The following is a 71,787-nucleotide window of genomic DNA, read 5'->3' as shown; positions in this document are numbered from 1 at the left end:
TTCGAGAAACCCTGTTTTCAATGTACCTAGTGCAAATGCTCTGTTCGCAGTAAAATTAACATAGTACTGCTTGATATAAGGGCATAGGTAGGTACTTTGATACTGAAGTGCATAAAGTGACAGAATATACGATACGATCTTCGGCAATGAGGTGAACGGAGTATTCTGTCGTAAAAAAAACTGTCCGTACCTGGATTTTTTGGCAAGCACACAGGCCTCACAGCGTGCGAGTACGTCACAGGCGAACTAATCTTCAGCAAAGCGATGTCGTCTGTGAGGTCATTCAGGGAGAAGTCCTGAGCGATCACTTTGGTGACGTACCGAGTGAACGGCCGCTGCGACCTGTCGCACCGGTCGTGCTCGCCAAATGTCACGCGAAACATGAACCACATAAATCTGAAATGACATTTATTCATCATCATCACATTTGTTGGACATAGGCCTCAATACAGACCTCCACCTCGGCCTCAGACCTCGGTTGGAAGTGGCCTGCATCCCTGTGAACCCATGGCTTTAACATCATCCGTCTATCTCGTTGGTCAAAATCCTACGCTGCGCTTGTCGATCCATGGTCTCCATTCGAGAACTTTTTGGCCCCAACGGCCATGTGCTCTCCGTGCTATATGGCCTGCCCATTGCCAGTTCAACGAGCTAATTCGCTTGGCTATGTCGGTAACCCTCGTTCTTCTAATTTTCTCCCGATTTCCCACGGATCGGGATGAAGATGAATCTTAAAATTTCAACCGCTGGGTTTGAGGTCATGAAATTTGGCACGGTTGTTTCTATCTAATGCAATGCGACGATGTAATTTTTGGGAATTCCCATGATTTTAGTCATCCATCATTTCATGACTCTTAGACGGTGACCTGTCGTTTCGCCTAGTGGAGGCCTGCCAACGCTTGGTCTTCCGGTTCGCGGTCGCCACTCGAGGAATTTTAGTAATATATCGGAATTTCATTTCAACAGCCGGACCCAATGGCTAACACTTGCGAAGCCGTGGGTAAAGTCTAGTATACCATAAACCTGTTATATCTGGAGAAGTTCGTATGTATATACTCAGTAGAACCTTGTCACAGGAGCCTCTGCTGCCCTTATTAGGTTTTTTTTGATAAATGCGGCAAATGCTGACTAAGACAGGGTTTTACCGAGTGTTCGCACAAACTTGTCAAGTAGGTATAGTGGTGATGATATTCACTAATACACACCCTTTTATACAATGCGCAGCCGATACCACATATCTATCGTTGATCAGCGAGGCCCCACACCCAAAAGAGTTATGATAAATAAGCCTTGCGAGCCAGGGGAACGCGTTCATACTCGCCAAGGTACCGCCCACGATGCGTGGCTCCTCGTTCCTTTCACCGCAAACTGGAAGTTTTCATGCATTATATTATTATACAAATTGTTTTAAACTTTCATGATTTTCAGTTATAATTACTACCACAATCGGGACTTATCATGCTAACACCGTAATGTGGTCGAAACGTTTCGTATTTTGTTCAAAACGCGTATCGAGTTCATTAGAATGAAATTGGCTGCGTAGTTGTCATAAAAGTAGTACTTTATGTGGGATAGAAGTCTAGTGGATGAGTCTTTAATCAGACATTTTAGATAAACAGAAGTGAATCATAGAAGCTAAGCATTTAAGCCATTAACAACCCTAGCTATCAATCAATTGACTAAATAAATATAAAGGAACGACTCACAGTTAAAAAGTCATGGCTTTACTACTAGAATGCGACACGCGTTTGGTCGGAGTGTCGTTTGTGCGACAAACGATTAGGCGATGCACGACTGTGCGAATGTACGTCACGACTGTACGTCATTTGTCCGAACCATTATTTGTGCGAAGTATTATCAAGCGATGTACGGCTGTGCGACATGGTATTTGTCCGAGGCATCGTACGTGCGAAGATGATCAAGCGATGCACGGCTATGATCCCAGTTATATATAACAATTTTTGTAGCAGTTCCTTTTGTGCAAGGGTTGCGCTTCTAACCTAACCTAACCCACTTTTTTGGTAGCAGTTCTTCTAGTGCAAGGGTCGAGGTTCTAACCTAACCTAACCCACTTTTCTGGTAGCAGTTATTTTTGCGTACAATTTAACTTCGCACATAGATACTGTCGTACATTTGTACTGTCGAACAGTATTAAGTCGCACAATTTAACTTCACACATAGATACTGTCGTACAATTTTATTGTCAAACAGTAATACATCGCACACTAGCACTTCGCAGAAATGCACTGTCATTTAATAGAAACGTCGCACAGTCGTACATCGCACACTCGGGGTCGCACTTATGTGATAATAATCCCAACATAGACGAGGTGTTTTAAAATTAATCCAAATATTTTAGAAGGTTATTTGAGTTAGTTCAACTGAACATATCTATATGTAGATAAATGTTTTTCAGATATTTATTCTACATAAGACAACCTGAGACAACCGTATTACCGGCAACTATGTTTTTTTCAAGGAAGGTTAAATTAACGTATTTTTGTAACTTAAATGACATTAAATTTATTAATAAACTAAAATTCAGACTTTGTTAAATTCTAACAAAATTATAATTGCCAGCAATGTACAGCAAATTAAATTGACAAGTAATAATTAGAGTATCTTTAGGTTGATATTTATAGGCAATTATAATTCTGTTACAAAATGAACAGTCTGAATTTTAGTTTATTAATTTAATTGATGTCATGGTTAGGTTACAATAAATACGTTACTTTAATCCCCCTTAAAATGCCTGGCTGACGGTAACACACTGTATAATTAACTTTTCTTATAATAATGATATTTCATTATATCAGCCATAGGACTTCCACGGTTGGACATTGTCTACCCCCAATTTAATGAAATATCCCGGATCAATTTACAATGGCTTATACATGCTTATTTACAGATCATGAAAACGACGACGATGGACTCGTGTAATAAAAGTACTCGTTGCTTTGAAACCCATCGAGGTCATAACGGTAATGACACTGGCCATACTTACACCCACATACTTATACATTTGCAATATATTACGACCAATCGAACTTGTTTTAGAGCTTTAAGGATCGACTACACTGGTGCTCTTACACACCAAAATCGCAAGGAGGTGCCTCTTGCGTTCCATTTTTGAAGCACGGTTCAGAACTGCAAGAAAAATTGTGCAAGTTGTATTACGTTGCGAGGCTTTAAAGCCAACGAGTCTGCAGTGGTCAATCAAGCGCCGCGATGTAACGCAACTTGCACGTTTTTTCTTGCAGGTTTAAACTGGCTTAACACGTACTGTCCACACCACTGCTCAAAAAACGCTGTCATAATCATAATGTAAACGCAGTGACGTATCGCGCTTTTTTAACCTCCGATGCAAAAAGAGGGTTGTTATAAGTTTGATGCCAATGTCTATCTATCTGTGGCATCGTAGGTCTCAAACGGATGGATCGATTTCGATTCGATAATTTTTATGTGAAGGTGAGTTTCTTTGCGGTGGTTCTTAGCTACGTTTGATAAACATCTGTTCAGACGTTATTGAGATACTGAAATTGAAATGACAATGTTTTTTTAACTTTATTAAGTTTTCCCCAAACAAAGCTTTTTGAAAGAACCCTACGTTCACCGCTTATATAGCCGATAGAGATTTTATTTACACGTTCATACTACAGAAACAAGGACATTACACCATGTTCAGCTAAAAAAAGAAAACTTCACTTTAACATACAACTCATGAGCTTATTCTAACATATTTATCTATACCATGATTCCGTGGACTTGGACAGAGAAGTTGTTAAATCTCATTTCAGTCAAGAGACTGTTAGGGACAAAATATGGTGTGTCAAATATGATATGGTGGGATTTTACTCTACTACCTAACATTCAATGGTATCTCCTCTCCTCTTTTCTTGCATTAAAATAATAATAAAAAACATCCTTTAACCGGTATACTTGTGACTGATAAACTATATCATCAATTCTTGTAACTTGAGTTTTTTTTTGCGGAGCCACGTGGCCAAGTACAATTATATTTTATTCTCATAAGCTAATTTCATATTCATATTTTTAAATTTATAGACATTAGGTAATAATATAATTTGTTGTCAACTACTTATCCTAGCATAGTTTTATTTGCGCTCAGATACGGAAGGGCCAGGCTGAAAACCAGCGCCGAGGCCTCGAGGCGCGCTGCGTGGACTCGGCTTATGCTGAGCCGGTCCCTTTTGCCACAAGCAATACTACTACCACTACTTTCTATTCCTTATTAGAAATTTGAAGTTGGTATGGATATGTAGATTGGTATATAATATGTAGATTAATAGATTGTATAGCAATGCCAGCAGAAAGTGTAAGAAATGTATTATTTAAGTGTTGTTTTTTTCTTTCTTTCTTTTTTATATTAGACGGTGTTTTGCTCGGAGCTATCAATGCTGGCTATAAGCCCTGAAATACCTACTTACATTCCAACAACAGATGATAAACGTTGTAGTAATTGGTTGTATAATTAATAGTGTATAATTAATAGCGGTTGGCACTTACTGCATGAGCTGCATGCCGGTGCATATCTTTTTTGGAACATAGCGCGCGTGTTCATAAATGCATCTTCCGAAACAGTAAGTGATTCCTGCAAACACAAACAAATCAGTCATGAACAGTTAAATATTAATTACGTAATTAGACTGAAAAAGGCTGTCTTGTGTATTTTTTTATTTACTGCAGCTTTCGGGATGACTAGTACAGTCAAGTGCAAATATAAATATCTATTCGAGCCACTCAAAAATATGTTTCTACGGCCTTATTGCGTCGGAATAAGAGTCTGTGGTACTTATTTTTGAAACTTTGTTTTTATTTATTCACAACACAAGATAGGTACAACAATATGATAGGGAAGAAAATAAATAAAAACTACATAAATATAACTAACTATAAAAAGAAAACACCATCTAAGAGGCCCTCCTGCGGCATAGACCCTAACACACTAAATGTTATTAAAAGTTCATATTTTTACACTTGACTTTACATAACGAAGAAAAATGCGCCGGAAGAAACTTGACAGAAAATCTGTGCGGAAAATACAGCAAAAACTACTTACTACATAATTTACATAAATTTCCTACTAAATTCTATTTTTCATAATATCCACATATATCTATATTAGGATAACATATTTTATTTTTATTTACATATTTTACACAAACATTTCAATTTTCATCTTTGAATGATGTGCGTGCTTGAAAGGATGTGCACTTTGAACATCGACCAATGTCAGTCGTATTGTCAACCACAATAATTATCAACTCCCAAAAAAAACACAAAATACATACAGGGGTGTTCAGTGGAACAAACCCAACCATATTCTGGATTATTTTTAAAACAGCTTGTACATAACATTTGTAGCCTACACTGGAACGCGATTCCGTGTGTTTGACTTTAATTTTTAAACATTTTTTTACACATATCCATGGAAATTATTATCGTTAAAAAAGGTTATTTTATAAATGGTTATTTAAATCAGCTCACCTGAGGAAAGGCACTACCCAAAGTAGCAGTTAAACAAAAAAATACGAAAATGCACCACATTTTCCGCATTACGTTTTCTTAAGAATTGTTTATGTACGACGAGATCATGTGGTCAGGTTTAAATGTGTACTAAGTCGTGGCTTTGATCTCTCAGTATGGTTACAAGAAGGGAGCTAAAATGCTGCTTACAAACTGTATAGTGTAACATGAGCGGAAGTTGTAGCATTGTCGCTTTCAACGCTAACTTCGTAGCATTAAAAATCAGTAAAGAGCTAGTCGGTTTCGGGTCGAGTTCCGTACAAATATATATAAAAAATTAGTCTGTATTTAAAGGTATTTCTTTTTTCTTTCAGTTCGGAAATAAAAACTCTTAAAAAAAGTAATTTTTCCGTTAGGTAGGTACTCTCATTGGAAATGGAAGTCAGTAACTTTTTGGATTTATATTTCTTGCTAGTGGTCTTTTTTATCCATAATTATGGACAAATAATTATATAATCATAATTTTAAGTAAAAAAAATACCGTATTAGGATTTTATATTATAATTATCCACTTCATCTGCACCAATCTTACCCGAATTTGAGAGAAAGAGACGACAGTGAGAGACGATTATTAGACAGTAAGAGTGCAGTGATACCAAAGTAATAGACAGAGTTGCAGTTACTTTCAATATTGGTAAAGATACAGACAATATTTTCATATTGTTTCTATTATATTTTAAAGTTTAATTAATAACATTACATTTTCGTGATAGTTATGGCATGCATACTAACCCAGATTTTGTACCCTGATGCATTGTGCGCTCATTCCGATGACCGGATGGCCGAGTGGTTAGAGAACCTGACTACGGTTCGAATCCAGGCCGGGGCAGATATTTGTATGAATAATACGAATGTTTGTTCTCGGGTCTTGGATGTTTAATATGTATTTAAGTATGTATTTATCTATATAAGTATGTTTATCCGTTGCCTAGTTTCCATAGTACAAGCTTTGCTTAGGTTGGGACTAGGTCAATTGGTGTCAAGTGTCCCATGATATTTTTTTATTTTTATTTTTTATTTTATTTTACGTACTACTTTTTTATTATTATTTGCTAATTAGATTCTTTCTTAGTAAACAAATGCCAACACAACGCTTTGAAGTTAGCGATAAATAATTCTAACTATTTAATATTTATTTATAAAAATGACAAATTATTATTTTAAATATAAACTGAAACGAATTAAATATTAAAACAAAATAAAATTAACCTAAACTTATAATATAACCTACAAACTAAGACCTAAACTACAACCTAAAAACCACCATTCCGCGTCGTACCCGGCTCAAAGGTGCCCATAATGCCAGCCGCATTTCCCCGCTGTATGGCCAGCGCCACCTGCTGAACCAGGTACGACCCGGAGCGTAATTAAACACTGAAATCTTCGTTTTCAAATCGTGTCGATGACACTACAAGCCGCGTAAGCAACATTGGCTATGGCCGCGCAACCCGCAAAATAGCAAGTTTGAAATTTCACTACTGTTTCATATTATTATAAACACATATATTTTAATCCTAACTAAATTGTTGGTTAGGTACGCGGTATTAGCCATTGTTGGTTACGCGGCATTAGCCATTGCTGGTTGCGCGTCATTAGCCATTGTAGGTTGCGCGCGGTATTAGCCATTGTTGGTTACGCGGCAGCCTGTGTAGGTTACGCGGCATTGCGGCATCGTCAAAATCTTACAGGTTACTTTTGACCTATTTTAAGAGGTGGGTGGCAAAGCAAGTGCAGTCAACCGAAAAGCTTGTACTGGAAAGGAAATTTTTGAACAAGCACTTATTTAGTACTTTTACTCACCCGTATCTAACTTAATAATTATATAAAATAATAATTTAATAACTCGAGCGCCGTTTTAGTCCCGCCCGGAGGCTGTACGACATGTTTATTTGGCAATGACCTCGCGGATCAATGAACTCTCAACATCTCGAACTGCAATCAATAGAACAAGCAATTTGAACCTTTCTTCCTAATGACTAGAAATCAAAATTATAGAATAGCACTTGACCAGCTAAATGTATATTTTTGGATTTACGATATCGACAAGTATTGAAGAAACGTTAGTAATTTTATTCTTGTGTAAGCTGTGACTAACTGGTTACTAATTTTCATGATATAAGGAAAACAAGCAGGCAGATCATCTGACCGAGAGTAATCACTACCGCCCATTAACACCCATAACATAAGTAGAATTACGAATACGTTGTTGGCCTTTTGAAAAAATAATAGGCTTGGAATTTATTATGGTTTTGTTATTAGTTACTATACACCGTGTTCTGCTTAATTTTTGTTAACTGCGACAGACGCCTCAGTTCATTGTTAGGAACTATAATAAAGATTCATAATGAAGATTTCGGACGAATCGAACAAAGTTCTTTCATATGTTGTATAACTTCACAGATATCGTTTTAACAATGTTTTTGAGCTTTAGCTCAAATTGTAAAGTTCACAAACTTGACTAATGACATTGACGTGTCACGTAAGAGAGATATCAAAAAAACTGGCATTTTTAATCTTCTTTCTTCTTCTTTCTTTTCTCTTCTTTTTTCTTTTTTCTTTCTTCTTCTTTGCTAAAATGTGCGAAGTAAAAACACTTTTACTTTTTTCACTAGCATGGACTTCAAAAAAACGTCATAAATTAAGAATCTTTATAATATTTTACTACTTATTACCTAAATTCTTGATTATTTTAAAACAGTACCTAAGAGGGCCACTTTGTCTTGGAGAAATTAACTTCATTTGACGTGGTGAATGTTCTCTTAAAGTTAACCGAAATCAAAAATAACACGGTGTATAAGTAGCTGCTCAGTACCAGTGCCATTATTTTTTATTTTTTATGGAATTTAACGATAGACTTACTCAAACACTTGTTGTCGTCCGCGACTTCGTGTGTAAAGAATTAATTTATGGTTTCAAGATCGACAAACAACACAATGTTTTAGACTATCGCAGTCATTGCTAATTTTATCTAACTACCACTCTAAAATCAAGGTACGCGGAACAAAACCCGAAAGTAAATCATAAAATTAAGATCGACGAAGCTTAAATGAAAAACTGCATTTTTGCTTACTGAATTCAGGCTTTCTAATAGATTTACATACATTTTTAGGGTTCCGTACCTCAAAAGGAAAAAACGGAACCCTTATAGGATCCTTTTTGTCCGTATGTCTGTCTGTCAAGACACTTTTTCTCGGGAATGAGTGGAGGTATCAAGCTGAAATTTATATCAAGTACTGAGGTCTACTGTTCCTTGGAGCTGTGAAAAAATCAAACTTCTCAGCCAACGCAATCAAAAGATGTAGCCGTTTATGCTGCAAATTTCCGCAAATTTTCGAAACTCGCAAGGAAATCAAAACCTACTTTCCCGTGAACTCAGAATCATGAAATTTGGTATGAAGGTAGCTATTATAACACAACTAACTAAAAAGGTCTGAAAATCTTAATTTTTTGTTTGTCTGTAAATATCACTTATCCAATATAATCTGACCCCACACTGCGTATATTTTGCTTAAGAGTAGGGCTCTGCATACACTGGATGTATTAAATCACTCGGAAAAAGCGAGAAATATCTTCAAGACACGATTCCGTTTACTTACATACATATAAATGTGTACGAAACCCTCGGTGCGTAAGTCCATCTCGCACTTGCCCGGGTTTTTTTATATATAGATACAGATTTGTATAAGAGACCATAAATAATAACCCATTTCCTTGAAAAAAGTTAAAACGCAGTACTTAATAGCTATTACTGCGTACTTCGTCACGAGAACAGTATGCGAACAACAATTTCATGTTTTTTACCCGACGGTCCGAAGAGGGTTAGCAGCTTAACTTACATATTTTATAATATAGATATAGAATAGACCCGTGCCTGCAGTACCCCTTATATACATACTAGAGTTTAACCGTGGCTTCGCACGCGTTAACTAGGTATTCGATCTGGTAGGTACAATTGAAATTCCGGGATTTTACAAAATTCCCCGGGGAATTCCCAAAATTTATATTGTGGTCTTCAATTCATTGCGGTTGTGTTAAAAATAAATGTACAAAATTTCATGACTTGAAAGACCCAGCAGTTGAAATTTCAAGATTTTATCCCTATCCCGTGTGAATATCGGAATAAAAAGAAGCCTGCGTGTTATTCCAGACGTCCAACTATCTACATACCAAATTTCATCCAAATGCGTCCAGCCATTTAAGCGTGAAGGAGAAAACACACACACGCACACACATATACACACACACACACACCACCTGGACACATAATCTTTAATACCCGAATTAAGATTAGAAGTTAAGCTATGTAATCTAAACAAATAATTTTCAGAGAAATAAACAGTTACATTTTGTTTTTACACACACACACACACACCCACACGCACACGCACACACACACAAATTTTCGCATTTATAATATAAGTAGGAAGATGATTATTCCTATTGTTCTGTCAATTAACAATGGATCTACAATATTGTTTGTCTTAACTTAATTGGGTAAAGGGATCTTAGGTAAGTTCATTTCATATTTTGTTACCTCATCACCAGCACTTCTTGCCATCACATGAGAATACTACACAAAATCATATTTACTTACAAGAACGTCTCTCCGAGACAGGACATAATGTACTGATAACTAAACATATACTGATTCAACATCAATGTAATAACTTATGACCTTGCAATAAACATTTTGAATTTGAATTTGAGAAAATAAAAAAATAACGAAAAATGGAACCGACTACAAAACCCTTGAAAAGCCAGCAGGAATGGAACAATAGTCGTCTACCTCACCTACATCAATCCATCCTACTGGGTCGTGCTGAGTCACCGACTTCGAGCTAGTAGATACCTAGAAAAATATTTTCAAGGGTTTTGTAGTCGGTTCCATTTTCGTTATTTTTTTACTTTTTTTGGAGTCGGTTTTACTTTTTTGTTAAAAAATTTATTTATTTCTCACTGTTTAGTGATTCGTAGCCAAAGAACATCTCACAACGATTCCATTAAGCCTAAACACGGCATAGGGACGTTGTTTAATAACAGAGTTCCGTTGCCTACCTTCCGGCTTCAGCATCAGATCAGTTCGAAAGAATCATTAACTTAAAGCTCCTTCTTCGTCGCTTTATCTAGGTATATTAATCGAAATCGTTTATAGAGGAGCGAGCATTACTTAGCTTTGACGAGTTCCATTGGTCATCTGTCTTCTTCATCAGGTCCAGTTTTCCAAATGATACTTTCTGAATGTAAATGCTTATTTCAATGCTAAAAATGGCAAAATCGCCATAGGTGTACCTATAAAATTTGAGATTTGCCCTCGATTTCCCTAGGATCCCATCATCAGATCTTCACTTGGTGACAATGGGACCACCTCAGAAGAGTACCCTTTTGAAAGAATTTTGAAAATCGGTCCACAATTGACTGAGTAATCGGCGAACATACATAAAAAAAATACAAACATTGGAACATAGAACCTCCTCCTTTTTTGAGTCGGTGAAAAATAAAATACATTTTTTTTATATATTTTATTTATCAGTAGGTACTTACAATTACTCTACCTCTACTTTGTCATGAGAAGTACAAAATAGATATTTACAAACATTATTTCAGACTTATCATTGTACAATTTTATGTCACAGTGATCTTTTTAATCCTTTCAAATAAATCTGGCCCCTATTTCATAAACGTAACAGGTGGCAGGTAATACTGGCGATTCGATATAAATTTCGAAGACTAGCAGCCTGAGCTTTTGTTGTACCTACCTATTGTCTAACGCACTCAGAGTCTCCTAATCGTTTTCACCATTTCTTTATAGCACACGGAATAGGACGAGGTTAGAAAGAGATGATGAATGCGCTCGCGAGGGACCTCGCGTAAGACATTATGGCCTCTGGTTTGATAAGGCACCGAACAAGTCAGAAATTTACTCGAATAGTCATGATCACTTGTCACGTTTAAGCCCAATTTACACCGCGAGCGGAGTGGACTCGTTAATGACTTAGTTTAACTTACATCGACCAACATCGCAGAGGTCCGGTGTATGTAAGTACTTTCATGCGGCTGCATCGATTCGATCGATTAGATCGGCTGATCTTTCATTAATGAGTCCGCTCTACTAGCGGTGGAAACTGGGCTTTACAGCTGACCTATTTTTAGGATTTTTCATGGACCACTCACTATTCTACAGTCATTGCTTACCTATCTATATTTTATATTATTATTATTATTATTGTTGTTGCTATTAGAGTATCAAGTATGGTACCAGCAGGTGCAAAACAAACGGCTCTCTCAAAAAAATCTAAACGCTACTATTCTCAAATTTGATAGCACGATTTTATAAGTACCTAGGATCTTTGTACAGATTAATCAAAGTTTATCAAGAATCTGAGACGAAGCCTGTGCCCAGTAGTCAGAAGACCTGAGATGATAATGAAATTAATGAATCAAGTCAAGAAACATAATATGTACTCTCTGGCTTGCCTATCATAATGACAATGTGACCGCAAGCGACCATATAATGCTGCGCAGGTCATTTAAACCTAAGTAGTTACTTAAGGAGAAGGTTTATAATTACATTTGGTGCACACAAAATAGTTTAAAGAACAATTCCCGTAAACTGTGTTTACTGTATATGAGGGAGAGAAACAGAGATAGAGAGATAAGGAGGAAGGGAGGAAGATAGAGAGAGGGAGGAAGAGAGTGGGACAGAGAGATTTACTCATATTTGTACACAGGGAAAAATACATTTTGGAGGAAAAAATATAACAAGTAGATGCATAATATATTATGTTAACCTTCCGGCTATACGTTATAACGATTTAGAATAACATTTAGTTGCTTTTCAAGTTGAAGCATGTACTAATGTTGTTACGTGATAAACATCTTTACCCATAAACGTCTCCACAGCAAACTCAAAAGATGCCAAGTGATGATCAGTCGCAAAGGTACTAAGACTATCGTAATATACAAAATCGTGCAGCCATTTACATATTTAATTCATCTAGATTTTTGAGCACTATTGTTTAGCTAGCCCGGCTGTACCAGGGCACCATGGCTACAATATATTAGTCCGAGCAATAGCACGCATCTCGCGTGTTCTCTCGTATCCAGTCGAGGTAGTTGGTGACTCGCGTGTACACGCCCGGGTAGCCGACGCGGGCGCAGCCGTTGCCCCACGACACCACGCCTGGAACACAACAAAATCATAATAAAAATAAAGATCCGAAAGAACTATTCATCTGAAAAACCAGCAAAGTACATCTAAGGCCACAAGCAGCGAATGAATCCGTTTGCGCCAAGGGTTTCATTACATTTTGATCGATTAAGTTATGACCTATTTGTTCACTTAGAAAGCCCTACTTACTTCCACTTGCAGGCTTTTTTATCTAGGTTTAAGTAGTCTTAAGTCCTGTCAGATCCATACAAGAACTGTCAGTTTAAGCCTTAAATCAGGATTTAAATAAAAAAGCCTACAAGACGTCCTTAGTTGTGTTAATTTTTGTTTTAAATTCATTACATGTAGCATATCTGTGATTTTTTCCATAACTTTCAGGCAGCAATTTAGATCGTTGAGGAGAGGATTGAATTGACTTGAATCAAACAAAAACTTGCATTTTGTGGTTTAAAGATTTTCCAAACCTTCTTTTAGTGTATTTTCAAACCGATACCGTCGTCTGTTTCAACAAAAACTTTTTCGACTCAAAAGCCATAGTCGGATTTCAATAGTAACTCGGCCCTTACGTCAAATGGGCTTGGGGCTTTTCTGTAAGTATCTCTTATAGAGAAGAAGAATATTTATGCTAAGTATGAACAATTGAAGCTGAGATATGAGGTGCATAATGCATAGGGGAAATTTGTGTCTGTACCGTTGACCAGCAGTGGTGTAGCGGTATAGCACGCGGTACGGAATACCGAGGACCTGGGTTCGATTCCCAGTGCTGGTCTTATTTTACTGGTTTTTCTATGCATCTATATTTCAGTTTGTATTTTCAATTTAGGTTTTACGGGATGACCGTAAAAGTAAAAATTTGGAATTGAAATAAAAAATACAAAAAAAAAGATTCCAAAAAACCAATCTTAATTGAACATCCTACTTGTGACTTATGATTTTTTAAAGATTTATTTGTATGTATTTTTATTCGGGATGTACTCAAGCGATTTGCTTAAAATTTTGAAATGATGTTCTTTATATAGATTTTCAATGCTACCCAAAAACTAATACTAGTTATCATATAAAAAACCGGCCAAGAGCGTGTCGGACACGCCCAAAATAGGGTTCGGTAGCCATTACGGAAAAATTAAATAATATTTTTCTAAGGATTTCGTATTTTATACGGAATCTTCCAAGTTTAGGTATATTTTATACCTTAGGCTGCTATTTACTCAATAACTACTAATAATTCTCAAGCAAACTTAGCCGTTATAGTTTTCCTTGAAAGTTTGATATACTTACTACCATCCTGATTTTTTTCAAATTTTTCCAACCACCGGTTTAGATTTTAGAGGGGGGGGGGCGCTCGATTTAATGAAAATTTGCACTTTAAAGTTGAATATTTCGCAAACAAATCACTGAATCGAAAAATCGTTTTAGCAACCCCGTAATGGTTTTTAAAGACCTATCCAACGATACCCACACGATAGGGTTAGATAAGAAAAAAAAAATCACCCCCACTTTACGTCTATGGGAGGTACCCTAAAAAAATTTTTTTTGGATTTTTAGTTGTATTATTTTGTCGGCATAGTTTACTTATATATCCGTGCAAAATTACAGCTTTCTAGCATTGATAGTCCCTGAGCAAAGCCGCGGACAGATAGACAGACAGACAGACAGACATGGCGAAACTATAAGGGTTCCATTTTTGCCATTTTGGCTCCGGAACCCTAAAAAGGAAAAAAAAGACCAAATAAAAAAGACACATTTTTTTAATGTGGTTGTGAAGTAATGACATCTCTAGATTTTTTACTCAGAATAGACCATATAATATATTGGCCTACTACTTGCCTAAATATGAAAATTTTCCAGGTGGTACTTAATATCAAAAAGCCAAAAAAAAACCAAGCCCATTTGATGAAAGGGCCGACTTACTATGGAAACCCGACTATGGCTTTTGAGTCGAAAAAGTTTTTGTTGAAACAGACGATGGTATCGGTTTGAAAAATACACTAAAAGAAAGTTTTAAAAATCTTAAAACCACAAAGTGCAAATTTTTGTTTGATTCAAGTCTTTGTTTCGAGATTTAGGTATTTATTTTTTCTGAGCCAACATAAACTGTCAATAAGCCAAACGTCTGACTTGCGAACTTTGAAAAAGATTGCAAACATCTTGTTAGTCATTCATAAATATCATAGGTGAAAAGACAATAATTATTTAATTTGTTATGTCATACCTATAATGACATGGGTACCTACTTCTTGAGTCCTATGCAGGTCTCATAGATCTTATGGCAACTATTATCGTTTTAGCAACAAGTAGGGAGTGCGTTAGCAACAAGTGAAAGGCTCAAGGAAAAGTAGTATTTCGCGGGTCTCATACGTGTAATGTTAACATCAATATGCATTACCGATCAGCTCGTAGCGTTTGTCCGACCTCTGAGTTATAAGTGGGCCGCCGCTGTCACCCTGAAAAATGGGAGAAAGTACGTTTAAAAAGTGTTAAAGGCAAAAAAACAGATAAAATTAAGCTTGAGGCTTTTAGCAACTGGATTAGCTCGTTTTTTGCTGATAACTATTGCTCTCTAATCTTTTAAGATTAGAGATTCAGTTTGTGATGGATAATGGAAACCAATTAACAATTCCTCTTGTTTCGGTTAAATAAGTTTCAAACAACGTTGATGTTTACTTTTATTAACTGTGAGAAATTGAAAAGTCTGGAAAATAAATAAAGAAAAAATCTCATAACCCCAAAATTCTATAACTTTCTTGATTTTCACTCATAGTCAAAATACCATAAACGGGACTTATCACGCTAACACACACGAATCATATTTACCTCCACGTTTCAACCACATTACAGTGGCCGTGGTCACGAGAAAAAATTACTTTAATAACTTTAGGAATTATGTTCAATCTTACATTAAAATTAAATTTGTATAGGTACTCCTACTTTTCCTCTATTCATATTATTATTCTCTCTCAATATCAAGCAAATCACCACACGTCATTTATCTTTATGAGTTGACGTGCTTGTTAATTTCTTTTACCTATTATAGATTGTGCAGTGGGTGTGTGTACACAAAAAAATGTTGCTTATTGCAGATACCCCTACCTCCATCAGCATGTAAATGTATGGGGGAGGCTTATGTCCAACTGTGGACGTCCTACGGCTGTTATGGTAATGATGATGATGAAAATTACCTGGCAAGAGTCCTTCCCTCCCGTCTCAGGGTAGCCCGCACACATCATATTATCGCTGATCATGGAAGCAGTGTACTTAGTGCTGCGGCATTTTTGGTTGCTCAGCACCGGCACCTCCACCTCCTGGAGAGTACACGACACTTTGCCTTCCTCGGTCACCGTGCCCCAGCCAGCTGCAACGGCCGTCACACCCACGTAGAGCTCCTCTGTTAATGGAGAATGAAACAGTAATCAGTCATTCCAGAGCCCAGCCAGCCAGCCAGTGCGTTTGAAGACCAGCGCCGTTCGCACGGGCGGTATTGTGCTGATTTGGGACCAATTCGTGACCGTGACATGTATTTTTTAGTTTTCTTCTGTTTTTTGTGTTATTGTCACGAATAAATGTTTTTTCTTTATTTTTTATTTTTAACCAAAGCGCAAAAAGAGAGATGTTATAAGTTTTACGCCGATGTCTGTCTGGTGTGGAATTTCGATATGGGTTTTTTACGTAAAAACGAGTTTTTTTGCAGTGATTCGCTTAGCCATGTTTGATAAAAATTGGTTTAGCCGTTATTGACATAGTGGACTTTGAAATGACAATTTCGAGGGTTTTTCAAAATTTCTAATTTGGTTAGGTTTTGCTTTTTGTTTCTTAAAATAAGGAAACTTAGCTACGGGTTGACAAAAACTGAGGCTGAAAATTTGTCGTTATTATAAAATATGATACATCAATACTCTGAAATTGATTTCGTTTTTCGCTTACGGAGGAGGATAACCCAAAGAAAGTACCAAATATTTATATAGCATCGCATAGCTGAATAGATCACGAAGAAATCTTTGATCAGGAACTGAAGTGAAGTTAATTAAATGTGACAGTTGAAGTTACACACTTAATTCTATTTGCAAAAATAGTAGTAATTAAATAATGCAGATTCCAACGGCTACTCACTGTCATTAGTCGGCAAGCAAATAGGTTTAATGGCTTCAGACATTGGCACCCGCTCATTAAGCCTGAGCAGCGCGATGTCATTGTCAAAGTTGGTCAGGCTGAACTTCTGGACTATGGCACGAAGCACGAAGCGAGTCTCCGGCCGCGTTGTCGAGTTGCAGCGGTCGTGCTCGCCAAACGTCACCTTTATCATGAACCACATGAACCTGGAAATTCAGAAAAAATGGGTTGAACACAACAATATAACCACAGCAACGATGCCAGGATCTGTAGCAGAATTCGCTGCTGAGCCAAATGCTCCAAGTAGGTGAGTGCTACTCCAACGCCAGATTACGATTTTTCGGTTCCCTATCGAAACCGCGTCAGAAGGCGAATAAGGAGGTAGTGTGGGGGTTAGGTCATCGGTTGGGTTGCGTGACCGCATGGCCGATCCCCGTTCTGGGTCGTATCTTAGGTATCTGGACCAGCAGGTTTCCTTGGATATTCCGTGAGACAAACAAGGTTAGAGTGAAGATTGGTTTTTTGGAATCTTTTTGTATTTTTTATTTCAATTCCAAATTTTTTGTTACTTTTACGGTCATCCCGTAAAACCTATATCGAAAATACAAACTGAAACATAGATGCACAGAAAAACCAGAAAAATAAGACCAGGGCTGGGAATCGAACCCAGGTCCTCGGCATTCCGTGCCATGTGCTATACCGCTACACCACCGCTGGATACAGACACGAATTTCTCCTATGCACCTCATATCTCAGCTTGTGTTGTTTCTTATTTAGCCACTTAAGCAGCGACACTAGCGACATCTATGCCGTAGCCCTCATCGAGAAACTTTTTGGCACTCCATCGGAACTAACCGCTCACCCGGACTAGAGATATCGTTATTAAGCAATCAAATTAAGATTGGTTTTGGAATCTTTTTAAGGTTAGAGTGCTTTTGAAAATTGGGATTTGCAGTGGATGCGACTCAGAGCGGTAATTTTTGTGATAGGTATTTAGGTTTTGGTGATTCTTGTTGTCATCTGATTTAAATAATTTATGATATTAGGAGGTTTACCACGTGTAAAAGGTATACTTATTGGCTTAAAGAAACAAGCAAACAATTCCAGTTTTAATGAATACTGATCCGCTGTAGTCGTATGGAGATTGTCTTGTCTAGGTATTAATACATGAGGCCACGTTGAAATGTAGCAGCCCAAGCAAGCCCTCTCGGTGAGAGATGACTGTGCTTAGCAGCAGTAGGATGTATTTTTCTAGCTGAGAAATGATAAAAATCTGCTAAAGTTAGGATGCACAAAGAAAAACATCGAAAATGAAAAATGCACAGAAAAACCTGAGGCCAGCGCTGGGAATCGAACCCAGGTCCTCGGCATTCCGTGCCATGTGCTATACCGCTACACCACCGCTGGATACAGACACGAATTTCTCCTATGTACCTTATATCTCAGCTTGTGTTGTTTCTTATTTAGCCACTTAAGCAGCGACATCTATGCCGTAGCCCTCATCGAGAAACTTTTCGGCACTCCATCGGAACTAACCGCTCACCCGGACCGGACCCGGACCCGGACCCGGACCTGGGTTCGATTCCCAGCGCTGGTCTTATTTTTCTGGTTTTTCTGTGCATCTATATTTCAGTTTGTATTTTCGATATAGGTTTTACGGGATGACCGTAAAAGTAACAAAAAAATTTGGAGTTGAAATAAAAAATACAAAAAGATTCCAAAAAAAACAATCTTAATGAGTAATACAGCCAATATCCCTACATTGATTTTTAATCGACTTCATAATGACGACCAAATAGCCAAATGATTAGAGAACCGTCTATGAAACTTGAGATCCCCAGGTTCGATCCGAGGCAGATATTTGTGTGAATAATACGAGTGTTTGTTCTCGAATCTTAGACTTCGTAATATGTGTACTTACTTGTAAGTATGTGAATCAATTTCCTAATATTTATAGGACAAGCTGCGCTTAGTTTGGGACTAGGTCAATTGACCCATGATGTTTATTATTATAATACTGTGTTATCTGTTTAATAGCAACCATAGCCTAACTCTGTTTTCCAACCGATCCATTTCCTTGATGCCTCGATGGGAACGGTAGCCAAGCAGGTATCGGTTAGCGAAAGTGACAAACAGCGCATTTCGGACTTGAATACTATTAATGTCTCCTTATTTACGCTTTCACTTACTGTATTCGTATGTCAGCGCATTTACAAGTTTTACGATGCATTTGGATGGTGGTTTTAATGACGAGTAAAACCGCAACGAAACCCGGTTTTTTATGCACTAACATGTAATTTACAAACATTTTGCAGTCAGTAAAATAAACATACAATTACTTTACCTACACTTTAAGATAAACGAAATGTGGTTCATATCGGCTCATATAATTGTAGAAAGTCATAACGTGTTGTTTGTCATAACTCTTTTTTTTCTATTGTTATAATAAAGCAAAGCTAACCTAACCAATATAGTTTTACAGCATGGCCATTTAACATTTTGAAAAAAAAATACGGTTTTTGGCGGGAAAAAATTATGACTAACAAAAATTACCTATGACAAGGACAATAAGATTTTCCATTTTCCGCTAGTTTTTGCGCTGTCATCGTTCATCCACCATTACCTCTCATATTTCGTTTTCTAGATTTTTTTTACCGTACAACGGCAAAAACTACTAGACACTGGCAAAATTGTCCTCAAATGGACAGAGCCATATTTTTTTAAAGAAACAACAACAACAACAACAACCTATGACAAACAGTACATTATGACTTTCAAAAATGATACTAGGTACTAAATATGGACGCCAAAAAATAGCGTAAGATATATGAGAGGTTGGACACTTCACATCTGTTAAAAATAATATAAAACATTACGCGACAGACAATGAACCAAACAACGTTTAGGTAAGTATCGTCTCACAGCGGAACTTTATCTACTTAGTCAGTCGTTGAATGGTTAACTCTGATGCACATGGCCCAACTGTTTGAACACGCATAAGCAGAGTTATTTTCCGAAAATATTGATCAGAATTATTCAATTACAATGAAAATCGCGAAAGCTTTTAACAGAATTTAGTGTAAACAATAAAGAGTGACCACAACGGGGATATTGAACTTTTGGAGCCCCCCGGCCGGTTTAAGGTGAATGTCCCGCCACTGATTGGAATTCACAAATTCGGCACCAACCAATTTTTTGGACCCGTTTGGTCTTCGGGTTATCGGACTTTTAAGTTAACACGCAATTTGCAGGATCAAAAATATACTTATCCCCATTTCAAACCGCGCTACCTTATCTACTTAATCGTTTAAAAATTAAAGGGTTGCAATCGTGTCTATACAAAGTGTTAGTTTTAAATGAAAGCCTCAGACACCCCTAAAATATTTTTTTTTAATTTTACGTTAAGTGATTGCATACATTTTTTAAACCTACATTATTTCAAAAAATATTCGTTTGTTTTGCTTAATCAGTACTACCTACTTCTACTTGATCTCAACTCTACACTATGGTTTATGCGTATCCAATTTATTTAAAGTGTAAAAAAACCGATTTCATCAAAATTCTTGTATAAACACCCACTCGATCGAATCAATAACACATTTATCTATAATTCGTGTCTTTTAACTAGATGTCTAATACCTTTTTTCACCAAAATTCACTTAATTCCAATATTTATTTTTCATGGGAAAAATCGTCGTCAAAATCTGACGTTATTTCTTGATATAATTTGTAGTAGCATATATAGTCTGTCAAAAAAGAGAAGAAATTAAAAAGTGGCAACACTGTAGTGTCATCCCTTTCAAACCCTGTCAAACCAAAAAGGGAGGCAGGTTTTTGACAGACTATACTAGCGTAGAGATGGTGAAAAATTTGACATTTCTTTGGAATGAAATCAAGTATTTTAAATAATAAAATAGACAAAAATACTTTGATCTATTCAATTAATAAATTAATCGATTTACTGAACAGATTAATTATTTTGCAATAGGTTCTAGGTTTTCAAATCATTGATTGTCTGTGGTCGGATAAATGGCGTCTTTGTTTACACTTTTCATAAATTAGATCGAAATACAAAATAGCTCTACACTAATAAAGCATAATATAATTTGTTGTTGTTTTTTTAGAAAAATATGGCGCTGTCCATTGGAGGACAATTTTGCCAGTGTCTAGTAGTTTTTGCCGTTGTACGGTAAAAAAATTCTAGAAAACGAAATATGAGACGTAATGGTGGATGAACGATGACCGATTCATAATATAATTTGTATTTGTCAGTTGCGCTCCGACGTTTTTAGAAGAAAATCAAAACTGACAGCAAAACGGCCAGTATTAAACTATCTAAAATGTATGCAACCTCGTTAAAAACATTTAATTGGCGCATGTTGCATTCGTAACTTTTGGGGCACAACGAAAAAGGGATTTAAAAAGACAAACACAACCTGATTTGAAACATAGTGTAATGATTCTATTCTCGATTCTGAGTAAACTACTTACTGGTTTTGGTTTTCAGTTATATTAGTAACACCTTGTACTTATATCTAGTTTTTTTTCTCTGTTAGGCAAAAACCTTTTTCAATTCATTTTTTTTTTGACATAAGAAAATTGTTATGTAATGGCAATAGTTATTATCCTTTACCATCATTGTCAATAGCTAAGTATGAGTTCAATTCATGTAGACATAGGTACATATACGTAGACAGATGCTTAAATTCATGATTCATCTCATTTGAAAGCATCGATAAAGTAAACGAGAATTAGATGACACCATCGTCGTTAATATAATATCGTTAACCTATTTAAATAACAACTTAAAAGAGATAATTTTAATACTCTATTAAACCACAATGGAAGTATGCATCAAATCTATCAAATGACACAGAAACAAATGATTTTTTTGTTAAAAAACTATCGAAGAGAACAGCATCATTCATAGGTCCTAATCAGTGCTATAATACCTAATGTTGAGAAGAGATCGCTCTGAAGCGTTAAGGCCGGCTATTTCTTACCTTGTAATTTTCTCTGTGTACCTGTTTTCTGTATCGCTTACTATTGTGGTGTAAGTACAATAAAGATTAGTTTCATTTTGTTGCATTGTTTGAGAACTTCATTAAAATACGAGTAAGCTAAAACTTTGTAATATTCGGTGATGATAAGTATACCTATAAGTATACAAAATTATTGCATAATATAATTTAAATTTAACCAGTAAAAATGACGACGGAAAACAAAAAACAAAGGAAGGAAAACTTTGTTTTCATTTCATTTCTTCAGTAGGTACCTACCTACGAACGAAATCCTTTATTTAGCCTTGGCAAATGTTTTTACATTATACGAAATATATGAATTATTTTTAAAACCTCACTGCCTCTCAAGTCGATGGTCGTGGTTTCGAGCACAGTAACGCATTGTTGAGATATTTAGAATAAAAAATGTGTCCAAATTTCCAATAAAAAAAAAGTTTCCTCTTCGCACTGGTCCCGCGTGTGAACTACAGCCCAAGCCCTCCAATTCTATGAGGAGGGCTGTGCCCAGCAGTGGGGTATAATGTAGGTCAAGATGCTGATAATGATAATTCTTAGTGAAAAGATGAATTGAAATTGGACACATGCTACAATGATTGAATCTAGAAACAATGAAATTTGATAGGTACTAAGTAGGGTAACAGCACCAGTGGCCAGCCAGGAACCAGTGGTCAGCCTTTTGCGTCGTTTATTGGTCACAAATATCGCTACAATTAGAATAAACGAATAACGTGTACTTAAATAGAAACTTTGATTCCTCATTGGTTAATATGCCACACGATAGGTGCGGTAGGGGATCAGGGGGGAGAAATAAACTCGTTCATACAGGTGACGGCGGATGAAAAGAGCAATAGTGTCATGTCCGCCATATTTATTACTTCGCGTGGTGTTCTCTTAAAAGGTAAGAAAAAACATTTTTTATTATTAAATGTGATAGTCTTTTATGCAATTTGGCTTTATTTAATACTTCATGTATTGAATTATATTAAATTTGGATAAAAATATCGCTGATTTTCGTAAATATTGTGGGGGCTGACCATTGGGTACTACTTTTTTATAAAAGATCCAATAGTCGGCCCCCGGGGCTGGTCACTGGATTCTTGAATTATTTTTAAAATTGCGAGAAATAGCGGTCATTAGAACCGTTAAATTTAAATTTTCAAATTTAGTAAGGCATGTTCTTTCATATTCCTTTAAAAACCCAGTAGTCAGCCGCATTAAACATTTTATTTTTACGCGGCTGGCCACTAGGTGTTGCCGATCCAGTATTCAGCCCCGATCTAGCTGGGTACAAACGAAGACTGTTAACTGACCACCCATAGACTTTAATACGTTGCGACAAGGTTTATGTTCGTTTGTAAATGTACAGTTAACAGTGTCTTCGATTGTACCCATTTAGGTAGTATTTTAAGGACATCTGTAGACTACACTTTAGTTTTACCTGGAATAGTTATAAAATGTATTTAGATAGTTTGTGTTTCAGTAATTGAGAAGTATTTCTGTATATTTTTCAGCTAAAAATGCCGCCAAGACAAACGTATCCTCAAGAGAAACTAACAAAAACATTAATGAATGACCGGGAAATAATGAATATCTTAAATACAAGTAGCAGTTCGGATGATTAGATAGATATGAGTATAAGATAGATATGTTTGTTGATATACTCGTATAAGAGAGTTGAGATATAAAAAATTAGGAAGATTATGACTGTGATTATTTAAGAATAGTTTTTACCAAGTGGGTACTATTAGTAGATTTGCTAGTGACCTATTTCTCCTTCGTGTGATGTGTGCCAGAGAGGAATGTTTACATAATATATAAGTATGCATACATACTAATGTCGTTTATTTCCATATAAATAAATATTGATGTTTTTATGATTAAGTTCTATAAAATAAGAACACAAATAAGTACTGTGATTGTTTGCTTGCAATAATATTTCGGTCAGGTGAGTTTTTTTTTGTTTTGATAATTTAGCTATAAGAAATAAGAGCGACCTAATTTTTTTTTATTTGACTGGATGGCAAACGAGCAAGTGGGTCTCCTGATGGTAAGAGATCACCACCGCCTATAAACATCTGCAACACCAAAGGTATAGCAGATGCGTTGCCAACCTAGAGTCCTAAGATGGGATACCTCAAGTGCCAGTAATTTCACCGGCTGTCTTACTCTCCACGCCGAAACACAAAAGTGCAAGCACTGCTGCTGCTTCACGGGAGGATTAGTGAGCAAGATGGTGGTAGCAATCCGGGCGGACCATGCACAAGGTCCTACCACCTGCAATATCGTTGATTTTGATATAAATAATGCTCATTTTGATCTCATGCTTATTCATAGTTATAAGGGCTGAATACTGGATTCGTCGAGGCTGATTATTGGATTTTAGAGGCTGTCCACTGGCAAAAAGTGCCATTTTTTGTTTGAATTTAAATATAAATTTTATAGAGAGAAAGATTGTTTTTGACATGTTTTGTTTAAAAACTATAATAAACAATTAATCCAATCATGTACTACGTTTCATTTTCCGGCGAATCCTGTAAAAATGCCAGCTTTCCAAACTTCAAAAAGTCGTTATGAGGCTGACCACTGGTGCCATTACCCTATCACACTGCCCTCCTAAGCCAAAAGGCGGTATAACGCAAAAATAACATTCGATTCTGAAATTGAAAAAAATCGTAAAATCGTGAAATTGAAATCGTAAAAGTAAAAATTTGGAATTGAAATAAAAAATACAAAAAGATTCCAAAAAACCAATCTTAATTCGATTCTGCATAACATGGTATAAATAACTCAAAAGTGTTTTTCTTTTTTGTGATCCCGCCTTTTGGCTTATAGGAGCGCAGTATAGATTCACGATTTCACGGGTTGTTTGATTGACCAAAGAAAAAATGCTTCCAATATTTTCTAATAATTTAACTAATGGACTACCTAATTAGATTACTAGCCTACTCGTATTATCTATTAGAATGGTTATTTAACTTTTAGAGGAATATGCTGGTGTAAATGTCCAGACGAGGGGTGTTGGTGTTGGTAGAGTGTAGAGCGGTAATATACGACCAGTCCAAACACTCGAAGCCTCTTGTCGATGCGTTCACGCCTCCGTCGTGACAAGTGCAGGTTGCTTACGACAAGCATGAATGTATAAACAGTCTGTAAGTGAAGCCTATGAACAAGTCAAATTTAAATTTTTATTACATCCCACTGCAGGGCGCAGGCCTCTTCTTGCAAAGACAGGGCTTAAGTAGGTTTTAATTACATTAAAAAGTTTTTTTATAAGGCATTGATCTACTATAGTTCACTTTGCAATTCATGTAAAATATCTTATTATTATGGTATGTATTTGTACATGTGAGCTTAGTAATCTTTATTTTTATTTATTTTGAGAAAAGATAATTTTCTTGTTTTTTTTTACTTTTCGCGCAAAAAATACCGAAAGGATTTAAATGAAAATCGGAACACAAATAGTTTATAACCATCATAAATTCGCAGGCAACTATACCTACTGCTACCACACTACTATCAGGAGACCCACTTGCTCGTTTGCCATCCAGTCGAATAAAAAAAAAAAAAACTTTACCTACTTTTAAATATTTGTAAGATAAGGAGAGACTCTTCAAACTTATAACACGCAATAGGAGCTAGGTACAAAAGATAGTTACGATTGCACCACAGTTGCAATCACGTTGCAATATCTCCCTACCTTATATGTCAAGTTCATTCATCCATAGGTTTCCTTCTGCCACCTTGTTACTTAAACTGTACTCACTAACATAAGTCGACCCTAGGTTTCTCCCTCGTGGAAAACTAAAGATAAAAGCTAAAATCCCTATTGAGTAGCCCGTAGAAATTAAAAAAATACCTTCTTAGCGCACCTCTACGATCCTCAAGGAAAATGTCTAAAAAATGCAGGTTTCTAGCTACGTGCTTTCGGCTATGCATTGGCCGGCAATCAGTCACGTTACTACGAGTAGTAGGCAAAATATTTTGATACTAATATCCCTTTTAGAACTGGTCAATACAATTGTGGTTCTTAAGATTCACTTTTTCTCAAAAATATTCGTAGTAAGCTTTTTATGTACAACGTATCGTTTTAAATAATTACTTATTTTCCAATAGCAAACGATAGACAGAGAAGCAAAAAGTAGGCACGATTCTTATGCCTAATCGTCACTTTTTTACGGCAGAGAAGCTTCTGTACTTGTACTATTACTTATTCTATGGTGATACCTGGTGATACCATAAGCAAAATTTTTGGAATTTGCCGCAGTTTTGCAGGTTCATCTTTCATTAGCCAGACTCTATAAGGGGGAGGCCTTGGTTCAACAGTGGACGTCTTCCGACTAATAATGAATAATCTAAGATAATAAGACTTACCCTTTGACGCAGTGTGCAGCAGTGAGCACGTAGCGGTCATTGATGAGCATTCCTCCGCAGTAGAACCGCTTGATGTAGGTCAGACGGGCCATCCACGGGAACTCGTTGGGTCCCGCCTCTACGCCCTGGACTATACGGGAAGCCTCATTCCGTTCGCCACATTCTGGGTTAATATTAACGTTTCATGTTATTTTAACTTTGAATTTTAAATGGTTATATATAACATAATAAATAGGTACGATTAGAATAAAAGAAATGAATTCATAACTAAACTAAAAGTAAAGCCCACTGTAAAGCAAATACTGATACGTCGTGCGAGGAAGCTGCCAGCTCTGTAGTCTCAAAATAAAAACAAACAATATTTTTATTGCGTGATTATCGAAATCGAAGAAAAAGTTTTATTTGGTGTATATAATAATTTCATACTTAGTCATTATTTTCCGAGGTTTTCATCGATTTTTGACAAGTTTTGAATCGTATCTCCTACTTTTGCACTAAGTACAGATAGAGTTATAAGTCAAACGGTTGTCGGTTCTCCAATCTTTTCTCTATTTTTGCCTACCGGATTTTGAAAAAAAAATGAATACTACATTTTGTATGATTTTTTTAAACATTGTCTGAAAAAACACTTATTTCGTATCTGTATTGACGTGAAAGATCTAACATATACGAAATCTACATATTTGGGTACGTCTTTGACGTCTCTTAAAACTGGTCGAGGGTTTTCATTTGAAACTAATTTACACAAAAGTTATGGCCAGAAAACCAGTTTTTTGGCCTACAATTGTTCAACTTTGATGCCAAATATCTCGAAGACAATGAACTTTGAAGTAAAAATGGGATACTATATTGCTTAAAGCCGTTGTTGTTAATATAAGCTACAAAAAACATTAGAAAACTAAGGACTTCAAATTGAAGGTCATAATCATAATCATAATCATAATATATTTATTGTGATAACGGGTACAAAATATAGTTAAATTGATAATTCAGAACATGACCGTAATCTACCACATGCATGGAATTCATTATATTTATTCATTGGGGCATGGGATCCCCTTAAGGTCAAATTGTAAAATCGCAAAAAAGAGAGACATCAAAAAATTTACTCTTCTTTTGCTAAATGTGTGTGAATCAAGAACACTTTAGTAACGGACATTAAAAAACGTCGTAAATTGAGAACCTTTACACTATGCCCAATGCACATTATAGTTAATTATCTTATTTCTTGATTATTATTTGTTACATAAAACAGCCCTCTCATTCTGAGAGGAGGCCTGTGGCCAGCAGTGGGACGTATATAGGCTGGGATGATGATGATGATGACATAAAACTGACTCGTGATTGGCCCCTATCTTACCTGGTGTAAAGTATATGAGGCCAAAGGTGTATCCACTGGTTCTCATTATTTTTAAACAGTATCTAAGGGTTAGGCCACTAGCACATTAAAATTAACGAAAATTAAAAATAATACGGTAAAATACGTAAGGATTCGCATACTTACTACAAGTACAAAAAGCTCGAGGCTCGTTAACTTCCATTAGCGGAGGGCGGTTACCCCACACTCCTCCGAAGAAGTTCTTCGTAAATACCCCTCGCGTGTCACGCGACAGAGCATCCTGTATCAAAACGTATACTAAAGCCCCTGTTCACCACTCATTGATACATTTTATGTGAGAGGTACATGTGATGCGATCTCTCTTTATTCGGACAACAGAGACGACATCACCGATCTGTCACAAACATTCATTAATTAGTGGTGAAACAAGCCCTAAATCACACGTTTATTATTTTTGTTGAGAAAAAGCTGCTGTTTGCGGATGGCAAATAATATCTCTTGCTTTTACCTTAGTGAGAAGCTTCTGTCCTACTTGCAATGAGTCCTATTATAAGCTGGTTATGATGATGATGATGATGAATTATTTACGAACATGGTCGCACTAGTAGACTGTGGGCAGCGACCCAAAAGAAAAAATGAGAGATAAATTCCAAGATTTAGTCCTCTCTTAGAAAAAATATAGAGCTTTATAATTTAAGATCATTAGGTTATAGTTTAGTTATTAGTTACTTTTATTTTACTTTTAGTTATAATTTTGACTTAATTTAGTATATCGTGTATAATGAAGTTTGTATTTTAAATAAATAAATAAATTATATTTAAGATCAGATACTTGCTGACATCAACCACCATCCCGCTAGGAGGGAGGGACAGTACAGCCAAGGTCAACAAAAATACACGAAAAATTCCAAAAACTAAAATGTCCACATTTTTTATAATTGCGGCAATGCTGTACATTTTAAATTGACAACACCAAACTCTATTATTTTAGCAGATCGCCGTATGGAAAGAACAGTTAGGAATTTTAGCATAATGTAGACAACAGGTGGCAGAAAATACAGGTTAGTGGATAGATATTCTAGTATAATTCTTGAATAAGTATTATTATTCAATCTTATTTCATTTAACAATATGGAAAACTATTTACATTATAAGATAATATTTAAATAATTATAGGCGTTATTACATTAGGTACTGTATAATAACGTGAATTTTGTATTAGACCTGTCTAAGAACCTAATTAATGATAAATATGCAAAAGAAAAATTTGATATATTGTTCTTCCTCGTTAAAACAAAATAAAAAGAAAAACGAAATTTATAAAAAAAACTCACCTCCGAACTTGTACAACTAAAGGCAACACACACTAAAATTAAAGTGTACTTCAACATTATTACTAACAAAAAAAAGAATAAAAATATTTAAATTCGAATTTGGAACAGTATTAGCGCTCAGCGGGCGCTTTCGTTCTGGAACTTGGCGCGTTCGACAACGGTGGCACACTGACGCTGGCCGAACGTGATTTGGGTGCGACAGTAAGTATGAACAGCCCCACTAATAGGTACTCTTGCCTTTAAAAGACGATATATAAGGCATCATTTCGATATACATCATTATACTTAAAATCTTCCACGATTAGCGGTTTCCTTTGTTTTATAACATTAGATCAAAACATTCGGAAAACCAATTAGTTCTAGCCCCAATTGACAGTTAGACAACTTTTTCTTCCCATGAGGATCCCCAATTTCAGAATCGTTAAAGCAAGCGATCTGTATTCAAAAAACATTACTTCCAGTGCTGTTTCATCCTTTTGTTTATTACCTATCCTTATGTTAATGCTCGAGCGACTTTCGCTATTCTTCCATTTAGTACCGCACTTCTTTGAATAAGGCAGTTAAGTTAATTCTTGCCGTGTAACTCGACTATACTTACATCTGTACCTTACTAAGAAGAAAAACAAAAGTTGTTATTCAGAAAACAACCGAGATACCTAGCAGTGTTAAATTATTAAGTTATACCAGTTAAATTTCATTGCAAGATTGTGTACTTACCTATTGCTGCAAAACTTACTCTCGAATTAAATTTTTGACTAAGCAATTGGGAACGAACCAGGGCGATAATTTTCTTCTATACGGCTTTCATTTCAAAAACTAAATTTTTCCCCAATTCGAATGGTATTTTGAAAAATCGATCCTTAGAAGAAAACTAAGTAAGTTGCATCTCTAAAGGACATTTGATTATAATTGCTAGCACAATGGCACCTCCTTGCACAAATTAAGTAACTATAATAGTTAGCGATGTAAGTTTAGTATTTACGTAGAAACAAACCTGTAATCATAACACTTGTCCACAAAAATCTCAGATTCGTTCGCTCGGGCAGAGGATTGTGTAAACACGATAAATTAAACTTGACTCGATCAAAATAAAATACGAAAAACAGATAAATCATGGACTGTATTTTTGGTTTGTTTTCCTTTGAGTTTGTCAAACCCTTGCTCGCATAAATATATATATCGTAAAATATGATAACATAGTGACCTTGTTAACTGCAGTAGGTAGAGTTTACAAATTTTTCGAAAATGTTTTATAAATTCCGCTCCTACCTAACGCTTCGCTCGCACTTTGAGCTCGCTTTTTCAATAACATTTAAAAAAACATTTAACGGTATAACCCAAAAAAAGGCTCTTTCTTAATTCTTTTTTTTTTGCAAATTTTCTGACATTATCTTCTGGTGGGAGGTAGGGTTGGTTCCCCTTGAAAGATACTGTTTCGGAATGACCTGATTCTACATAATCTTGTACCTAAATAAAATGGTCTTTTATTTGGTATAATGGCACATAGCAGATCCATGTATACATACGTCCTTTGGGCGACCGGTTACCGGCGTTCGAAAGTGTCACTTTCCAACGACGACGTCGTAATCTATGCAATTTCTGCATTTTTGTTTCTCACGTGGCGAACTGAGAATAGCAATTTTGTTAGCAATGTTGTTTTGTTTTGTTTACTTAAGAATAAAAAGTGGTAACGATAACACAACTTTATAGAAACGTCTATGTTTTATGTCCGATCCTGGAAGGACCTGAGAGACGTTATTATGTTAGAATGAGAAGGAAATACACGACACTCCTCTCAGTGAAACATATATTTAATCGCATCCCTCAGGTTGACAGACACAGCAGGACTACACTAGGAACTCGAAGTTCGTATCGTACCGTCCTCTCGCTCTCGTATTAAATAGTATGAGTGTCAGAGGGACCCCACGACACGCACTTCGAGTTTCGAGTTTCGTAGTAGCATGACCCGGTGATTTGCCCCTAGACATAATTCTTTATAGCTATAGCTATATCATTTTAGCTGTCGTCATTTTTATGGCTGTTGCTAAGTAACTACCTAAGCTATTTCCTCTTCAATTGTGTACAAATAGGAATAATAATGACATGGTGTGTGTACATATGTGTCTCTGTGTGTGTGCGTTTACGGTAATCCCAGTGCCAATGTGTAAATTTTCGACAAAAAACTAAATCGGTTTTTCAGTACCACTTTATCAAAGGAGGTATAATTTCATATGACACAAGAATCATTGTAATTTGACTCTACCATAAAGTTAGATTATAGTCAATATGTTTAGACTTTGATTCATAACTAAGGGCCCCCATATTACTACAGTAATTTTACGTAATTTTTATTTTTAATCTATCTTAGGTATATTATAATTTGAAAAAAAAACAGCTAAGTTTCTTGGGGCGCATTCTTCTTGGCAATGATTGTTTTTTCGATAGCGCTGGTAAAAGTTTTGATTTTGAGACTTATTTACATTGCTGTAGGTTCAACGTGATACTCGTGTTCTTTATTAAGTTGCTACCTATAGCAAATCAATAAGAAAAAGTTTACACCTTACTGTATAATGAAACTTCAGATGGATACAGTTTAATATTTACTTTAATTGCGTAGCACCAAGATTAAAATGAAGCAAACATTTTGTAACAAGAGTCATAATTAAAAACTCTTACACTACACCTACTAATAGGTACAAAAACAGGAAGACACATTTTACTTATTGTACAAGGTACGCGCGCACCAACCATCATAACACTTCAATAAAATTAAACAACAAAAAAACAGTCACATAGTTAAACATTGCATTTAAGACATGATAAAGTATAGAGTGCCATAACAATAATAAAGTATACATCGGTAAACAGGAATGGTAGATAATTAAAAAATCCCCTGATTTCTAAAACTTTAAAATCTCACTGATGACGATAGGAAAACCTATACCAGGGTCTGCCCGCCGGGAATCCGCCTAAACTGATTAAAACCGCTTTATATCCACGTAATAAAATCAAAAAAGACGTCTAAGCCAAGTGCGAGTCAGTAGATGTGAGAAACCCCTAAGGAATGGTCGTCAGTAGCGGAAATGAACACTAAGTTATTGTATTTATGGGTAATATGAATCTACTCATAGGTAGAATTATCCATTCTGAAACACTTTTAACGCCCACGCCATCAGTGGCAATACTGGTAACCTAGCATCTTTGATAATGATGACTTTTGATTTCAACCACTCACACTGAAATCTATGTAGGTATACATTTGTACATAAACGTTATATGACGCCGTTGACACTCAAATATACACAATAACGACTATGAAGGTTGATACACAGTTTTTTGTCAGGAGTTAAAAGTTATTTTACATAATAATACCTACACATTAAAAATAAAAACAAAACAACGAGTAAGTAATAAATACATATAACAATACAATTTTATCGTGATAGGGATCACAGGTACAGCCTAAAGAGCATTTTTGTTCTTAATTCTATGTCTTAATTAATTAAAACAGTACTTAAATAATACGAGTACCTAAGTAAAATAATGATTTATTATGATAATTAGTCAACATGATAATATCGACAAAAATACGATACTTTATTTATAAAACATAATATAACATGGTTTATTTCAACCGCAAACGTATAAAATGATTTAAATAATTCTATTTCATAAGACGGTGAAAAATAATCGGATAAAATAGTCATCAGACTAATAGCTTATTAATTGATTGCTTCATTTTGAAATAACACTGGCAGGTGAAGCTGACCAAAAATAAGTAGCTTGTACCTAAACTATAAAACTATGGATGTCACGGATAAAAGACTGCAATAATCACGGGTGATAACAGACATCGAAAGCAGTAAAACTACTTTAAAACATTTTTATAAAACATAATACATTAAAATAAATTAATATTTACATAACTTTCCAATTTCATATGTACAAGTAGTAGAATGAACACTTAGGTAGTTTTTTTCTCTTATATCCTATTGGTAATCTGCACCACCGGCCTGTCTTAACGACGAACAATTAAACTAAGATTTTTAGTTCATTAATATAAGTTTTTATGATGATGAAGATGATTAGAAAGGCTAACGAGTCGATTATAAAGGTAGTTAACACTGCTATTTTGAAATTGGGATAAAAATTCTTAAAATATAAATTGTAAACATTTTGAGATATAATCATAACAGTTATTGATTAAGCCTTGAAGTTTGTCCACTCCCTTATATCGTTTTGTTAGGCTTTCTTTTGTAATGCTCATAATAAATTAAATGATGTGTGTGATTATGGTTTATGATTTATATGTTTATGATGTAACAATCATGAATAAAGGTTTGCACTGTGGGTAAACGTAAAAAGCTACAGTCCTCTTTGCGTTAAGCACTAAACGAAGTAAAGGACAGGACGAGAATGCTGAAAAATTTAATTATTTTTAACATAAATGATATATGACGTGCGACGATACTACATTTAAATGGAAAAAAAAGGAAATTGAAAAGAATAAAAAAGAGGAAAGAACATCAGTATGTTCTTTAAAAGATCAAAATAGAGAAAAAAATAAAATTTAAGAAAAAGTTGACGAGGTTTACATATTGTGAATTAATTATAAAGTAAGTAAAATTGTTAGGTACTCGATTTTTTATTTATTTCTATAATTGGTACGAGGTGTGACAAGTTAATTGAAATGAATGAGTTAAATATTATGATTTACTTAATGAATTTGGAATCGCACTATGGCTTGATAAATGAAATGAAATAGGTATATGCGTAAAATTAATGATGGGTATTAGTCCTTACAGTTAAGATTATTAAAATTATTATTGTATATAAATTAGACGTATCAACATATCTACAAATCGTGTATAACTTAGATACCTAAACACTTATAATTAGTTAAACACTCAAGTAGGTACCAACTAGATAACTTTATAAAACATAACTTAAAAAAACTATTTACATTCGGAAATAATACAAACTAACACCTAATTGTATTTTCTCATCAAATTATGTAAAATAAATAGTATCTTCACTTAAAACCAGGGACTATGTCAGGTATGACATATCTACGATCTTAATTTTTATATTTTGGATTCGTTAAGAATTTACCGAGATCTATTATAAATACAGGTATGTTCCTGCATCAATATTATCGTTACAGTATTTTACGTGAACTTCTTCTTTTTCGTAACTTCTTTTTATTTCAGCAAGACTATCAATGCTTTTAATACTTTGGAAATTTTGCGGAAAAAGTCTAACAGCTGAGATTCTTGTAGCAGAAAATTATAATTTCCCTAAACTACAAACTACAAAGATTTCCATCTACCTACCTCCTTAATTTTTTGATAAGTATTTTTTTTCTGACGGTGGGATTCGTTAGCCTAATTTCCGCAAAGGCAGGAATCCTTTAGGTTGGACCTTAGCCACGGCAGGTACCTGGTAACCCTCGTGTAAACGCCAGGGTATCCCGGCCGTCCGCATCCCACTCCCCATGACACTATGCCTGAAACAGAATACGATTTTTGACTATTTTTTTTATATTTAAAGCAAAGCTATGCGTGTCATCGAACAGAAATTTTTTCAAGCTGCCTTACAAATACAACAGATCTGAAATTTAAGATTAGACAGAGAAGGAAAAACTACTATTGCACCGAAAAAAGAGTTTTAGAAAGAGAACAAAAAGTTTTTTTTCAAAAAAAACACCTTAAAATAAATTTTCAATCGATATTTTCTCTGTAAGGCTTAGATTCTAATTAAGCGATTCGCAGATAGGTAACATCAAAAAATCCTAAGAAAATCATGATGTCTACGGCAAGCATTTTGTGATGTCCGTGACGGTTTGTTTTTCGTTATAACCATTAACATTATCACTTTTTTGACAACAGTCTATAAGAGCTACATTTCAAATGGTACAGGAATCGTCTATATATCCTATGTTTTAATTTGATACAAATCCTTCGGGCCGTTAGTTATTGCGTTACGCATTATTAAGAAACATCAAAACATCTTCACAAATCTTCTCACTTATTTAGGTAACCTATAATATAATATTTTCCAGAGCAACCTTTGAAGGTTTTTTCTAAAGCACTTACTACATAAAGTCTCTTAATTTTCTCAACCTCGAGAAACTGATTGTGCTAGGCAAGATAGAGGGGAAAAGGCCCAGAAGACGGTCACCAACCCGATGGTCGGATCAAATTAAGGCGATCACGGAGCTCACTTTACATGCAGCTCTGAAACCGGTTGAGGATAGGGGTGTGGAAGTAGTTCGTCAACGTCTCCGTAAAGACTTATCAAGACGGGCATGACCTTCAGAAATTAAGAACACGACGAAGAAGAAGAAAATTTTCTCACAGCGTTCTACTGCCATGTATGTAACTCTCCTTCTGAGAGCCTTCGATTCCAAGGGGATATTATTGTTTTGCCCACATAGTGAAATTTCGGTGTTCTAATATTAAAACTGCATAGCTTACCAACAATCTGAAACTTGTCTCCTTTTTGTACCAGCAGTGGCCCTCCACTATCGCCTTGGCACGAATCTGTGGCAGCACGACCAGCACATAACTGAAACAGTAAATAGAAGAACATGACATGTGGTGACATGATGGTAAAACTATAGTGAATAATCTCCAGGGACCACATACTTGGAATCACAATCGTTTTCACCACTTCTTTCTATCACACGGCATAAGATGAGGTAGAAAGAGACGGTGAACGCGATCGCCATCTCAGAGCGTAGGACAAAATAACCACAGGATCAAACGAACATGCGCTAAGGACCTACCGAAATACGTATACTCGTACTTTAGAGAAGATAGAAGCTACAACCAGCTTCAAAATTAGTTAGTTCAGCTACAGTCACAATTGCAATTTTTAATTTGAGGCCCACTCGATATCAAATATTTGTCATCTATTACTTAACCTCATCTTTACATCTCCTCCGCCACCGCCTCCTTGGAAAAGATCTGCCGACAAGATCGAAACTAGTCCGGCTGTTCCTGACTTTCAATCGTGAGATGAACCGTTTCATTTTTGTATTTTTTTGTGATTTGTCATCTTGTACGAGAATTCAAAGGATTTTTTTTACAAAATCCCTAGATCACAAATGAGAGATCGTGACCTCGTGACATATGAGGTCTAAAGAAAAAACTTCATGTTCTTTTGATTACAATATAACGGACAGATGGGCACACGAGTGATAGCAATTAGAGCTCCGTTTAGACCAGTGGCGGACTAACAGTGCGGTGTGCAGCGCCTTCCTTCAAATGTCCACGAGCTCTCTTGATCAGGTCCTCAATTAGCCTAAAAATATAATAAAGTAGTACTTATATCGACTTCTAAGTCTTGAGGCTCAGTCAAATCTGCCACCCCGCGCCTCGAAAGAGCTTAGTCCGCCACTTGTTTGGACCCTTCGGGTACGGAACCCTTGAAACAATTGAAAGCATACCATGTTATTCGTGATTCGAGAGGCTCGGTACTTCATGCCGCGGCACTGTGTGAGCGAGAGGATGGGCACTCGCACCTCTTGCACCACGGCCGGCAGTTGCCCGCCCTCCGATGTGCGACCCCACCCTACCACGATGCCTTCTTTGCCTGAAGGATCTATGCCTGTAAACGTTACCACAGATAACTTAATACTTATACAAGAAAAATAATTCCGGAATATCCAACAGATAGATAGTGTTAGTTTAACTGAACACTACTAATTTGCCTGATTTGCAATTTGGTAAATTTTGGCACACCGCGGGATATCAAGTAAACATGTTATGGATAAAATACTAAACCAGCAATAATAAGTAAACTGTTCGATTTTGTTTTATTTAAATGCTGTTTATATTGAACTAAACGAATTTCTTTGCTCACCCGCGACATTATGATAGCTAATTTAAGCTTATGCAAGATATGCGTGTTCATGCAGTTCCTCCACCTACACACTGTAAGAACACACACAAATCACACAAACCCATCTATCACCACTACCACACTACACTGACGCGTTTCGAACTCAACCAGAGCTCATCCTCAGAGCAACACAACCGTACACCATCCTACCAGATGTTAGACTCTAACATTAATATGGACCTCCGCAAAGTAACGCCTGATTCAATAAATTATTTATTTTTATTTACAAAATAGACGAAATCTAATAAGCAGCGTTTATTATAATTTTTTGTTTAATTGACAAAAGAAACGGTGAAGGAAAACATCGTGAGGAAACCTGCACAAACCTGCGTAGCAATTCAATTGTATGTGTGAAGTTCCCAATCCGCACTGGACCCGCGTGGGAACTACAGCCCAAGCCCTCTCAGCGGGGAGGCTCTGCTGCCCTTATCAAGGCTTTTTTTATTAGTGGGTTTTTTTTATTATGCTGACTGCGACAGGATTCTGCCGAACGTCACGCACAAACGGTTAAGTAGTGTCCGACCGAAACTGGTTTTTACGACCGAAACCGAATTTCAGCAACGGTTTCAGTTTCGGCCGAAACCGAAACTTCCTTGCAAGGATCATATTTTGAGGGAAAATAAAGAAAACGTTGTTATAATCATTCAGTCTTAGTTTTGTTATCTTTAAATAATTAAATAATAATTTAAATCACATGCTCTATGCAGTCTACGACATTTTTACTTATTGATAATCAACATAAAACTATTATGTTATGATAACAATCTTTTAAGGAAAAAATATTATTTGCGCCTTGAAAATATTTAAAATAGGTGAGGTGCTTAGTTGAGTAGGTAGAGTCTTCTTTTGAATATTATTCAACATAAAATTACTTATTTAAGTTGTTACCTAATATCACAATAAGTAGGTACTTAATATTTAAGTAATAAACAAAACAAAACAAATCACTTTTATCTTAAGAACAAATTAATTTCTTCTAAATTCAATTCTTCACTTTGTATGACACTTCAGTAAAACAAAAATGTAAAAAACCTAAAAATTTAGATAGGTTAAACTTGATTTAACTATAATCTATGGTATGGATTAGTTTGTTATATTGAATTATTTTTTGATGTTTACTCTTATGCTATAGCACGTGATGAAACCTACCTGTTGAATTTTTTTCGTCTTCTATGCTTTACATCATAACAATAAGCTATGGCCTGTCAAGGCTGTCAAACTAAACGTCATCGCTCTCTTATTTTCTAACCTCGAAAGCTGGTAGGTACGTGTGAATTTGTGTCGTCCTCTGATATTAATTTAAATCAATAATAATTTCATCAATCTATATGTATAAAGTGTTTTATTTAATGTGATTTGGACAATATAATTGAATCCTGAATATCTGGCCATAATTATTTATTACCACCCGCCACGCACCTTGCGCACTCTTATTGCTACACTACCGAATTCAAAATAAATCACACGAAAACTCACAACAAACAAAACGAACTGCAAACACAAGCCAGTCACGACATGATTAGGTACGTTGACGCGGCAAAACGTCTTCATCGCTAGGTTGGATGGAAATCAACGCGCCGAACATGATCGTAACCATCACAGCGCAAGAACTCCCGAATGCAGTTTCGGTTTCGGTCGTAGTTTCGGCAGGTTTGCCGCCGAAACCGAAACTAAACCGAAACCCGTTTTTTGCCGAAACTCGATCGAAACCGAAACCGAACTTTCGGTCGGACACTACGGTTAAGATATACTTAGTCTTAATTCATCAACATCATTTAGCCTATATACGTCCTGCTGTATACATATAGGGACGACGTCCTGCTGGGCACAGGCTTCCTCTCAGAATTCTCATGTCGACTTCTGGGCTTTTCTTTCTGGGCTTCGGCCGTAGTTCCCACGCGGGCCCATTGCGGATTGGGAACTTGACATCACACACGCCATTGAATTGCTTCGCAGGTTTGTGCAGGTTTCCTCGCAATGTTTTCCTTCAGTGTAAAGCTTTAAGATATAATTAGAGTTTTTTATTTTGATATTATGTAATAAGATAAAACTCCTTTTCTAACACGAAGCCCGGAATTCCGCGGCAAATCCATATAGTATAATGATTGAGACCCATGAACTTAGTAACTAACTTACTGGTGGGTGGCAGGCAAATGGGTTTGATGATCTTCGAGAAGGTAACTGGTTTCCGTAGTTTGAGCAGGGCTATGTCGTTGTTGTATGAGTCCGCGTCGAAGCTACGGTGACGCACTATGGCGGTGACGGCGCGCATGATGGCGGCGCTTTCTGTCGTGATTGTCTGATCATGGTCCCCCAGGATCACTCTGATTTTGGAGCGCTTCAGTCTGAAATTAAGGAATTATGGAATTAAATATACCTCTTCACTAAATGCTCCACTCATCCAATGAAAGGTTGACTGGTGCAAGTCCCTTAAAGGGATAAGTTCACCTTTTCCGTACCCCAACGTTTGTCAATTTTGTTTCTCTCTTTATTTTTGTACAATAAAAATGTTTACGATTTACTAATCCGGAAGCGCAAGTGAATAAGACGTTCCATGAAGCTGTTTTTTATAATTAGCAACTAAAGCCCCATTTAAATTTATCTGCCGTGTTGTAGCGTCACACACCTGACCGGTATCGGTATCGATTTTATCGGTATCGGTTTTATATGGTTTCGTTCACATTTATCTGATGCAGTGTGTTGTGACGGCTTGTGTTGTGTCGCAACACAAGCTATAGAAAGAGAGAGAAACAGAGAGTATCACAACACAACAACAACAACACGAAAGATAAATGTGAATGCGGATTTCGGCAAATTCAGCATTAAAACCATCCATTCATTACAAAAATTAAAAAGTTTATTGGATTTACCTTCATTTGATTTACCTAATCGATAGCAATTTAGGTATCTATCGTTGAGAAAACTCAGTGTGAATTTTGATTTAGACCTGGATTCTCAATTCTAGATTTGAAAAAAATTCGTCAAAAAAAAAGAAAAAACAAACTTTCTTTGATTGGCTTGGATCAAGCTTGGATGGACTTAAGTACCTATATTTGAAAAAAACTGTCATATCCTATGGATTTATCTGATTTTGACTTATTAACCGTTCGTCGTGTAGAAGATAGACAGCTGATGGCCATTCACACGTTTATTGAATAGATGAATGACAAGAGTAAATCGTCGTCACGCACACAAATGTCTAACACTTGCTTCAATATCCACCAAAAAGACGAGAATTCCGACGGTAATGACATTTGTACACGTTTTAGTATTCCGAAAGCAGTAGTGGAAAGTATTCATGTACCTATTAATATTTATCACTGTTCACTTCAAAACGTATGCGGGTGTGACCGTTCTTGTCAAAGAAAAAAAAACGCGGTATAAAAGTCGTCCAGTTTGATAAAGACTAGACTATATTTTGACAAGCTTGTGCGTGACACTCGGTAGAACCCTGTCGCAGTCAGAATTTGCCGCACTTATCAAAAAAAATCTTGATAAGGACAGCAGAGGCTCCCTGCGACAGTTCCACCGCGTGCATAGAAGTACGACCGTGTCTAGGTATAATCTTGCGACCAACAAAGCAGTGCAAAACTAAGCAGTTGCGAGTTTTCACGCTAACGCAACAAATATCGCGTGCTCGCGAATATTGTAATACCGGTATAGGTGATTTTGATTTATCGAGCCACAAAGATGTATTAACGAGTATTAGAATGATCTACGAGTTCTACGACTTCGGATCAGTGAGCACGCGAGGTATAGTCGGGGCTTAAAGTCTAATCTAAAATCAACCAATTCTTGACGTAGGTAGGTACCTAACTAAATAACTGACTAAATGTATTGTAGTTTAACAAGCGTTCTTGATTGCGTAGGTACTTAATAGTTCAAAACGCGATACATTAAACTTCACTCGATAAAAATATATAGAAACAGTTTAATTTGATCTTTCATCGTTAGTAGTTACTTTAGTAGGTTTACCCACTTTACTTACTTTTCATATGTTATTATTTATAACACTAGCTTTTGCCCGCGGCTTCGCCCGCGTGGAATTCGGTTATCGCGCGCTCGCTGTTCCCTCGGGAACTGTGCATTTTTTTGGACAAAGAGTAGCATATTTTATGTCACTCTCGGGCCCATAAACTATATGTTTCTTTGCCAAAAATCACGTCGATCCGTCGCTCCGTTTCGACGTGAAAGACGGACAAACATACAAACACACACTTTCACATTTATAATATTAGTATAGTATGGAAGTATGGATATGAAAATAAATACGGAAATATCAACCGGGAAAGGGTAAACGTGTATCATTATTTCACTTTCTCTGCCATGGCGTCGTATAGGTAATCATGAGAACCTCTATCCTTGAATTCCTAGGTAATTATTTGACAAAGGTAAATCGGCCATTCATTATTACGAGTAAGTATATCTATCTAGTTACTACGTAATTTAATTATAGAAACCGGAAGTCGCGAAAATTGTTCTATTTAAAACAATTCGCAAGAGCCATAGTGCATACCTACTACATACACAAGTTAGTGAATTGTACTTTATTGATATTATAAAGAGGAAAGATTTGATTGTTGTTTATTTGTTTGTACTGAAACTACTGGACCGATTACGAAAAATTCTTTCTCCGTTGGGAAGCTACACTATCTCCGAGTGACAGGCTATATTATATTTTTAAAAAAATAGGGATCCGTACTAAAACTTCAATAATGTAACCCAAGGTGTAAGAAATAGTCATAGAATGTCTTTCATCGCATGCGCTGCGGGAACTATTTAAAGATAGAACATAAAAATGTTCTACAATATCAAAGACACAATACAATACAGTAGTAAAGGCAGGTCTCCATAGCCATTCAGTTCATCACAGGTGGCGAGGGGATTTTGTTGAGGCTACTCGTTACCACAGTTAGGCGTTGGCTTGGGAAAAAGTAAATGGGGTACCGATTTAGTAATTCAACAAGTAGCTATTCTTAAGTCAGGTTAGTGCGTTAATTATAAGTTTTGTAATAAATAAGAATGTTTGGAATTGTAATAATTTAAGTTTATGTTTATATTTGTGTTACTTACTTCATAGTTTTGTAAGTAGTTAATAGGGTTAAGCTAATAAGGTTTTGTACTGCATTTATCTGACATTTTTGTTACTTATTTGACATTGTAATTTTATTCTAAGTTGACATTGTGAATTGGATTGAAATAAATTTTAATGGCTGATATTAAAGAAAATAGCAATATCTACAAAAAGCTTTGCGATACCGTATACCTATTGTGGGTGTGTCACTATAACTACTTTTTTACATTTGAAAAGTTGATAGAAATGCCAACTAAAATCAGGCCATTTTATTCATACCTTATTCGATCAACCTTTGTATTAATCCTTGTCTAAATAAATCATTTCATATTCAAGACTGTTTCAATACTTGTAGATTACTTTTTGAATTATTCGGCACTTAGATCAATTCCGAAAAACTCAAAGGAGCGAGTTCAGGCTCCAACTTACGACCCTCTGTTTGAAATTTCGAAAAACTCAAGAGGTGCAAGTCCGTGCTCCAACTTCTCTGCCTACCCTAAATCAAATAATAGTCTACCACGACTTAAAAATACAACGTATAATTGTCCTTACTTCCTCACACAATGTGCGGCGGTCAGCACATACTCCTTGGTCAGCAGCGAGGCGCCGCAATGGAACTGTCCGTCATACACGATCCTGGCCATCCACGGGTACCGGTTGGCCCCCGCCGGCATGCCGCCCACGATTCTGTTCTCCTGGTTGGAACCACCGCACTCTGTGAAAGTGAACGCAGTTTGTTGAACCCTAACGGACGGGAAATGTGGCATCTAGAATATCTAGTCTAGATAGCCCTTGGTGAACTTGGTCTCTGCACGTTTTTTATGGTTAGATATATACTAGGGTCTAGTTGGTTATTAGATTAGAGCTGGGTTGTTATTCCTAGATATATTATTTCTGTACGTACACAAAACACTTCAAAAACTGTTTTCCTTTTATATTCATTTCAAAATCAATTCCTAATATTGCGTCTGTTAAATAATGATTAATAGGGTAAAAGAGAAGCATGTAAAATTTCGTAGATTTATTTAACTAAATTGCTTGATTCAATAGCAGACATTTTAAAATGTTATCTGATAATACGCATAAAAAAACTTACTATGAAAGACAGCATTTTGGAATAAAGATTAATTACAAACACTTCTAATTTATGGATTTAAAAGCCTGATGAACAGTAAATAAGACTAAGATCAAATAGTGTAGAACTAAAAAGTACCTACTAAATTATTATCTCATCGGACTTCCTCAATCAATTTGATATCGTATTTCCTGCATCATTAGCCGAGCTCAACGTTTAATGGTGTTCGTACCACCATCGGTTTCATTCACTTTCACTGCGAATGCAGTTCAATGCACATCGGGTCGTTCCTCTGCTCTTGTAATAATAGGTACCTAACAGTTTACTTTGTCTTCGCCAGTTTCTTGCAATACCTCCACAATGCTATCTACAACATTGTTCTCGCAATATCAGCGTAAGTACATACGCGATACACAATTACCTTGTTAGTTTTTATTAGTAATCATGACAACTTATTAAAACATAATACTTGCATCCCATACCTTGAATAGACTATAAAATTGTGAGTAGGTAGGTATCACACGATTCTTAATAGGGATCATTACACACGCATCAGTTTCAATGATGTTGTTGTTTTGACTGTTTAGTCTGGAGATAATTTCATCAAATTCATATGATATGAGGTAATAATAAATAATTAATAGGGAAAATGCTAACTATATATAGGGAATGTTATATCTTGACCACAGGAATAAAATAAACTAACAACTTGGTGACTATAAAAAATTAAAGAGCATGCAAGGTAATAATTATATATAAATTAAATATGAATTTGCAACATGCGCTTACAACAAACAGAAATCAATTACAGTAACTCGCAACACTACAGAACCTTAAACAAACACTAAAAATGTAATTACAGGAATAGTTACATCTGGTATACAATATGGTGTAGGTATCTACCGTGCAACCACTATATACAATAAACACATAGGTACCAGCAAGTGGTGCTACATACGTTGAGTGCTGTGCAACTGTGCATAACACGACTTACCTATCTTTCTACGAGTAGGAAGAGGATTGGCTCTGCCGCATTCTAAAATGTGAATTCGAAGTTACAGTTAGAAATGCTGAATATCTTAACATAGTGTGGATCTGGCATAACATGAAGACTTCAAGTAAGTATTAAGAAATAAGCCAAATTAGAGCTTTTTGCGGGTGCGACTATATCAAGTTTGAAAGTTCTCATAGGCCTGAAAATAGTGCTTTAGGTTCCTTCTTTATCTACAAAACACTGAAAAACTTGTATTTCTATTTTTTCCCTAATAGTTTTGTTGATTATTCTGGAAGATGAAAATTTTGTATAAGATAAGATTACTTTCAGTTTCAGCGGAATTAGACACAGCAGACCAAGAGTTACTAAGAATTTAAAAGTTAAGTACCTTCTTTAAAGTTTTGACTACCAAGACAAATCCACTAATTGCTTACTAGACACGCTCGTTTTACAAGAAAATTACCAAAGTCGCACGCCTGTTTCAGTAAAATGAATACCAAATTAACAACCATAAAAGAATATACTGTCGTAATGTCTCAAAATATGTTGTGTGTCAGTAGGTAATGTCTTGATTTATTTGGAAAATTTAAAAAAAACTGCTTAAATATCATCGTGTCTGGCTGGGAGAAAAGAGAATTTCGTACGGAAGAGCGGTGAATACTTGCCACAGGAGCAATTCTTGACCTGGGTCTCGTCATCTTCATCCTCCACGCTCTGCTCCTCAAGAAGCGGGACCTCCAAACCAAAGATGGCGTCGAAGAGGAACCGTTGACTCCGATTGCCTGATGACACCTGGAATTTTTTAAAGGATACTGTAAATAATTAAAGTTCTGGGGTAGACGGGAAGTCCTATTTAGTTTTACGCACTTCATAACGGCATCTATTTAGACACATGTTGCGATATTCATGCTCGTACCTATATGAAATTTATATCGGTAGCTTATAAAGGGAGTCGCGGTCCAGTTAGATAGACGAAAGGAAACGGAACCGTCAAATGAATCATTAAAAACTGGCATTTATTAATCATATTTATACTTCTTGTATGCACCGTGTTTCATATTAAGTTTTTGAAGAATAAATACATCTCATGAAGCTAACAAAGTAGGTAGGCAGATAAACAAATAAGTCGCACGCATTTTTGGAAATTTTGTGGGAAATTCTGATTGCACAACTGATATTAAAGTGATGTCTGTCACATCATGTTCTCAACATAGAGAAGTAAAAACCGAGACCCAGATATTTTTTGCGAGATAACTGCTGTTCCCAACGGAAATGCACTTACATAAGCATTGTTTATTTAAAGTTCAGTGCGGCTTCACTTTCGCAGCGCACGCGCAGCCACTGCGTATTGCGCAATGCCAAGATAATTGCCCGTAATGTCAATGTTGCTTTCACAATCTTAACAATCGTGTTCCGGTGATCTGGTATGCTATTATTTGCTTTTTTGTAGTTTTTGTTACACTTTCATTCTCATCTGAGAATCGGCAATTTGATGATTCACTACTAAATTGTAGGTTGGTGTTTTCGTTTTAGAAAATTAGCTTGATTTTTCCAAAAATATTGCAATTAGGTATATTATTATACAGTTCAAGTAAATCTGTCTGTAGAATCTTGTCATATTATTTCGTCAGCCGCATTCGTAGCATGAGCCCTGTAAATGCATGAATATGCAACGCATGCGCTTTCCCCAATATGCTTACAAACACGTAATGTGTGACGAAACAACGCCTTCTTGTGCCTTACGCAACACCTTATGACACCAATAATGAGGCTAAGGTTGAAACTTTAACACGAATCAACAGTTACGTGTGATAAATACATATGTAAACAATAATATTGGCTATTTCCGATTTAGTGTATATGCATGGTAGTACGTAACACGAATAAGGTCGTATTTGAATGCATATTATATACACATACAATATCTGCTGTTATATACCATAATGTTATTATATGGTTTTTCGGATGGTAAAATACACGAATCAACTGTGTTAACTGTTTGCTAAACTACTCAATAATTTACCAGCTAAATGCGGACAGTATTCAGTTTCATTTCAATACCATGGTAGTCTAGCTATATCTATCTATTTATTACAATGCATTAATGTCTAATTTTGTCAAAATCACGCGTCTTCGCGGATGGCACTAGGTATATTATTTATACTTACATCGATAAACATTTGCAAGTTAAATTGGTCCTATCGTCATTTTTTCCCAAAATATAGCGATTTACTTTGAAATAAAAATCACTTTTTATTTAATAATATAATAAAAAACCTAATTCGATGAATCTTTACATTATTAATTATTAGAGGACTTTCGTTTGAACATTTTTTTAATGACAACTGAAAAGCGGTCAATGTTCGGTCAATGTCTGAAAGATTAGATCTCTGAAAGGTCACTAGACAATTAAATCTAGAATTTTCGGGAACCTCATCTGTTGACAAAAACACCGTGACCTGATTGATGATTTCAACACCGACCCTGATCGAATACAACAATAAAATTGATTGTTAATAGGTACTTAGTCCAGCCGTCGAAGTTCAATGTCTTCATGTCAGGGCCAATTGAAAATAATTTTGTTAACAATGCAATAGGACTTAAACAATGCATTTTCCACACACACTCTGCATACAATGAGCTAAGGGTATTGCTACGTCTGGCAAATTTGCTTGAACAAAGAAGTTGTTTGATTAATAGATAGGTAAGCACGTGGTTAATTGTCTGACATTATTAAATAGATAAATTTACTAATGAGTAGGTACTTCGTGATCGAGTAGGTAGTTGTGGCAGCCAAGTGGTTTTATTTACGACCTCTGAAGCAGAGGGTCACGGATTCGAACCTGGGCCATCTAACAACGTCCGATCGTCCCTCAGAACATTCATCCCGACGCCGACACTTATTTATAACAGGATTCCACGAAGATGAAAGCTTATATCCAAAATAAATACTTAAATAAAATAAATACAAATATATATCTCGTGTGTGTTAGCGTGATAAGTCCCGTTTGTGGTATTTTGACTATGAGTGAAAATTACGAAAGTTTAAAACGTAACCATTTAATCTGTATGGAATAAACATTATGATAAAGAAAAACCGACTGCCTTATAAACTAAAAGGAAGAAAATAAGTATAGTGGTCTAGAACTCTGTTAAGTACTTAGCTTATTTAAAGTTCAACAGTCGGAACCCATTACTAAGATTTTTTGAGCCAGTCACGATTTAAATAGGTCCCGACTGTTGAACTTTCAATTAGCTATTTAATAGAGTTCTAGACCACTAGACTTATTTTCTTCCTTTTAGTTTTTAAGGCAGTTGAGTTTATGATTTTTAAATTTAATGTTTTATTTTAAACTAGACTTAACCTACTCCGTATACTATCGATGTTGCTCCTTCTTGTTACTAATTAGCAGAGAGCGGAATTTTCATGGCATTTTTTGACCTGTCATAGTGACTTCTCACTTATCGACTCTACCTAAAAGTATGTCGATATATAAATTAGATTGTCGTAAACTTATCATGTTATGTAGAGCGTTCTTTTTACGCATACAAATGGATATGGCTGAAAAGAAGTTACCTAGTTTAAAACCGGAACATATGAAAAAAATACAACTGTTTCTTTAATAGAGACATTAATGGAACATTTGTTAACATTACAATAGAAGAATTCAACATGAAATTGAAATAATAAAACTGAACTGAAATTATTAAATTAGAAATTGTTATCCATTCATTGTTCAATGCATATGTCTATTTCACATTTTCAACTGCTCGAAAGTTAATTGGAAGAGATCGCTCTTTAACTTAAGGCCTCCTATTGTTTACCTCTACTTTTAATCTTTTTTAGTTTCTATGTTGTGTATCGATATGTACTTGTATGTATATCGGAAGTCGATAAGTGAGAAGTCAAAAATGCCATGCAAATTCCGTTCTCTGCTAATTAGTGAATTACTAACATGGAAACCCGTGAAAGACCCGTGTGGTGTCGGGTTAGAATCACACCTCTCCATTTCTTCCGTGGATGTCGTGCCGTAAGAGGCGACTGAGTATATAGTTTAAGGTATACCGTAGGCGACAGGCTAGCAAACTGTCACTATTGTACCGTTTTTGTCAAACTTAAAACCGAAAATTGCTAAAAGCGGCGCCGAAGCGGTAAAGTTTCGTGTGCTCTGCCTACCCCATTTGGGAATACAGGCGTGATGTTTGTGTGTTGTGTAACATGGAATAATTCCTTTAAAACACTGCATTATTATTAACTAGCCTTTAAGTTGGTAAAGGCTTTTATAATAATGCAGTGCAGTGCAGTGGGGCTTAGTTTCGCGTAAACTATTAGGCAGTCGAATTAGTATCTATATCGGGATTTCCCAAAAAATCCCATGGGAATTATCTGCCAAAAATTACATTAACGTTGCATAAAAAACACCAGAGCCAAATTGAATGTTTCTAAATTTTGAGATTATGAGGCTTAATCCCTATCTCATGAAATTCGCATGATTCCTGAAGGCAGACGAAGTCGCGGGCAAAATCGAGTAGGTATAGGTACATTATATTATATACCTACCATATACCTACTAAGCAATTATCAATACTTATTTATTAACTTGAGAATTAAAGAAACCGTCTCATTGTAAGCGGAGGCCTACATATGTCATACAAAGTACCTAATAGCAATTTGTGGTGTACGTAGTCATGCACATGACCATGACTTTGATCTAGTTCTATCTTGAGATGACTATTGATTGACATGTGTGTCACAGCTATTATGTTGAAACCTTTTTTGTGTAATGTGCACTGTTGTTTATATCGTCAGGTTGTTCATAATATAACAAAGCTGCGGCTAACCGAAATATGCGTGAATAATTAATAATTTGATTTTGCGTCTCACGCAACAACGAAGCAGCAGTTATATTTTTGCGGTGACGCTTGATTGCGCTCAATTTATCCACATTCGTTTTGTTGTGTAAGTTTTTTTTTCTCCAAATGCGTAAAAGGTCAGTTGATAATACTTTCCAAAGTATGATTGGACTTTCACAGTTAAAGTTATATGCCTATTAGTTGTGCTCTCGTTTTGCGGGGATCAAAATAATGTAAGAAAGTCTGAGCGCCAGTTGCGTAACTTTTGAGGTCAATATTTTCGTTCAAAAAGCTGATATTATTACACTTATGTAAAGCCCTGTTAATGGAGTCAATTAAGTCGATACATCTCTGACTAGGCTCACTATCTTTTCGGCGAAATATTATTATTATCAAGGAAAACCGTAATGACTTTTCCTTTGAAAAGTTTCCATGGTGGCACATGAATTAAAGTCCTTGACCGTAGGTACATGTATAGTGTAGATAGATAGGTACATACGTAACACTAACTGTGAGGTTTGTTTTGGTGTGTTTGTTTAATTCGAAGAGATACTCACGTTTTTCTTACCCTCTTCTAGATGTTTTTTTTTACTTCGGGTTGATAGCAAGCAAAACCATTTTTACGCCACGCCACCGGTGAGCGAGCTAATAATAGGAACTACATCAATTCATAAAGTCAGTTAGTCAAATTACGAACACCAACGCATATACGGAAACACGCAAAGCTACAACCGAATTCTTACGTAACAGCGGGCATCGTTTAGTGGCCTAGTGCTGCGTAAAGTCAGGAACTAATGAACCAACAAGGTAACATTGCAACGTTGTATTCTTCGAAAATTTATGTTCACAAGTTGCTGAATGCATTAAGATATTTTTCTCAAAAATGTCCGTAAAAGTTGACATTATTCTTTACATATCAGAAGGTGAAGTGCATAGTTTATGGTCAGCGAAAAATTAAAAAGTTAAAAAGATTGCAGGCGCGCTAGCTCGACAATAATGAATTAGCGCGCCTGCAATCAGTCACTTTTTTTTAAAGTTAAAAAGGCCATGGAAATGTTGGCACAAGTCGTATACAGCCAAGTCTAATGGCCGGTATCAGATATTTTGTTGGAACTCCGGACTTTTTCTATTGGGTCTGAAATAGCTTGTGGTGTTTTCGGTGGAAAATACACCTGCAGTTTATTTTTAATGAAAAAAGGCGGGAAAGCATAAGAAAAATATTGGAATAAAATTAAATTTTATAATATATTTTGAGAAAAAGTTTGTTCTATTTCAGAATTATTCACCATTTTTGAGAAAAGCTTTATATTAGTCTCGGCTGGAATAGCAATTGCTGGCTTCGTATTAGTTAATACTCAGCCAGCAATTGCCTACTTCCAGGCCACGACAATAATCTACTATTCCTGGCATTTATTTTCAGCTTGAAATGGTTCGTCACTCCTTATAGTTACCGAATATCATACACCGATCAATAATAAATCCCGACATATTAACTTAAGCTATATAGGTTAGATTGGCCTAAAGCAGTATTTACTGTTATTGATTTTCAGCAATGTGACGCAAGGTCGACGCGGAGCTCCTATTCCACCCAGTTATGGCGCTTCGCGCCTTGTCGCAATTCTAACCTAACCTAACCTAACCTAAGTATGCAGGCTAATTTATCTAAATTGATTGATATTAATTCGAGATACAAAATCAAGATTCCGATTATTAAAACCACGAAGTTTATTTTTCCGAATGTCATACTTCCGAATTAGCGATGTCATTTCGGAAAATTGATAATCGGAATACTGTACTTACTTAAACTGTACCTACTTAGCTTAAACTCACTCTTTGTCGGACCCTAACTGGTTATTCCTCTCATCTACTCAAAGGTTGACTGGTAGAGATCCCTTAAAGGGATATAAGTCCGCCTTTGTACAAGTATCTCAAAGTTTGTCAATTGTGCTTTGTTTCTTTTCTTTTGCACACTAAAGAGTTAACATACTTACATACATACATACATACATCGGGCCGATAACATTTCGTGCTTTTCATTCTTCGGAGTTTTAAGAATCGGATATTAAATAAATCGATATTTTGAAATTCGGTAAAATTCATTTCGTATTTTTAAGTAATTGGAATTATATGTATGCCTAAGGAATTATGAAAATCGGAGTTTTGAAAATCGGAATTAGCAAATTCGGAATAAAATATTTCGGAGTATTTGGGTGTTCCCCCTATTGGTTTTGATAGAAATTTCCACTTAACACACACTTTCAGAAAGTTCTATATCTTATTATCTATTGGTGCTACGCCATAGCAAAAAAACCGGCCAAGAGCGTGTCGGACACGCCCGAAATAGGGTTCCGTAGCCATTACGAAAAAATTAAGTAATATTTTTCTAAGGATTTCGTATTTTGTACGGAATTTTATACCTTAGGCTGCTATTTACTCTTAAACTACTAATAATTCTCAAGAAAACTTAACCGTCATAGTTTTCCTTGTAAGTTTGACATACTACTACACTACCATCCCGAATTTTTCAAATTTTTCCACCCACCGGTTTAGATTTTAGAGGGGGGGGACGCTCGATTTTAATGAAAATTTGCACTTTCAAGTTGAATGTGAGAGGTACTCTAAAAAATTTTTTTTATTTTTTTATTGTACCATTTTGTCAGCATTGTTTACATATATTCATGCAAAATTACAACTTTCTAGCATTGATAATAGTCCCTGAGCAAAGCCGCGCTCGGACAGACAGACAGACACGGCGAAACTATAAGGGTTCCGTTTTTGCTATTTTGGCTACGGAACCCTAAAAAATAAGAACAATATCTTCTTACGTCACCAAATGTAACATTTTAATATATAGCTAAGTGTTACACGAAAGTGGGCGCCGTCTAGTCCAAGTTCGATCCTTAAGCATAGACAAATGCGGTCACTATTCGTGAGGAAACGCTCCTGCCACGTGTTCTTATGTAACTTCATAATAAGGCAACGCGTAACAGCGAAAGTGGTGCACTTCCGCTTCATCTATCAGACCTAGTTATTACGATTCTTTCTATTTTTTCCGTTCGGCGTATGAAGTCTGTGTAACACAAACACAACCACTGATTAGGTACGATGTGGTATAATCCACAGTAATAATTATCCTTCTGTACCTTCAACAACGGTTTGTTCTTTTATATAAATGGGTTCCACAAAAAACAAGTGGGTCTACTTAGCCTAGCCTAGGTTAAGATACCAAGAGCTTTTGATAAGTGAGGAGGACTCCCACCTAAGGACAGAACAACAGCTACACGAGAGGCGGTTGATTGCAATTGCGTCGCAATGGAGGGCTAAGATAGAATACCTGTTGTGCCTATAATTTCACCGTCACCGGCTGTCCTCTCAACTGAATACAATACAGCAACGCAAGAACTGCTGCTTGACGAAATAAGTAGGTAACAATTAAGAGATAGAGAATTAAGAGAGAGATAATAGAAGATGGACCTTGTACATAGGCCGTTTCATTCGTTCTATGAGGGAGACCTATCCAAGGGTGGACGCTTTGTAGCCGATGATGATTAATGATTATTCATTGTTACTAGGTATTTGTTACGTTCGAACCGCGAGTAACGATTAATAAAGATTAGAATTTAGTTGTTATAGTCTTCCGAATACATTACGAGTAGGTAGGATGAAATTGGACCTGTATATCTATCTACAGCTGAGTTAAGTAGGTATATGGCAAATTTTATGTCATTAGCAATAACGGCATGCCAAACACTAGCTAATTTAGGTACCTTACCTTACCTATGCTTAGTGTAATGTAATCCATTGAGAAATGCAAACAAAAAAAAAACAAAAGAACTTGAAAGAAATTACATTGATTGTCATGATTTTATTAAGTAAGGTGCTATAGCTAACTACCATATTTAAAATAAGATATAAACACTTGACGTTAAGGAACTCCTACTTAATAACCTGTAATTCGCTTCAGAACTACTTGCCCTGCGGTGATACCCAACGGGCCGACCAAACAGCAAGAAATAGCGTACTTAGCTTGGCTGTCGGAAAGTAAAAGTGCATGATCGGTGTCAATGCACGAGTGCAATTCACTGCAGGCTGAGCGATGCACGTGTTAACAGACAGTATAAACATGTGCACCTGACGGAGGAAGGACATAGGGTACCTATACTTATGAACTGTTAAAATTTAATTTAAATTCTAAAATGCATTTTAATTTTAATTATACTCTTGAAGGTTCTTTTGAATTAGACTATTATAGTTTACTAGCGACAAGAGGAAAGTGGACGATTAATAAAGAGAAGGTTCTTGAAGTAACTTCTTAATTGGCGCTTATAGTAGGTATAGGCACAATTTATAGAGTTATAATCTATTTCTTATTCTAACTAAATTTAACTTTAACGTAACTTCGACTGACTTTTCCTTAACGAATCTATACAAGCGGTCGAGTTGAGAATAATTATCTGTCGAAGGATATTTCAGCCAGAATTACAAACTCACATGGTTATCGAGCGCTGCGATGTCCGGCGAACTGATCTCCCTGGCGTCGGCATCAGCAACAAGAACCACAAACACGATGGCCACTGTTGTCCATGGGCACATTGTCGCGAGGGGCCGGGACCGAAGGCGCGTCTACAATAACCAGAGCCACCATTTATTAGCGCGGCATCTCGATTACTGAACGACTCGGTGAAGGCATCGTGGTGCGGACGGACGGCCGCCACGGCGCCGAGCCCGCTGTGCGCCCCTCGGCCACACCACTTGCACTTTCACTTCGTGCCAAAATCGCAGCCCCACTGCCCGGCGCCTGCGCTGCTATACTCAGCCCGTTCGCAAGGCTTACCTACCTACATTGTTGCTTACATAAACATGTGTAATAGCTAGTCTGTAGATACTAGGTAGCAGCTTCTAGTGAGACTGATGCGATGTATTTTCATGGTAAAGGATGATTTATCCACACCCATATAGTAAATCCTCAATTATGCGTTCAAAAACCATAGGTAATGACCAGCATTACGACATTGGATTCTATTATGAACAAGGCTGTATCGTAATGGTCATAACGATACAGAAATCTGTATCGTAATGGGATTTCAAACATCATTACAGCACGGGAGGTGGAGGCGCCGCGACCACGTGCACGTGGACGTGCTGCAGCAGCAGGTGGTCGCGCGCGCAGCTCGTGGGGCAGACATACCTACCTAGTTCTCGTTAATGCAGGTCATTCTCAACGGTTCTTGAACACATGATAGAGGATTTAATATATGGATATAGATAAAATATTGTATGCAACTGTACGTAATTAGAAAATTTTCTCGCGTTTAATTCATGTTGACGTGACACAGACAATTTTCATTTTGCCGCCAAATCGTAAAACAAATGACAAATGAATGAAATACATACTCAAAAATATTGGCAGAGTTCCATTTTCAAAAATTAAACTTACATTTTTATTATATTGTTTACAAGTGGCCAGTTCTAAAAACTTTCAGTGTCGCCTCGTATGTCCAAGGTTTAAAATTTCTAAGGGTCAAAACGTCCAAGGCGTCAATATTTCCAAGGAGTCAATATGTCCAAGGAGTCAAAATGTCCAAAGTGTCAAAATGTCCAAGGTGTCAAAATGTCCAAGTTGTCAAAATGTCCAAGGTGTCAAAGTGTCCAAGGAGTCAATATGCCCAAGGTGTCAAAATGTCCAAGGTGACAAAATGTCCAAGGTGTCAAAATGTCCAAGGTGTCAAAATGTCCAAGGTGTCAAAATGTCCAAGGTTTAAAATGTCCAAAGAGTCAATATGTCCAAAGGAACCACTGTTATATGTCCTAAAAGCTAACATGCCCAAAGAGCTGAATTGTCTGAGGGGTATTTTTTACCAGATTACGCAAATTACATAATTAGGTATGCCAAACTTCAAGTCAATCAGACTACTGGAAGTTGCAGAGGCGTCTTTACCTATAGTATAGTGCAGGGTGTGCGTTGCACACGGGTGCAGCGGTGTTAGGGGCGCCGGCCGCGGCACATTGTACCTGAATATTTTGACCGCGCGCTTCCTAGATGGCGCTAAAGTAATAATTGCACACGGGCGCTACATGGGCTAAAGACGCCGCTGGGAAGTTGTTCGAATTTAACTTGCAAGATCAGACAACGTGACAGGTGAAACTAAATAAAAGCTTGTAAAATAAACCATGATTTTAAGAAAATTATCTCTTTAACCGGGTATATGAAAAAATAATACCCGGTACCCGAGTTTAAAAAAAAAGTCGGGTACGCGAAAGCCCTAGTTCCTAAGACCTGAGAGTACTAAGAGTGAAATAATTAAGTAGTAAGTACAATGTATTTATTTATTCAGGTATTAATTTCATTTAATTAGGTACACCTACAACTAAGAATGTATAAAAGAAAAAGAAAAAGAAAAGAATGTGTGTAAGAATGTATTTATATGTATTTTTATGTGTATCGAATATGTGTAAATAAATGTTTCTCTCTATCTCTCTCTCTCTTAAGAATGTTAAATGTAGACTCGAATGCTTTCTTCTTTTTTGTGAAGATTCAAATGAGAAAGAAACAGAAAACCGATCTTTTGTTTCGAGCTCCGAACGGTAGGTATTAGCAGAGTAGTTAAATTGAACACATACCTACCTGCATTAATATCTCCAACAGAGGAGCTTGCAAAAATATCTGACACGTCCTACCGGCCCTAGAAATAGTCATAGGTATCAGATATTTATGCACCCTTTGCTGTGTCAAATATTGGTGCTGGTGACTGAAGGTAGGTACCTACATTGCAATGCACGTCAATCCAATACCATTCACACACACTTATTGAAATTTATCGATTGATATCGGGTATAGGTAGAGTCATTCACGATGACGCGTACCGTGGGTCTTCGTGGATGGCACTAGTCATAGTTTGCGTCCAATACAGACAAAAAATAAACATAAACCACTAAGTTGGCGAGGCGAATGCTCTGCTACGGGCTGCGGATGTTGGATTTTCCGGCGAGCTGAAAGTGAAATGGCGTTTCCGCAATAACAGAGCTAACCACGACTCAGCCGCTAGAAAAAAAGCCTGCCTAGGATGTTTGTTCACAAGTGTTTTTCTAGATTTCCGTTAACTGCGACGGATAGCTCAGTTCATTGATAAAAACTGCTAGGTAGGTAATTAACTTCCAGCTACCAAAACCGGCCAAGAGCGTATCGGACACGGCCGAAATAGGGTTCCGTAGCCATGATGAAAAAATTAAGTATTATTTTTCTAAGGATTTCGTATTTTGTACGGAATATTCCAAGTTTAGGTAGGTATATTTTATCCTCCTGGAGTCCTGACATGCTGCTATTTACTCTTAAACTACTAATAATACTCAAGAAAACTTAACCGTTATAGTTTCCCTTGTAAGTTTGATATACTTACCTACTACCACCCTGATTTTTTCAAAATGGCGAAACCGTTTTTCCCATTTTGGCTACGGAACCCTAAAAAACCGTCCAAGAGCGTGTCTGGCACGCCCAAAATAAGGTTCCGTAGCCATTACGAAAAATTAAGTAATATTTTTCTAAGGATTTCGTATTTTATACGGAATCTTCTCAAGTTTAGGTATATTTTATACCTTAGGCTGCTATATACTCTTAAACTACTAATAATTCTCAAGCAAACTTAGCCGTTATAGTTTTCCTTGAAAGTTTGATATACTTACTAATCCTGAATTTTTTCAAATTTTTCCACCCACCCACTATAGGGTTGGATGAGAAAAAAAAAACACCCCCACTTTACGTCTATGGGATACCTCCCAAAAATTCTAAAAATTGTAAAAAAATTTTTTTAGGGTACCCCAAAAAATTTTTTTACAATTTTTTATTGTACCATTTTGTCGGCATACTTTACGTATATATTCGTGCAAAATTACAGCTTTCTAGCATTGATAGTCGCTGAGCAAAGCCGGACGGACAGACGGACAGACAGACAGACATGGCGAAACTATAAGGGTTCCGTTTTTGCCATTTTGGCTCTGGAACCCTAAATACGAGGCTATCAGTCTCTCAAATGGCCAGCAACGCACCTGTGATACCCCTCGTGTTAACAGGTGTCCATGAGCGGCGGTGATTGCTTCAGGTCATTGCATCAGGTGACCCGCATGCTCGTTTTCCCCCTTTTATTGTTACTAAGTACTTAAATCGAACAAAATGGTAATTTTAGTCTAACACCTGGTAAGTAGCCTGGTGTACGGTTGTGTTGCTCTGAAGATGAGCTCTGGTTGAGTTCGATTTGCGTCAGTGTATTGTGGTGGTGGTAATGTGGTGATAGCTCTAGATGGGTTTGTGTGATTTGTGGGTGTTCTTACAGTATGGAGGTGAAGGAACTGCATGAACACGCATATCTTGCATAAACTTAGCTATCTTAGGTCGCGGGTGAGCAAAGAAATCCTTTTAGTTCTCTGATAATCCGTGTACCTACTGTATCTGGGGGCACGGTAGTGCCCCCGCCAAGTCGAGCAAAACAAAAACAAGGGCACGGCCGTACCATACTTTTCTCGAACCCATTTCAGGCTATTTTCAACATCCTGTAATTTTGTTATGGGTAAAGCTAGAACCCTGAACTTTCAGCTACCTATACCAATTTAACGGGAAGTCAACCGTTAAAAAAAAACAGTTATCTGTGGGGAAAAAAATCCCCGGAGATAGCAGGTTACCTGGAAGGAATGGATTATCCTTGCAGATAACCGTTAAAAAAACCAGTTACTCACATTCTCACACACACAACACGCAAACACGACACACGCACGAACGCACACGCTCACACACACACATACACACACACTTATCACACTTTCAGCTAAACTCAGTCAGACCATGCTTGTTTTTTTTTTGTAATTAGTTTCGTTTGTTATTTGTTATTTGAATATATATTTTTTTACTATACGTCTTCTTCAAATAATGATTTTGTAGCATAATAATGTTACAACTAGCCTCCGCTAAAGGGGCCGGTCTGAAAATCAGCGCTGGGTGCATGCTGCCATGTGTCCAGCATTCGCTGAGATTGGTACCCATTGCCGGAACGTAGGTAGCTGCTGGGTTGTAATTATGATGTGGCAATAAATGATTTTTTATTTTTATTTTTTATTTTTTATCTGTGGGGAAAATAAAATCCTCGAAGATAACTAGTTATACTGGAAGAAAAAAATTCTTTACAGAGTACCAGTTATCTAGCCATGGTTATCTGTAAAGAACAAGGGTTATTTTTTTCGTAATGGCTACGGAACCCTACTTCGGGTGTGTTCGACACGCTTTTGGCCGGTTTTTAATTATTTGCTCATATTATCATATTATGAGCCGTGGTGGCCTAGTGGTTTGACCTATCGCCTCTCAAACAGAGGGTCGTGGGTTCAAACCCCGGCTCGCACCTCTGAGTTTTTCGAAATTCATGTGCGGAATTACATTTGAAATTTACCACGAGCTTTGCGGTGAAGGAAAACATCGTGAGGAAACCTGCACAAACCTGCGAAGCAATTCAATGGTGCGTGTGAAGTTCCCAATCCGCACTGGGCCCGCGTGGGAACTATGGCCCAAGCCCTCTTGTTCTGAGAGGAGGCCTGTGCCCAGCAGTGGGACGTATATAGGCTGGGATGATTATCATATTACAGGCCACAACGGCTTTTCTCAAAAATGGTTAAGAATTCTTAATTAGAATAAACTTATTCTCAAAATATAATGACATTTAATTTTATTCCAATAAAATTTTTATGGTTTCCCGCCTTTTTTTCATTTAAAAATAAAACTGCAGGTGTATTTTTGCACCGAATAACACCACAAGCTGTTTCAGACCCAATAAAAAAAGTCCGGAGTTCCAACAAATAAATAACTGTCGGGCATTTGAGTTGGCTGTATATGCTGTATATACGACTTGCGCCAACATTTTGAAGGCCGCTTTTACTTTTTTTAAAGTTTGAAGCTAGACAATAATGGAATTTGTATGAGACTTTTAATTTTTCATCATCATGTTAGCTGAAAGTCCACTGCTGGACATAGGCCTCCCCAAGGCTCTCCACTCGGACCAGTCTCGTGCTTTCCGGATCCACCGCGATCCTAACCAGGTCGCCGCTCCACCTTATTGGAGGCCTACCGACAGCTCGTCTCCCGATCCGCGGACGCCATTCGAGAACCTTCTAACCCCATCGGCCATCAGTCCTGCGAGCGATGTGCCCCGCCCACTGCCACTTGAGTTTTGCAATTCTTCGGGCTATGTCGGTAACCTTTAGTTCTACTGCGGATATAACTACACGTCAACGTTCATCATCATATCAGCAGGGCTACTACGAAACTCGAAGTTCGTGTCGTGCGTTCCCTTGAACACATACTACTATTAATGCGAGAGCGAGAGGGACGGTACGATACAAACTTCTAGGCTACTACGAAACTTTAAGTTCGTGTCGTGTGGTCCCTCTCGCTCTCGTATTAAATAGTGTATCAGCAGGGCTACTACGAAACTCGAAGCTCATGTCGTGCGGTCCCTCTGACACTAAAGTTATTCAATACGAGAGCGAGAGGGACGGTACGATACGAACTTCGAGTTTGGAGTTTCGTAGTAGCCCTGCTGCTGCCGTAGCAAGTCCACTGACACAGAGGGCCTACTCCGAAATTCGAAGTTCGAGACGTACCGTCCCTCTCACTCTCGTTTTAAATACCTAATAAAAGTGTCAGAGGGATGGAACGTCACGAACTTCGATTTTCGAATTTCGTAGTAGCAGGCCTGCCTCCCCCACAGACCTCCAGTTGTAACTTCGGTTGGAAGTCATCCACACTGATCCATAGATCCATATAGTCTACCTACCTAATTAGGATGCAAGTAATAAAAATGCAGCTTATTTTCAAAACTTTATTTGAATAAATGTAATGGAAATATAATAGTACTTATATAGCATATTTCACAGGAAAGAACACGGTACTCACCTGAAGATGATAGATAGTAACTTTGCAGATCGATATGACCCCAGTCCCTCCCGCAGTTCGTCATGGAAAATAAAACGAAACTGATTAGAACTAAAATAACCTAAAAATTTCGTAATGTAAAGATGATCGGAATATCTTTGCAACTTCATATGGTCTAGAGTCTAGAGGTTTTCAATTTGGCATTTTTTTCTTTGATGTTACTCTTCAAAAAGCTAGAAGAATGGGTGTTATAGGTATTTCAGGTCGGACTACGAATTTTTGAACAGGAACTTACATGACCTGTGTCATAAAATTTACTGGCGGTTTTTTAGGGATGTCAAAAACTAACGAATGTTTTGTGATTATTCTATGTAACTTTCTGTACAGTAGGTACGTACATCGGATACCTATCCATGGACCCTTATCACTATCACAGAACAAAATATACCTGTTTGTTGAATGACATCATCGGCACTATTTGGCGAATTGAAATGAAGTAAAACTAGCCCAGCTTCTTCTACCCATGTATAATGTTATTATGCAAACTTTTCTAATGAATAGGTACCTACTAGCAAAATAAAAAGTACCATATGCGTATTGCGTGATGCGCGTCATGTGGGCGGTGGCATAAGGCTGTGAAGCCACAAGGTGAAACAGGGAACGAAATTATAACCCCAAGTGTACAACATTTTATTATTTAGGAAAAAACAAGTAGCAAACTTGATTTATAATAAGTTCGTAAATAAGAAGACTGTATTTTAGGGAATCTAATGGTGATTTTCCACCGGCGAGGCGAGACGAGAATTGAAATTTGTATGAATTCCCGCGCGCCCGCCGCCGCCATACCAATTTCAATTCTAGTCTCGCCTCGCCGGTGGAAAATCACCGTAAGACTATCCGGTTCAGGTGGGACTATAGCTCTTCAACCGCACGTAGCAAGCTGATGGGTCGCGTAATACCTAGGTACCTATTTTTATTCGAATTGCCAAATTCCGTATGGAATAACAATCTGAAATCAAATCAGTAATACGAAAATCTCATCGATTGCCATGAACTAATAAATAAGCACACCCAAAGGTTGCACTTCAAATGCCTCTGATGTCAGTCTATCAGTTTGTCCGTTTTCAGAACCCGAAATAGGTAGGTTACACGCAAAAATCTCGATGCGTGTCATGTAGGTAATAAGAAAAATAAATATGTTGGAAATGAAAACTTTCTCGGTGCGTTGATACGAAAACCCTAAGCTGCTTATGTTCCGACTCACACTTGGTCGGTTTTTGAATGTAAATAGGTATTCGACCTCGACATTGAAGGAATCATCGATCGAGCTTTACAAAACCAATTTAAATTACCCGGACAGCCCTTCCAGAAAATTCGTCCTGGGGTCTTCAACGAGAAAATCGTTGCTTCATGAAAACTTGACCATTCACTGCTCACCTTACCTATACGTTTCAAGATACCTACCTACATAGCAGCTATTTACGCTAGATGTTGACTAACCTCACCTGAACAAATTTCAAAGTTTAATTGTTTCATACTTCGGCGCATGGCTAGCAGGAACGAAGAGTGCCTAGGTTATACCTATAGCTGTTACCTGACATTAGTTAAGTTTTCACGAGAACAAGTCTTAATTCGTTTGGCTTCCGCGACAAATCATTTTTGATAGTGCTACAAGCCTCAAGTAACGGTGCCGCTATGGCAATACCGTTACTCTGCACGTATAAACATTTATTTTATTTCGGTCACATAAATACTGTTATAGTCGCAATTTGGTTGAGCTATTACAACTTGTTGGAAACTAAGATACGTGATAAAATATCCCAAGATAATTTATTCCAAATGTTTATCAATTTTGGAATAATTTCCCTCTACTCAAATGCTGGAGTAGAGGATAATAAACAAAATATTTCTTAAATCCAGCTTTTGACCTTAGTATCTACTTCTCTCAAATAAAAAAATAAAGGAATATTTACAGATCTAAAGAAACAACCCTACAGTTTGTATTAAATTTTATTTTTACATTTAAATTAACCTACAGTTTTAATTATGTATATGCCTATATATTTTCATATAACAGCTAATTGAGAACTTAATACTGAGTAAAAGTCAGGAAAATAGTCTAAATCATGATTCTCCATATTCTATGTCATTAAAATCAATTGATCTCACATACCTAGCATCTACTATAAAGGGGAGCTCTTACATTATTATCCTAAATTGTACTTTATTACTGTAAAAAATGTTACTCTAATTTTCGTTTTACATAGCTATAATCCTTAAAAGTATGTCACGGTAAGTACCTAAGTACTACAATAAATAGTAGATCAAAACTTACAAAGATCAGTACACATTTTAAAATAATCTAATTCATATTTCTATGAAAGAGACAAGAACTCCAGCTAATTTCTAAGGGTTTTCCTGACGGCTTCTCCTAGGTGGTCTCGCATGTGGACCATGAGGTGTGTAACTAGTGCTCCGGAGCGTACTGCCTACACTAGCACGGTTAACACTGCTTTACTAGTGTACTTAGCACGAAACCTAGAGATTGAAAAAATCTTTAATAAGTCATGGTATATGTACACACACTAACACTAAGCACTACCAGCATAGCATTAATCATTTCAACTCTTGGCTAAAACTCATGGTAATTACTATCTGTACCTAAGCTTCATGTTAATGCTATGTAGGGCTTAAACAATGAATCAGATATCTAACCTGAAGTAAATTAATCTGAAACTGAAGACCTCCTATGTTATTGTTCAGAAGACTGTATGGTTGTTAGGATTTTATATGAAGTGACAAGAAGAATGATGAAAGTAAATTTAAGTAATACATACCCGGTTTAGAAACGTCCTCCCCTGCCACCACCACCCCCATAGTTTCCGCCGCTGTAGCCGCCACCACCACCACCGCCGCCCTGGTTCATGTTGTAGGGAGTCGTGCGGTTGTTGCTATATTGTTGATTTCTGGTGGGACCTCCACTGTAACTCTGTTGGCCGTAATTGCCAAAATCTTGGTTACCACCCCAACTACTTCCACCTCCACGCTGGTTCCCACCACCCCCATATCCACCACCTCCTTGATTTCCTCCCCATCCTCCTCCTTGGTTGTTATCCCAAGGATTAGAATTGTTCCAACTGCCCTGGTTGTTACCACTGTAGCCTCCTGAAATATGAAACATTTTCTTTTTAGAAATAGACTTCACTTTTTTTTTAAATAACAGGTTCAATTAATGGATACTTTTTCTTTTTAGAAATAGACTTCACATTTTTTTTTAAATAACAGGTTCAATTAATGGATACTGACCTCCATTACCACCCCAGTTGTCATTTCTTCCCTGGCCTTGTCTGCCACCACCACCACCTCGTTGGTCTGATCCATCCTTTGGTAAAGCTTTCTTAACATCCAACTGTTTCCCATTGATTTTGTGTGGGACATTCACTGTTAACAAAAACGAAAATTTTATTAAGTAATGTATTTTCTAAAACTATAACTTTAGAAGTCAAGTAGGTAGTAAAGTATTTTCTGCTTTTTTTATGCGTTTAAAATTCGCTTTAATTTGAGAATCATTTTTTAGAAAGAAAGAATATAAAGATAAATACAAAAATTTAAAATATTTCAGAGATAGCAACAAAAACTTGAAAAAAATTGTATTAATGTATGTTGACTTGCGTACCAGATTTACCATTTTGCTTGATAATCAGGTATAGCTAAAATCAATAGCTTAATCTCCACAACTAGAGAAGCCAGACGTAGACACAAAATCTATCCTGGGGCAAGGTTGTGGCACAGTATAAAACAAAAATATATACTTACAGCAAACTTTGTCTACTGGATCATAATCATCAAATTCCACAAATCCAAACCCACGTTTCTTTCCAGTAGCTTTGTCTGTGACGATGCTAACATTTTGGACGCTGCCATAACTCGAAAAATATTCTCGGAGTTGATCCTCATCATGATCATCCTTAATCCCACCAATGAACAGTTTTTTAACTGTTGCACCAGCCTCGGGATTTTTGATGTCCTGGCGAGCCACAGCGCGCTTAGTTTCAACCACCCTGTAGATATAATATATTTTGAAAAATAAATCTTACACGTGGTAAGTAACAAATTAATTAGTCATTTACTAATATCGAGATTGTTGACCCCACAGAAAATGCCACGTGTATAGTTTCACGAAACATTCACCAAGTGGTGTTCAATCATTTTTGCAGTTTAAAACGATATAAAAATTTAAATAACTTTTATATAGCTGGACTGCAGTAAGCCATTTACATTAAAAGTGGCACAAACCTTCCATCGATGCGGTGCGGCCTATTGTTCTGCGCGTCATCAACCATATGAGCTTTGGAGTAAGTGATAAAGCCGAATCCACGAGACCGCTTGGTCTTGGGATCTTTCATGACGACAACATCTACGATTTCTCCCCATTTTTCAAAATGACTTTTCAGAGAATCGTCAGTGGTGCGGTAGTTCAGACCACCGATAAATATCTTGCGATGAACTTCTGGCTCGTCCTGAAAGTAGAACTCGCACTCAACAAAATGGCGGACGGGAATGGCGTGGTATTTTATCGGGTCGATATGGACTTCTAGATATTGTTTACAATATAAGTAATAAGTAAATGTTTTAATATTTTCAGTTGAAATAAATAGCTATTAACAAATGAAACATAATGTCTGTAACATAAAAAACATTTACTCCAGAAGTGACTCACAGACACACCCCAGACAAAAATAGAATACTTACAAAGCCATCATCTCCGTTTTGTTGCGGCCTCATTTTCTGATATTCTTTAAACACTTATTGAAAACTTGTGAGAACTGTACTGTAGTTCTCTTGGAAAAAAAATAACTTTCTTTTCAGCGACCAAAAGACGACCGTTCGACACCGACGCCACGCCAAAAAGGAATGAAAAGAAAATGGTCGTCGCGGATGCTCACAATCGATCGCCCGCTTCGCTTGCGTGGCAGACGGGCTACTACGAAATAAGAAAATCGTAGTTCGTCGTATCGCATCGGCCCGCCAACACTTATATTATTTAACACGAGAGTGAGAGGGACGGAACGATACGAACTTCGATTTTCTACTTTCGTAGTAGCCCTGCAGGCATGACGCTGCTGTGTTGCTAGATAGCTTACTAAAGAAAGATACACTTACACGATCAAATGAAATTTTTTTTTTTCTTCTAATCTATCAATATATATGTATGTGTAAGTATATAAAAATATTTCGGGATCTCGGAAACGGCTTCAACGATTTCGATGAAATTTGATATGTAGGGGTGTTCGGAGATGAAAAATCGATATAGCTTGATCTTATCACTGGGAAAACGCCTATTATGACGACGACGACGATACGATATCGGAGTAAGTAAAATGTATGAAATATGTACCTGACTTTCACATTGTCCGGCCCGATATCGGATAACGGAGCCGACACCGATCGGACGCCCGTGGGATGTCGGACGATAAAGTTTGTTATGCGTGTATCTAAATTGTCTCTGTGTGCGCAGAGCCCGATCGATGCGTGGCGGCCATTTTGAGCCGGCCGTATCGGAACGATGTTGTCGGAAATACGTAAAACCAGCAAATCGTCGTCGGATACCGATATTGGATCGGATAATGTGAAAAAGCTCTTAGATACAAACCGAAGTTCAGCATCGTCGATACGCGATATTCGGATACTACGAAACTCGATAACATCTTCGATTAGTATATCAAACCGTGGTTCGCTCCGTCCCTCTCGACAGTGGATTAATTCGAGAGTGACGTGGCGCTCCGTCCCTCTGACACTTATACTATTTAATACGAGAGTGACAGGGACGTCGACTTTCGAATTTCGGAGTAGGCCCTCAGCAGGGCTACTACGAAACTCGAAACTCGAAGTTCGTGTCGTGCGATCTCAGTCGCTCTCGTATTAAATAGTATAAGTGTCAGAGGGACCGCACGACACGAACTTCGAGTTTCGTAGTAGCCCTGCAGATCAGAACGCTTAAATTTGACAAACGCCAACTTATTATTGCCAGCAGGGCTACCACGAAACTCGTAACTCGAAGTTCGTGTTGTGCGGTCCCTCTCGCTCTCGTATTAAATATTATAAGTGTCACAGGGACCGCACGACACGAACTTCGAGTTTCGTAGTAGCCCTGCAGTTCAAAGCAAAGCAGAATGAGAATTTATTCTGGAGAATTAATTTACAAAATCAATCTAACATGAAATGATTTTACGTTGCAATAGTCTCTCAATATAGTTACTAGAACTAGAACAAATAACTACAGGAAAATATACCAAATCGCTCGATATTGCTTGTCACCTTTACCTCCATGTAGGTTAATAAAATTGATTTAAAAAGTGTGACCATTAAAAAAAAGAACAAAAAAAATGAATGACGTTACCATTTTGTTGTCATCGTTATCAGTTTTCTTTTATTTTATGGCCGCTAACCAATAATTCTTGCAGAAACTAAAGTAAAATTAAAGTATCTACAAGAAAGGGCCGTAGTATATATTTTACAGCACTTAAACTACTTTAGATGAACATGAAGCCTAGTGGAGGTGGTGGTGATGAATACGTAAGTTTTTTAATTACTTTGTCTATTGCCTTGTGCACCCAATCAAATTTTCATTCTAGAACGTTCGTCAAATGTGCATTTATTTTATTTTTTAACAGGAAGAGCCGGAACATATGCGTAAGCTGTTTATCGGTGGGCTCGATTATCGGACAACCGATACGTCTTTGAAAGAGTTTTACGAGCAATGGGGCGAAATTGTAGACGTGGTGGTAATGAAAGATCCACAGACGAAGCGGTCAAGAGGCTTCGGATTCATCACGTACTCCCGTGCACAAATGGTTGATGATGCACAGAGTAACAGACCGCATAAGATTGATGGAAGGTCAGATTATCTCTTTTTTTGCTCTCTAGACTTAGTGGGCTTAATTTGCATTGAAAAAAAATTATAAAAGCACTTTCATTAATAATGTATTTAAGGATGTATTTATCTGTATGTATGTCTATCCATTACCTAGTATACATAGCACAAGCTTTGCTTAGTTTGAGACTAGGTCAATTGGTGTCAAGTGTCCCATGATATTATTTAATTATTACCTATTATTATTATGAAATTAACTGTTAACTGTATTTTAATTCTTTACTATTTTAATATTTTCTGAAGTATCTAAGTAACAACTAATATAAGTTACAATGGCTTAATGTTAACTGCTCGTAATCTTTAACACATCAGATTTTCCTGATGTAGACTCATAAATTGTTGAGGAGTCCTACTGGTGCTTCAGCATCAGGGCAACCTCATCATGTGTATTGTGATGAGCATAAACTGCTTAACAACTGTATCAATTTTTTTTGTACTAACCAGAAGGCGGCCATTTGTGGTCACTTCCTCATCAATTCCACTTTCCCAAATAGTGACCAACCACGTTTCATGACCAAATATTGTTGTTATAAAAATGGTTTTTACTGTAGGTTCAAGTTTTTTTTCAAATTGACCTAGTTTTCACAAGTTTTATTTTTATTGTAGGGTTGTAGAACCTAAACGGGCTGTGCCCAGAGAAGAAATCAAGAGGCCTGATGCTAGTGCAACCGTTAAAAAGCTGTTCGTTGGTGGCTTAAAGCAAGACATTGAGGAGGAAGATTTGAGAGAATACTTTAGTTCTTATGGGAATATTGTATCTGTTAGCCTGGTTACGGAGAAAGATACAGGGAAAAAGAGAGGGTTTGGTTTCATCGAGTTTGAAGATTATGACCCTGTAGATAGAATATGCTGTAAGTAATAAAATATTGCTGTTTTTTTATGAAGCACAGTTAGTCTTTCAATGTTGTGGTGACATGTGTATTTTATGCACTGTGGTTTTTAAAGATTTTTATTATTCAACATCAAAATAATAACAATTGACAAAAGTATTTTGTAAACAGCTATATCAATCTGTTTGATAATATGCTACCATGCAAGCATAACTATTGAGTAATGATGATTGTGATTATTTCATTATGATTAAAAAGACATTAAAAGTCATTAACTGATAAATAAATAGTAATTGAAAAACAAAACCTGTGTAATGTAGAAGGAATTTCTGATCATCATATGTATCTATTGTTCTCAAAAATTATTTACTAATTTGGGTACAGTTTTTTGAAATATGTTGGTGCTTCATTGATGATGATGATTGTTCTAGTGTTAATGAGTTGACTTGCCAAATGACACTGGAGTTGTTATTTTTCTAACATTAACTGAACAGTTTTTACCTAACATTTTTATTTTTTTCTCTTGTATCTTGTTTAACAACCTGGCTATGGCGATATGCTACTGGCAGTGTGGCTAACGTTTTTTCTGTACATTGCGGGGCTGAAACAAGGGCATAACCAAGATTCTGTTACCCATAACAGGCCCTCAAGCCCCCACAGGGCAGGCAATAAAAAGCCAGGATATGACTAAGGTACAGGCTGCGTGAGCTGAGATTCTTGATCATTCCTGTAAATCAGCTTCATTCTTTTGAGGAGGGGAGTGGCTCCCTGTGCTCGTATCTCACTACGCACTTGGGCTGAGACGCACGCCGCTCGGTGGTTAACTTGTCAGCACCCACAATGAACAAAGCAAACACTCCCATGCTGCAGATTGCGTTTATTTGTAATCTGCCAGTCAGCTGCATTCCTACACATGTTTGTTTCCTTAAAATTTTGTAGTGCAGCAAAACCACAAAATAAAAGGCCGCCATTTAGACGTAAAGAAGGCCTTGTCTAAGACTGAGATGGCAGCGGGCGGCCCAGGGGGTGGCGGCGGCGGGCGACGCGGGGGCCGAGGCGGCGGCAGTGGCGGCTGGGGCAACCGAGGGAGCGACAACCAGGACTGGGGTAACAATCAAGGTTTGTACTTGCCTTACATTTTCTATAGGTTTACGGGTGGTAGTCTGGCTGGAGGACTCATGCTATTACTGTGAGGTTAAAGGAACTTACCATAAGTGAACTTCAACGAAATTTATATGAGGATCAGAATGGCTAATTCATCTAAGCGAAATTTTTTGAGAAATTGAGTTATGTATATGTTCGGAATCAGTGAATTATTCTCTGTCATTAGAGCTATGTTTCTAATTTTTCGCAAAAATGTTGCTTAGGTGAATTAACCTCTCAACTGTTGTGTGTACACAGACAAGGTGTCTTCAAAATGGTTTGATTACTTTGACTGAATATCATTGAAGGTGTTTTAAATTGTGATTAACAAATCTTTCCATACATTGCTCAATGTTTTAAACAGAAGTGCGTCAAATTCACCTTGCAAGATTTGACCCGTATGTACATACACACATTATACATACATACACACATTGCAAGGTAAATAAAAGCTTGTAAAATTTGTTTCTTTTCACTTATGATTCACACAATCAACTATAACAACAAATAAATGTGCAGAATTTATAAACATAGTTTACAGAAATTTTGACCAGGTTCGATTCCCGGTTATGTATGAGAGTTTAATAAAAAAAAAAAATGCCATATTATTTATTAAATATAAAATCGAAGCCATGGTTCCTAAGAACAGATTTCGCTATCTCTCGTAGTTTCTGATTTCACTCTACAGACCCATTTGGATTGATCACCCTGTATAGAAGCATGGCGTATGGGTGATGTCTTTTGTATTTGACGTGGCGGCGAGAAGGTTAAGTCAGCTGTATCAAGGACAGTAGGATACTAGTCATAGACTCGTAGTAGTAGTAAATATAAGTTTGAGATACTAAAATAAAAACCATACTGTTTCAGGATACGGACAAGGCGGATGGGGCAACCAAAACCCATGGGAGTCCAATAACCAAGGTGGTGGCGGTGGTGCTTGGGGCAATCAGGGTTATGGGGACCAAAGTGGCTGGGGCCAGTCATCAGACAACTTCGGGGGCGGCTACCAGCAAAACTATTCCGGTGGACCCATGCGCGCTAATTACAATAGTTCGCGTCCTCAGCCATATAATCAAGGTAAATTTTGCCATATTATATCAGTTTCAAAATTTTTAATAAGTTCTAACCTAACAAATCCATTGCTGCCACATTTCTGAAGGTGCATGTCCAGTCGAGGACAAAGTTATGTTTACACTTTACAACCTTGTTGCTGACATTCTGTTTGAACTAGAAAAGATATGTTTAAAAAAGGATAAAACACATCTAGCAGTCTATACCTCTGTAAATTAAATTTCAACAGTTGGGACTCATTCAAAAATGTCCAGTTCCCCTTGTTGCAAAGATCAGGGCCCAATTACAAACTCCCGACTCTTAGGAGTTCAAAACAGTCTTTTCGGCATTTTGCCAAAAAATAACTACAAACTTAACGAGAAACCGTAACAAAAGTCAACAACAATAATAACAAAAATGAACAATAACAAAATACAATGCAAAGAAAATGCAATGGAAACTCAACTCGTATACAAGGCAGACGCACTCGTACTGACAGTGATACTGACAAGCACTGGCCACAAGAGGCATAAGATGGCTGCGGCCGAGTTCCAAATAGCCGCGTTTACAAAATCTTGCAAGATTTGTTTAAAATTTTAAAATATCTTAGTGTTCACTGTTATCGAATAATGAACCGCGGCAATTGCCGATAATGTTGTGTCACGTCGCTACTCTGTTCCGTTTCACACATTGCGTCATTTAAAAAAATAAATAGTTTTTATCGTATTCGATGGAGTCCATTTAATGGACACTGATATTGCTAACTATTTTTAAAAAGGTAATTTTTACATTTTTTCCATTATTTTGCTTCAAAAATGAAATTATTTAAAAAAAATATTTTGCGAACATAGTATGCGTAATTCGGAAAATTTTCAAGTGTCACAGAACTCATCATAGGTGAAAAATACAATAGTAATTTGTTATGAAATTGGGCCCAGTTTGTTTTATTTATATGTTTTAACAATGGTGTTTTGTTTATAAATACGCATTATGTAACAGTCACATAAAACTACTATTTTATTTTCGGTAAATTAAGCCATTATAACTATAACAATGAAATTATGAAGTAACTAGCTTTTACCCGCGGCTTCGCTCGCGTGAACCATAAACATTTCAAAGAAGCAAGCAATCAAGCAAGCATGCAAGTAACCATCTAAGCAAGCTTGCAACTACTTGCAAGTGAGCATGTAATTTTGCAAGAAATAGTGCCAGAAAGCATGCATTTAAGCATGCAAGCAAGCATGCATTCAAGCATGCAAGCAAGCATACAGGCAAGCATGCAAGCAAGCGTGCAAGCCAGAAAGCAAGCAAGCATGCAAACAACAAATCAAGCAAGCATAGGTACTCCCAAATGTGCAAGAAATAGTGCAAGCAAGCATGCAAGAAAGCATGCAAGCAAGCAACCATCTAAGCAAGCTTGCAAGTGAGCATGTAATTTTGCAAGAAATAGTCCAAGTGTGCAAACAAGCATGCAAGCCAGAAGGCAAGCTTGCATGCAATCAACAAATCAAGCAAGCATACTCCCAAATGTGCAAGAAATAGTGCAAGCAAGCATGCAAACAACAGATTAAGCAAGCATACTACCAAATGTGCAAGAAATAGTGCAAGCAAGCATGCAATCAAACATGCAAGCAAGCATACATACAACAGATCGGCTCAGGCCTGAAATATCCGTTTAACTAAAATGTATTTTTCGCAAAATGTCTGCTTTTCAGAATGTCAACACGTCTTTTGCATAATGTCAGCTTCTCAAAATGTCAGCTATTTAAAATTTCCGGTCTCCAAGAATGACAGTTTTTGTATAATGTTTGCTTTTCAGAAAGTGCTTATTCTCAAAATGTCTGCAACCTCAAAATATCCGCTTTCGTATAACGTTGGCATTCCAGAAAAGTCTTATTCAAAAAATGTCTCCAATCATGGTCTTCAAATTTCAACGAAATCGGTTCAGCGGTATTTTTTTATATTAGGTATAGATATTTATGTTATCAAAGAGTAAATTGCGAGCAATTAAACCTTTTATATTTAGAACATTGATTTAAAAATAAAGCAGACATTATGGGAAAACAAACACAACAAGACTATAGCCTATTTAAAAAAGTGAACATAACGGGAAAGCAGAAATTATATTAATG

At 36.7% G+C, this 71,787-nt stretch overlaps 5 protein-coding genes across 6 annotated transcripts in view; 1 reads left to right on the top strand and 4 right to left on the bottom strand.

Annotated features, from left to right (window-relative positions):
- Window positions 1-5,662, bottom strand: part of LOC141434498 (putative serine protease 46) — an 8,647-nt gene extending 2,985 nt beyond the window's left edge. The window contains exons 1-4 of the mRNA XM_074096919.1: window positions 5,509-5,662; window positions 4,528-4,612; window positions 1,206-1,368; window positions 191-396 (exon numbers count right to left, since the gene is read on the bottom strand). Coding sequence (XP_073953020.1) covers window positions 191-396; window positions 1,206-1,368; window positions 4,528-4,612; window positions 5,509-5,577 — 523 coding nt within the window. The 5' untranslated portion in view covers window positions 5,578-5,662. The remainder of the gene's footprint in view (window positions 1-190; window positions 397-1,205; window positions 1,369-4,527; window positions 4,613-5,508) is intronic.
- A 5,407-nt stretch (window positions 5,663-11,069) lies between these two features.
- On the bottom strand, window positions 11,070-29,101 carry LOC141434121 (trypsin-1). The gene is made up of 7 exons (XM_074096409.1): window positions 28,888-29,101; window positions 27,719-27,833; window positions 26,215-26,377; window positions 16,823-17,028; window positions 15,895-16,100; window positions 15,102-15,159; window positions 11,070-12,727 (listed from the first exon to the last, which is right to left on the bottom strand). The coding sequence occupies exons 1-7, from the start codon at window positions 28,942-28,944 to the stop codon at window positions 12,606-12,608; spliced, it is 927 nt and encodes a 308-aa protein (XP_073952510.1). The 5' UTR covers window positions 28,945-29,101; the 3' UTR covers window positions 11,070-12,605.
- A 2,371-nt stretch (window positions 29,102-31,472) lies between these two features.
- Window positions 31,473-53,610, bottom strand: LOC141434120 (trypsin-1). 2 transcript variants are annotated; one of them, XM_074096407.1, is made up of 8 exons: window positions 53,281-53,610; window positions 44,601-44,727; window positions 43,936-43,977; window positions 42,419-42,581; window positions 38,929-39,137; window positions 36,338-36,498; window positions 35,364-35,454; window positions 31,473-34,393 (listed from the first exon to the last, which is right to left on the bottom strand). In XM_074096407.1, exons 1-8 carry the CDS (start codon window positions 53,380-53,382, stop codon window positions 34,272-34,274), a joined length of 1,017 nt encoding a protein of 338 aa, XP_073952508.1. In that variant the 5' UTR covers window positions 53,383-53,610; the 3' UTR covers window positions 31,473-34,271. The 2 variants fall into 2 exon arrangements, with proteins under 2 accessions (XP_073952508.1, XP_073952509.1); XM_074096408.1 differs by lacking the exon at window positions 43,936-43,977.
- An 8,082-nt stretch (window positions 53,611-61,692) lies between these two features.
- On the bottom strand, window positions 61,693-64,628 carry LOC141434119 (heterogeneous nuclear ribonucleoprotein A1-like). The gene is made up of 6 exons (XM_074096406.1): window positions 64,451-64,628; window positions 63,995-64,218; window positions 63,515-63,759; window positions 63,005-63,139; window positions 62,536-62,863; window positions 61,693-62,236 (listed from the first exon to the last, which is right to left on the bottom strand). The coding sequence occupies exons 1-5, from the start codon at window positions 64,481-64,483 to the stop codon at window positions 62,541-62,543; spliced, it is 960 nt and encodes a 319-aa protein (XP_073952507.1). The 5' UTR covers window positions 64,484-64,628; the 3' UTR covers window positions 61,693-62,236; window positions 62,536-62,540.
- A 1,452-nt stretch (window positions 64,629-66,080) lies between these two features.
- LOC141434116 (heterogeneous nuclear ribonucleoprotein A1, A2/B1 homolog) overlaps window positions 66,081-71,787 on the top strand; it is a 9,816-nt gene continuing 4,109 nt past the window's right edge. The window contains exons 1-5 of the mRNA XM_074096402.1: window positions 66,081-66,274; window positions 66,373-66,596; window positions 67,239-67,483; window positions 68,402-68,581; window positions 69,473-69,682. Of these exons, the coding sequence (XP_073952503.1) occupies window positions 66,236-66,274; window positions 66,373-66,596; window positions 67,239-67,483; window positions 68,402-68,581; window positions 69,473-69,682 (898 nt within the window). The 5' untranslated portion in view covers window positions 66,081-66,235. The remainder of the gene's footprint in view (window positions 66,275-66,372; window positions 66,597-67,238; window positions 67,484-68,401; window positions 68,582-69,472; window positions 69,683-71,787) is intronic.

The sequence above is a fragment of the Choristoneura fumiferana genome, chromosome 13, assembly GCF_025370935.1.
Source record: "Choristoneura fumiferana chromosome 13, NRCan_CFum_1, whole genome shotgun sequence".
Lineage (NCBI taxonomy): Eukaryota > Metazoa > Arthropoda > Insecta > Lepidoptera > Tortricidae > Choristoneura > Choristoneura fumiferana.
This window is presented reverse-complemented; position numbering and strand designations above follow the sequence as displayed.

Excerpts from the sequence above, each read along its gene's own strand:
- LOC141434121 (XM_074096409.1), bottom strand. The coding sequence starts at position 28,944 with ATGTTGAAGTACACTTTAATTTTAGTGTGTGTTGCCTTTAGTTGTACA. Across the intron at positions 16,101-16,822 it reads TTGCTTGCCGACTAATGACA|AGGAGCTCTACGTGGGTGTG; the intron begins GTGAGTAGCCGT and ends CTCCATTAACAG. Across the intron at positions 12,728-15,101 it reads CAAACGCTACGAGCTGATCG|GCGTGGTGTCGTGGGGCAAC; the intron begins GTAATGCATATT and ends GTTGTGTTCCAG.
- LOC141434120 (XM_074096407.1), bottom strand. The coding sequence starts at position 53,382 with ATGTGCCCATGGACAACAGTGGCCATCGTGTTTGTGGTTCTTGTTGCT. Across the intron at positions 44,728-53,280 it reads TCGCAGCGCTCGATAACCAT|GTGTCATCAGGCAATCGGAG; the intron begins GTGAGTTTGTAA and ends AAAAAATTCCAG. Across the intron at positions 43,978-44,600 it reads GGTCAAGAATTGCTCCTGTG|AATGCGGCAGAGCCAATCCT; the intron begins GCAAGTATTCAC and ends TTCACATTTTAG.
- LOC141434119 (XM_074096406.1), bottom strand. The coding sequence starts at position 64,483 with ATGAGGCCGCAACAAAACGGAGATGATGGCTTT. Across the intron at positions 63,760-63,994 it reads CCGCACCGCATCGATGGAAG|GGTGGTTGAAACTAAGCGCG; the intron begins GTTTGTGCCACT and ends TTATATCTACAG. Across the intron at positions 62,864-63,004 it reads CAACTGGGGTGGTAATGGAG|GAGGCTACAGTGGTAACAAC; the intron begins GTCAGTATCCAT and ends TTCATATTTCAG.